Genomic DNA, 55,611 nt, shown 5'->3' with positions numbered 1-55,611 from the left:
CACAGTAACTGTTTGTGAAATTGATTTATTTCACCCAGATTTCTCAAGATGTATTCTCCTTATTTGAGGATATCATAGAGTTTGCTTTAGCTCTCAGGCTCCATCTTGTCCAAATGTCCTTCTTTCTTCTTTTTTTTTATTAATATCAGAATAGTTTAAAAACCAGTTTTAAAACCTTGAATGTTTTTGAAATAAGAAAAAGCGGGTCGTATAACAACTTGAATCAAATACATGTTAGAAATGTCAGCAGTTGTCACAGCAGGTCCTGCATGCGTTGGAAGCTTCTCCTGCATCTAAATATAAACTGCATCTGCTGTAAAGCGCTGGTGCTGCTGTCTAGACGAAGGGTGTTCAAAGTTAGGGTCCGGGGGCCATTTGTGGCCCGTGGAATGATTTTTGGCGGCCCCCACAACCACAATTCAAGAAAAAATTAGGGCAAAGCAACAAAGCTTACAAAAATATTTCCTTCTATTTTCTTGGTGAATACCACAGCTACTCATTAATCTGTGCTTTATATTACACTTTATTGCAACCAAATCTGATTTTAAATGCTGTATAAAACCCTGGTTAGATACAGGAAATGCTTTCAAATGAAAACTGACCTAGATCCAGTTTTTGTTGCTGAGAAAAGACAAAATATTTTTTACATTTTTCTTCCATCAAGTCCAAAATAATAAGCAAACTGCATGCCTTTCATTTAAAAAGAAAAAAATTGTGAAAACCACTTGAAGTTTGGCATCTACAATCCCATTTCTACAAAGAAATTTTTTTCTTGCTTAATTTGATTAAACAAGTAAAATGTTCAGTTTATGTTAAAGTAGGAAAAAAGTCACTGTTTTTGAAATGATATATTTTTGAGCTGACAGTTTTGACAATAATTTTTGATGCTCACATTGAAGGAGTTTGTTCACCAGAACATGATTTTTCTTAATTTTTGCTCTCATTAAATCTATTTAAGCCTCCTCTGGTCTCCTCTCCCTCTCCAGACCTGACCTCTTCCTCTGTTGAACTTTCTGTGCCTCTTATCCTCCCTGCCGTGTTCATCCCTCAGCAGGTTACACTCTGAACAACCAGGAGCATCTCTTTGCTTTGTATGTCTAAATCTGGAAAGAACAAGAGCGCCACTGAAAAGAAAGAGAAAGAGTAGGTGTTGTGATGTAGGCAGCCTCTGTGAACTTTTTACAAGATTAGCATATGGACAGAAAAATTGCCAGTCAGAGTATATTTTTTTTTCCCCCTGTCTGTGCTGGAATAAATCCATGTTTTGTATGGAGGATAAATACCGTCGGGTTAGAGTTGAAGCGCCTGTTGCTGAGGATTTAAATTGTGTTTTATGGAAGTGAACAGCTGAAAATCAGCGGTATTTTATCAGTGGGTGGTAAATGGACCTTTTTTTCTGCAAAGCTTTCCCACTCAGACAGTAAACGCTACATTCACAAACATATTTGCTCCAGCATGCAGGCAGGTTACAGCTTTGAGGGGAGAGGTGTGGGCAAATTCTGAATAAATGCTTTTTATTTAATGTACTAGTTTAAAATGCATCCTGCGAACCACGTCCTGGCTTCGTGTGAGTCACTACTGGAGGGACTCTGATTGTGATGGCTGTTAAACGCTAATATTGAAGCAACATGAATAATAAAATCAACCCAACAACCTACGTCTATATGTTCTCTTTATCCTTGCAGAGTTGCATCACAGAGCAGCACACACACCCAACGAGAGAAAAGGCTTGGGGGGGGTTGACACAAGAAAATGTTGCGTCATGTAACATTAAGTTCCTCGAGGTTTTCTAGAGTATGTTTTTTAAAATAACATTCCCAAATGTAATTTAGTTTTTTTTTTCAGCAATTACAAACTATTTCAATAATAGTGATATCAAAGTAAAACTACTACAGAAAATGAGAATTGAGCATGAAATAATTTGGATTTATTTATTTTTTTTTTTTGCAGAATACACTGTATAAATATTTTAGAAATATCATAAGTAAGGCTACAAATTTTTGGAAACAATAGAACCAGCTGTGGACATTAAATCTACAAAGAGTGACGCAGCTGAGGTAAATTAAAACACATTTAAAGACGTTTTAGTTTAATAAAAAAAAAATATATATATACAGTACAGACCAAAAGTTTGGACACACCTTTTAATTCAATGAGTTTCCTTTATTTTCATGACTATTGACATTGTAGATTCACACTGAAGGCATCAAAACTATGAATAACACATGTGGAAATATGCAATAAACAAAAAAGTGTAAAACAACTGAAAATACCCCTTATATTCTAGTTTCTTCAAAGTAGCAACCTTTTGCTGTGATTACTGCTTTGCACACACTCTGCATTTTCTTGATGAGCTTCAAGAGGTCTACACCCTGAAATGGTTTTCACTTCATAGGTGTGCCCTGTCAGGTCAATAATTGGGATTTCTTGCCTTATAAGTAGTCATAAAAATAAAGAAAACCCATTGAGTTAGAAGGTGTGTCCAAACTTTTGGTCTGTACTGTATATATCCAAGTGTTTTGTCTTTGGCACAACTAGGCAAAGGCAAGCTGTTTTTTTATTTACTAAACCTAATGAACCTATTTTTACATGTCTAAGTTTTTCTTTAACATCCACTTTAAAAAAAAAAAAAATCTAATTATAATAAAACAATAACTGAAGTGTTTTGTTTTTTTTTTTTGTTAGTTTGTTCTTTGGGGATTTTTTTGTTGTTGCTGCAAAATTAGAAAAATCTAGAAAAATTCCAACAAATTTAGGCACATTTTACAGATTTTTTTTAAGATCACCAAAATGTATACGTGGTCTTTTTTCTTGGCTCTATCAGAGTTCCATACAATGTCTGTCTCACAGTCCTTGTGCTTAAACTCAAATACAACATTTTTCTCCAAAAGTAAACCATCTATCCCACAAAATAAATAACACAAGCTGAACCAGAAAAAGAAAACTAAAGTTTGAAGCTCTCAACTTGACCTTAACCCTTTCATGCATAGTGGTCACTACAGTGGACAGCTTTCTAAAAGCCATTTTCTTGTGCTTCCTGTGGATTTTTATGTTATAAATGCACACAGACCACTGAAGTGGACACTAATGCATCAGAAAATATACCATCAACTACTGGCCATCAGCTGCAAATGCAAGAAATTATTTTTGTTAAATACAATATGGCCGACAGACAAAAAAGCATGAGAACCGACCCGGTCCCTCCTTCTACTGTAGACGACTCTTGCAAGTAAAATAAATATTGTGACATCAGATGACCCCTAAGGAACAATACTACTGATGTATTTTTCAAATAACAACTTTGTATTTGGACAAAATTACAATTGATCACATAAAAATAAAAAATTTTAAAAAATATTATTTTTACAAAAAAAAAAATTCTACCTTTTTTATGCCTTAAGAAAAAATTTTTTAAAAATGGGAAAAAAATTCTGACACAAAGGATCATAATTCATGCATGAAAGGGCTAAACTAAAAAAGCTAATTTGATGCATTTAAGGAGATTATTTCTTTCAACTTAAAATTGTTAGTAGTTTAAAAAGAGAAAACATGAAATGAAAACACAAAGACATTACTCGCTTTACACAAAATGAAAAAAAATACTCCTTGACTAAAAACTGAGTCAAAATGGTGACAATGTTCTGCTAAAAGAGACGAAAGTTGTTTAAAATCACTAAGTGAAGGTAATAAATTTATGTTAATTTATTCCACACACAGAGTAAATGTTTGGAAAGCAGTTTTTCCTACTTCCTACACTAGATAATCGGTGGCCTTTTTTTGTTTGTTTTTTTTAATGCATTTTTATCAAACATTTACATCTTCAGCGCAATAGATATCTGCTTTGTTTTTAAGTGTAAAGAGTTGATTCCTCTGCCAACACACAGAGATTAATCACTTTGAATCAGTCATCAGCGCATCACAATGCATCATATTATCAATAATTAATAAAGGCTGCAGACATAACAACAAATAATATTGATTATAAACCCTTTCGTTTCAGTTTAAATGTAAATTTTCAGAAAATGTACAGCTTTACAAACAGTGCCAGAAGATGTGTGTTATATTAGGCAGAATGTTTTGCAGAACATTAAAGTGGAGTGGAAGTTAACACAGGAGCCATAATAATGGCTATCGCAGTCAGAGGACAGATCGAGCCTTCTGAAATTGTGCCCACACTTTCAGAATGACCGTTATCACCATGCAGAGTCACACAGACATATTTTTAGAAAGAACTCAGTTCCCTGGCAACAGATTGAAGTTAGCTTGAAGTCTTTTAAGAAGAAATTCACCTGGGAGTGTCAGAGAACAAGCGGCGCCGACAGGGTTTCTGACACGAACACAAAAACGATCAAATCTGAGCTTTAAATGAGGAGGGAATTGAAAAATCTGTGGAGAATAAACGGCTAAAGAGTGAACTGTTCTCAAAAGCAGAAAAAAGAGAAGAAAACATCTGGAAAAATAAAATTTTCGGACTCTTTTTGTTGCTTTAACTGCAGAAAATACAGCAAAAATTAAAAAAGTAGAGAATTAAGGTGTATTTTAAAACACTTAAGTGCTTTAGGCCAGCACTCTTTGGTATAAATTGAGTGTTATCTTATGTTTTTGACCGACAGGAGTCAGTGAAATACCCAACAATTACATAAATATGTTTGTTTTATAATCTTATCCAAGCAAAACCAGTGAAATTCTCACAGACCTCAAAGGGATGATGTGTTTGGGAAACGATGATTATGTTTTTCCTTTCTGCCTTTCTGTACAAAACACACATGGCCTTACAGAGGCATTAAAACCACTTGTATTTTTTGCTAGGCTACAACATTTAATTCAATTTATTTGATTAGGACAGTGCACATTAATCAACATTACTGCAATTTATGGCTGTCTTAATATGCAGGACTTAGCACAAATACAATAAAACACAAAATAAAACACCTCATTATGCAAATCATAGGAAAGAACACATTTCTATCAAAACAAGCAAAAAAATAAATACATTTATTACAATTTTAATGTGACAAACCAACATGATGCAGTGTGTAATTGAGGAGTAAAAGGAAAATGGCTTAATTTGGTTTAATACAACTTAAAAACTGAAAAATGTGGTGTGCATTTGTGTTTAATTCCCCTGAGACAACAGCTGTAGTTGTAGAAAGGTGGGGGGTACGTCTCTACCAGCTTTGCACGTTTATAAACTGATTTAGGTGTAGACTTTGACTAGGCCATCTATGACACGAATATCGTTCAATCGGAACCATTTCGTTGTAGCTCTGGCTAGATGTTTTGGGTTGCTGGGAGATACATTTCCTTTCCTGTCTAATGTCTTTTGCAGCTCCTTCCATCCACAGCATGATGCTGCCTGTGGTGTGCTGAAGGGAATTGTAGTTTTACGTCTCTCTAGTGTTAGAATTTAGGCTAAAAGTACGACATTGGTCTCATCTGAAATCTTTCTTCCACGTGTTTCCTGTGTCCACTGCAACTGGAGATGTACATAAAAATAATTTGAAGGTTTTTGTAGTAATGTAACAAAAGTGAAAAGCTTAAGCGGGTGTAAATACTTCTTCAAGGTACTGTAAATATGTGATCTGTATATAGTAAAATAAAGTTTTACATTTCTTTACATTTTGGTTCACTATTTAGATCAAGAAAAGAAACTTAAAACAGTTTTTGTTTCTTTACAGTTTATTTATTTAAGTGATAATTAATCACCACTGCCTTTCTTAATCAATTTATTATAGATATTTTAGATTTAGCAGGTTTTAAGTGGTATAAGAAAACTGATGTGTCGCCTAGAGGCCACTAGGTGGCAGTGAAACTAAAGAAAACAAATCGTTGTTATTTTAACCACCGCCATACAACCCAAAAATCAAACTGCTCTTATTTAACTTTATGATACAGGATTATAATTGCTGTAATATTTATATTGAATATTAGTTTATTATGATGGTATGGTTGTAATGTTGCAATTTTCGTCAGTTTTAATTTGGTTTTGTAATTACGTGAGTTGTACAATGTTTTAATTACGATGTGAATCTTTTATTTGTTCTGTTATTCTGTTCTCTTTTCCAGGTCTCCCTAAAATAAAATTGACGATTTTATCTCAAGAGACATAAAATAACAATTAAATGAATAAATAAAATATAGAAAGTCAGAAAAAACATAATAAATTGATCAAACAAAACGTGAAAAACAGACTTTTTTTTCTGGACAAGTGGGAAGCAAAATATCTGTTCACTAGGTTAATGACAGACCTGCGTCTTGTGCATGGAGCCAACATGGCTGTTACATTTTTCCTATAAAGCAACGCTGGCCCACAACTTTGACTAAGTCTTTAATTTTGGCCCACTGTGTGTTTGAGTTTAACACCCTGCTTGAAACCACCTGTCCGGTTTCTCGCCGTTGGCAAACCAGGATTGCACAGCAGAACTTGCAACATCATCTCCCCATCTATCTGGTTTGCCCAACAGCTTTCAGACACAAGCGTACAAGTAAAAGTTGAATTTATGTTTGAAAAAACGACCCAGAACAAGCATAAAAAAATCTTCACATGCTAAAATTACATCCTGTCTGAGATATATTGACATGACCTAAAAATCCCTCCTGACTCAGGGTGATTGTGACAGTCCTGTTTGAAATGATCAAGCAGAGAAGGAACAAAGATGATAAAATCGCCTGATGTGGGCCTAGCCTCTACATTGCTCAAATAGTTTCCATGCTGAGTCGATTGCCACATCTACTGAATTCTCACAGGACACATCTCAGTTCTGCCTGGGCTCCGTCCCACAGTGGGAAACTAAAAGGTCAATTTTAACACCGTGACATAAGATAAATATATAATGTTCAACTTATGTGCACAGTGAAACACAACCCTTCTGTTTTATGAAGGTTTTAATGCAAAACCTTCTTGCTTACAATGTATTTTAATACATAGACACAACTAAAAAACAGGAAACACAATTCATTTGGGATTTTTATTACTTCTATAAGTTCAGTGGTTCTCTGCTCTGAACACTGTAAAAACACAAAATCTTAGTTCACTTGAAATAAGTCACAACTAACTTAGAAGTAAGTTTTCAGCAAGATATCTGAGCTTGTTTAATGTCAACAATACTACTTCCAAAGGCAGATTATTTAACTAGCACCTTTTCATTAGTATTAAGAAGCTATTGACTTAAAACAAGTTTATATTTTGTGCTGAAAAGTTACTTGTAAGTTTGTCTTATTTCAAGTATACTCTAATATTTGCGTTAGAAACTAGACTAGTCATATTTTATGTTTTTGCACTGAAGTGACAGTTTTAAAAGTTTCACTCATTCCCACTGCAGCTTTCTGAAAATTTGAAGATTCACCGCAGGTTGGAAAGTTTATTCAGTTTAATAGTCAGAGTTTAAAAAAAAAATAATCCTAACAGTTACTATCTTTAACTGATAAAAATCTACTTAAACTTTCGTGTTGTGCAAATGAGCTGAGGAAAATGTATTTTTCTCTAGAACTGTGTCTCATCCAGGGATGGATTGTTCAAGATCCTTTTCAAGTTATTTATTTTTTTGGTCTTGGGTTCAGGGGTGTCAAATTCATTTTAATTTTGGGACATTTCAAAAAGCTGAATGTTCTTAAAGGGCAGGTTTTGCCAGAATGTATTGATAAAACCCGTTAAACTGTTAAAATATTAATAAATAGTTGTTTTGACTTTCAATAAGTGTTTCTTAAAATTAAATAATATTGAAAAGATTTTCACACTAACCAGTCCCTCCCAGGATTTTGTGATTGTTTTGCAATGAAAATCAGGTTTTCTTTAAAAGTTTGAAATATTTTTCAAGAACGTTTATGATATGCGCACTAATGTGACTTTTTATTAATCACCTTATCAATCACTTGACATTAAGTAAGACTGAGGCAGCAGTCACTTACTTAAACCATGTTTTTGATCAATTTTGAGAAAAATTTGCAGTAAAATCAGGAAACAAAAGTGAGGATCTGTTGATTTTATGTGAATTTTGCAGATTTGTGAAAAACTGGAGGGACTTATGGATGTAATTAAGCATCTAGAGGGCCACTTAAAATGTTGTGGCGGGCCAGATTTGGCCCCCAGGCCTCAAGTTTGATACAAGTGGTTTAGAGGGTACAATCTTGGAAGAACCGACCTCGACTCGATGCCGTTTTTTTTTTTATCATCTATAATGTAAGCTGATAAATTCAGTTCAAATATAATTGTATTAATGTGTGGCTGATTGCTGGTTTAATGCCAAGGTGTTTTGGCTGAGAAATTATCAGCTTTTCTATTAATTTTTGCATTTTGTGGTGTGTGAAAGAAACCTAATGTCCTGAAATATTTGTCATCCTCTAAACATTCAGTTTGGTTTAAATCTTTGAACATCCATGGCCTCAACATCAATCTTTTCTACAAGCTTGACGTCTTTTCATGAGTTTACCTGAACATAACTGTACCTTTCGCATAAAGTTGTAGAAAAATTGTTGAGATGCTTTGAGAATATTTCAGTTTTTGATTTTTCTGAAAATCGTGGGAATTTGGCAGCATAATTGACACTAGTAAATATAAGCCATTTCATATTGTAAATGTTGTTAATTCAATAAAACTGTATATTTTTCAAAATAGAAGCGATACGAAAGCTTACAGGCGAAATGAGGGCGGTGTCGTTGTTATCCCGTGATGTGAGCGGTTTGTTGAGACGCTCTCTTTAAAAAGCTGTGAGACTGAGAAGGGGAATTCTCACTAATGTCAGCTTTTGCTGAGTTTTCTGGGTCAAGTCTGTTATATTTAAGACTCTCTGAAGTTTAGTTCTGCTGACTCTCAGCTTTGTAGTTTTATTGAGGTCTTAAGGCAGATTATTGTTCCCGCACTGACTCACTCTGCTCTGGTAGAATGTTTCATCCTCTTTTCGTTTTGTTGGAAAACTTCAACACCTCTTTTGTGCTGAAGTTTGTAGAAGAATAATCGGTCAGCAGAGTAAAAGATAAAGAACTGAGAACACAGTCTTGAGGTACACCTGTGCTCATTTCTTGTTCAAGAAGCAAGCAGAAAATGCTTCGTAAGCAAGCAGCGAGTCTGAGCGCGAGGAGAAGTTTTGAGTACAAGCATTACAAGTTTTGAGAAGAAAGACATGAATTCCTGCTTTCAGACTGAAAATGTGTGCTTTTGGATTATGGCAGAAAAATTCCCCCATAGAAATGCTAATAATGCTAATTTGAGTAAGTATATACTATCTAGCTGCTATACTCTCATTCTTGTAAAGCTTTGACCTGCTTTTAAGCTGAAATTTAAAGAGCAAAGACGCTATTGTATTCTGGTCTGGAATATCTTTTGGATTGAAATAATGAAACAAAAGCAAAATAAAAACCCCACAGACAAGCAGAAGATACTCTTTCAAACTTGTGTTTTTATTTGATAATACTGAATATTCTGTCCTTTGCCTGGACTTACACAAAGCATCAAAAACATGCAAAGTCCTCTAATAAAACAATGTATACTTATTTCTCTACACTTCCGCTAAAAGGACTTGTTAACCGCACTCTCACGTTACTCCAGCGCAAGAGGTCCCTCTGTTTGAAGACAGCTAAAAACAACTGTGGACAATCACACAAAAATCATGACGGCTTTTATAATAACACTGAAAAGTACAAAGTAAATGGAAATAGAAAGAGTTTACTTTTAAATTATGCCTCTAATACTTCATCATACATATATTTTTTTAGTTATTGTAGGTTGAGGTGTATAAAACAGCACTGTAAACTTTGATTAGGTTGCTTTCTAGGACAGCGATAAAGCTTTTATTTAATAATAACTTGAAAGAGAAGTCAGAGCTAACATTAGGCATGTAGAGAATACCATTAAACCGCTGTTTGCATTTACAATCAACAGATAATACAGACACTGAAATATCATCTTGCGAGCTCGTCTCAATCCCTCTTTCACACATTCAATCTCCCCCAAGTTTCCCGACACCCAGAACTTTCACACGTCTACAGTTTTATTGTAATATTTTATTTTGTGTTATGACAAACATAGCGAAGATTTGCGTGTGTTCTTTCATCACCAGACAAAATCTTTCATCTGGTGCAGACAAAATCTGCGCCAGAGGCGGATTTGGCAGTCTGGGCAAATGACAAATGTCACATCCACGTGCTCAGGCTCTTGTCTTTACTGAAATTCATCCTCAAAAAGTGCAAATCTAGTTCTAACGCAGTAAATAATAATTATCAAGTAACACCAAAAGTATATGCATAGGTACTGTACAGCTACATAAAGATGAAAAAGAAAGAAGGGGACACAGTATTTAAGATTCGACTGCAGAGTAGTGAAGAGGAGTTGGCTTTAATTTAGATGAGTAATCTTCATCTACGCGCTCTATTTAAGGAAAGCAGGTTGTGGGCGTCTAACGTCACCAGTACTTATGGGGAGAAAATGAGAGAAGTGTAAATAAGAGATATTTAAGTCTTAAAAAAAGAAAGGCAACTTGAAATTTGCTTTGGAATAAAATAGAGAATGAGGTAATAAAAGTTGAAGCAAGATGGAGAGTAAATGATGGGCTGAGGGAGCAGAGAATGATTGACTGCCGCTCTGATGTCGAGTGTTTTTGGACAGGGAGAGCTCTGTCTCAGCAAGAGTTTATTACCTCCTAACGCCAGCCTCAGGAGGAAGTTGCACCGACACTCCACCAGTCTATAGTTGTGTTCAAATTGTCCACTCTGTCATTACTGAGTCCACTATTAGTAATTCGCCCATTTTGTAAAGTAGAATACAGGGAGGTCTGTATAAACCGCCTACGGTTTATGCTAACCATTAGCATTAGCAAATGTTAACTGTAAATGGATGTTTTAGAATCAGAAACTGATTTCTAGTACCACTGTTGTGTTTTCACTTAAGGTCTTAAAAGACGAATCAAAGCTAATGCTAAGAAGTTACCTTACAGCTGAGTGGTGACCACTAATGTCAGCCTGCTAACTGCTAACAACAGTGTCAGTTAACTATGGGCTGACTTGAATAGAACAGGAAATTACTTCAATTATTTTGCTTTCAAGAAAAGTAATCAACTTTTAATAACAAACAGATTGAGTGAAGGCTAATATTAAACATCTGGCCATTAAGTTGACTGAGCCTGACTGCTAGTATCAGTATGCTAGTATGCTAACTGTGCATGAAGTGTGTAAAACAGCGTCGCACTGCTAACGTCAATGCTAATTGTCTGATTTTCCGATTCTATCACCTCAAATTTGGGCCTCTATCTTGCAGGTGATTATTTATGAAATAAATAACTGTAAATACGAATTAGTTTAAAATGAACTTTACATAACGAGTGAGTGAACATTTCCAACACAGCCAAAGTCTCATGATGTCATGTTTTTTTTTGTTTTTTTTTAATAAAAAAATGCTGCATCCGACAACAATTTTGAGCCACTTCTGAGTTGTTTAATCATGGGAAACTTTAGCATGAAAAGTGGTCACATCGACAAGAGGCTAAAAGTTATTTTCAGAACAGCAGCTAATTTCTATCACGATAGCTTTACATTTTTAAATAGCCTAATTTTTTATTTATTTCAATTGCCTTGTTTCCGTTTCTCTCTGTCAGGTTACGGACTTAAGGGTCCTCTGCGTCCAGAAACTCCTTCTTGGGTGGGGCGACGCCACGGTACCAAGAGCAGGAGCCATCTGCCCTCTTGACGCAGGCATAGTGGTTGGCCTGGCGTCCATGCACCTGCTTCTCAATCATCAGGTCCGTCCACAGACACTCCTCAGGGGCTGAGATCTCACAGGGCAGAGAGGGACAGCGCACAATCTGCAGAAAAAACACAAGACAAAGTCCCTGTGAACTCTGTGCTAACATGAAACTGAATAATATTAGCAGGAAATTAAAGATATTGGTCATTCTTTTTGTTATAAATGTTAAAAATGCTACGAAGAGATTACTGCCAATTAGTGTATAAAAGTTATTTGTCTTAAGATGACAAAAATAACAGAATGAAGTGTGATTTTAAACAGAAATGTGCATTTCAGTGCATGGAGTAAAACTTTGGATCAGTTTAGATGAGGAAAAAATGCTCCACTTTAAATCAATTCAAAACACTTTAGGTCATACACTTCTGGAAAATTATATGTTGTTTATAACTTATATTGTTCATTCAATGTCTACCGCTATGGAAATTTGTTTTGTAATTACTTAGAAAGAGCCACGTTTATACAATATTTGTAGTGAATAAATCGATAATCATTTTACATTATTGTAAGCTTGTCACCATTTTCTGTGAGCTCTAGCATCTCATCTACTAAAAAATAGAGAAGGTTTTGAGCAGTTTGAATCTCCAAACACTACATGCTATGACAACTGTAATGAGGGATGGCATTTTTAGAGAATGATATAAGCAGTAAAGTCTGGAAATAATGTTTTTCTTAACTTTATTCTTATTCTCCACCCAAATAGTCAAATCAAATACTCTTCAAGGCTTTTGCAGACTTGTTAGAAACTTTACTAAACCACTTAATAAGATGCTGTTATCCCTGTTGCTTGTGCATCACTTCCTAACCCAGTTTTTCCTTCCACTCAAATTAAATTAAGATGTTTGGATACGACACTCTGCAAACAGCCAGCTTACTTAATAATGAACTTTATAGCTGCTTACCCTCCCTGTTGAAGCTGTTGATGACTGTCTACTGAACAACTATCAAAGTCAGCAGTCTTCCTTATTATTATGATAATGTAGAATTTTTGTATTAAAAATATCCTTTTTGCTTGGTCTTATGTAATATTCTAAGAAATGCAATTGAGGGTTTTTATTTGTAATTATCAGAACTAAGAGAAAAAAACACTTGAATCACGTGACTGAATTGAAAAGTTGCAGCTTTTGATGGATGTCGAGAACTCCTTAAACAAAAATATGTTGTTTTCACCTAATTTATTAAGATAAAATTAAAAACCAACCACCAAAAGTGATCAATTCTAACTTTAAAATCCAGTTTGTTGTTGTGATGTCTTGTTTTCACCCAGCCTGCTCGTGTCTGGATTTTCTCTGCAGGAAGCAAATATCTGCTGCCTGTTTTGCTGTTTTGTTTAGTCATGCTGGGAGTTAACCAGACACAGATGGCCCTATGCTGCCTTACCTTGCAGTCACAGCCCATCTGGTAGCGCTGGCTGAGGCTCTTTTTCTGGGTGGCGCTCAAGGAGTCCCAGAGCATGATGTAATCGCACAGGGTCACGTGCATGCGTCCGCCCGCCTCAGCCTTGCCTGGAAAAGAGCGAGTTGTGGCGTGGCGCGTCAAAACAGCACATGTGAGAGAACATTTCAGACGAAACAAGATTAGGCGAAAAACAACAAGCCCTGGATGTTCTCACAGGCTGAACAACAGATAACATATTTGTTGGTACACCAGATAAAAAGCTGTTGCTTTCCAGACTGGAGCCCGCAGGCATCCACACTTAACGACTGCGCCAGCGTCTGTGCAACCCACACAAGTGGCACTAGACAAAACAAGATATGTGGAGCAAAGTTGGCAGATTTCCTGAGATGTGCGTCCCTTCGTCTTCATCACTGTCTGTCTGTCTGTAAAACACCTCTCAGCATGTTGGAGTCTTCATGTGACTCACAATTCATTGCAAATCTTCCAACTTTTGACCCTTCCACCTAAAAAGAAGATGAATAATTTTCCAAAGATGCCCCAATCAGCAGAAAACTGACTGTTTTTTGCCACTGTTTGAGGCTGCGAAAGGAAACGCTGGCTTCAGCAGTTCCTCCTCTTACAACTCCATGTAATTAGAGGGGGCGAATGATTGCGGGTGCATCTCTGCCTGAGATGGGGAAACCAGAGCATGAATGACCTCATGATCTGCTGAGTCTCCTCTGCTTCGTCTGCCGCCTCATTCAGATGCTCCTGTTCGTTCAATTCACAACATCAACCTCTCTCAACATGAAAACATTACAGTGTGGTGAAAAAGTGTTCGCTCTCCTGAAGCTTTCTCACATTTTGTCCTGCTGCAGCAGCAAACGTCTGTGTATTTTTTAGGAATTGGATGAACACATAGCTGTGCATAAGTGGGAAAGGAAGCAAAAGAGACATGTTTTTTGTTGTTGTTTTGAAATAAAACTCTGAAAAGTCCAGTCATCCAACCAGACTCAACACTTTGTAGCACAATCTTTCTCTGCAATTCTCGCTGCAACATTACAAAAACATAAAATCCTACCAAGTATTTTTGGTCTTGTAGTTTCTACAAGCTCAAAATAAGACAAAACTAACTTATAAGTCAGCAAGATATAGGAGCTTGTTTTAAGTTAGTAATTTCTTTATATTGATGAAAAAGTTCAAGCTATAAGTGAAATAACATGCCAGTGGAATAAGACCCGTTTACCATATTATAACTTAAAATGTTTGAGCTGTAGATTGTCTACTTTTTAAAAAGGTTTATTATTATAAATGTTGCTTTCGCAGCTCTATCCATTTGATACAGAATATCTCTCCATTTTGTCTGTCTTTCCATGTTTAGACAGTCTAAATATCCTCCCCACTAATCCTAATATTTTGTCTCTTTAACAGTTCTCTTAGCTACATTTAGTCTTTCTGAATACTTTCAGAAAGAGCTCTTATAGCAACTTTAGATCACATATGTCAAACTCGAGGCCCAGGGGCCAAATCCTGCCTGCTCCAGTTCTATATGTGGCCCTCTAGACTATAAAGGGCCACTTACATATAATCTTCAAGGTAAACAGTGGTGTTAAATTTGTCATGAATCAAATTAAAGCAGATTTTAGATGCACACTGGCAAATTAAATCAATGTGAAAATATTTTAATTTTAAGAAATACTTTTTGAATGCAGAGTTAATAATTTATTAATATTTTTTAGTTTTAGGTTTGCAGCTGTGATGGATTAAACATCACTCCATGTTCACACAGCTTTATTGTTCCTTGGTCCTCATGATGATCTTTGTTTCTGACTCTACAGAATATTCAAGCATCCCTAATCCTTTGCATTTAGTTTCAGCCTGAACTTATTTTAAAATAGGGACACTCTCATCTCACTCTAAGGTGCTCAATATCGCCAAGTCTAAAAAGTCAAATTATTTCTATAAAACAGCAGCTATGAATAAAAAATGTAAAAAAGGGTCAAATATTAAGCCCTGCGGAGCTCCGTTTTTTCTTGAGTGATGCATTTCTCGTTAAAGCTACGCTGTGTGTTAACATAGAAATGATAATTACACCCGTTTGCAGCTTTTGAGCTGTTGAGAAATGCACTGTGGAGTAAACAGCTACTCAACCGTTCCCGGAGACTCGAAGTGTCTTACAGCAGACGAGGGCCCACTGGTCTCCACAGAGTTTAGACAGAAACGTATCATTATCCATAATGACATAAAGAGTTTCCTCCCCCAACATGCCCACTAGTCTTTATCTACCCTGTGTTTGTCTGCCTGGTTTAGCACACCTGCATGTCCAAATGTCATCTTTTTAAAAATTCCCGTTGCTTTCCAGCCTCTCCTCACTGTCTCCACAAAGTTTCCTAACTTTTATTACACTGAAGCTGCTGCAATCAAAACAAAGAAATGTTCAAATTAATTTCTATATATAGCTCAGTTTCTGGGTGTTTCTGTGAATTTGCTTTCTTCTTCATTAACACAATAGTTGTGCAACATTATTTAGTATAAATACCTGCGATTAGGTACTCCTTCTTCCCAGCTGCATCCAGGGTGACGCCACACACAGCAGAAACAGGTGCAGTGAAAACCGCCTCAATGTCCTGGTTGGGTCCTTTAAACATCTGAAATATCAACAAGAATATTTAAGAGTAAAACACTAAAACCTTTTCTAACATGCTGGGCATCTGTAGGTTAATTTAAACCTTGATTTGTTTGACGTCATATTGGATCCTCTTGATGGGGTTCCCATAGACGTCATTCCCAGAATCGACTTCTCTTTCGCCCACCACCTTTGCACGGATCACTGGAAAACAGAGTCAGATGAAGATTTAACTCAGAAGTATAGATGTGTCTGCACACGTATGGAACAGGATTTCAAGATTTTCTATGTCTGGATAAACGTGGGAAGAGATAAGTGTAGGAAAAACATTTGTATTTTCACCTATTCAATTGTCTAAAAGTGGTGACATTTCCTCCATCCCTCCACATTCATGTCCCTTCTTATCTCATATCGTTTCTTATTTGTGTCATAAAATTCAGCCTTGAGGAAGTCCAGGTGTTTGTTCAGATTTCAACTTGCCAACCCCGGTCCACCAAATAAGAGCTGAGCACAAAGTAAGAAGTGACTTTTTATTCAGAAAAGGTCAAATAAAAACCAGAAATGTTAGAATTTGGGCGTAAAAACATAAGGTGTAGGTATTTCTTCTTGATTTGTCTACGTTGAGATAAATAGTCAACAGTGTTTGTTTATTAAAAATAAAAATGCCCAAACTACTTGAAAATAGATAAACTAAAATCAAAATTAAAGATAGTAACTGGCAGATTTTATGCTTGACCAGCTGCGAGGGCTAATCATGTCATCAAAAGCTGAATTAAAGAAATCGAAATAAAATAAGTTACATATCTTCACCAGTGATTTTACAAAATAAGAAAAGAAGCTAAAAGATTACATCGGCCAGAAGATACCTGACTGGTGCAGCTCTAGCAAAAAAAAAAAGGAAAGGTAATTTTGTAAAGCAGATATTGAAAGAGTATTGATATTGTGCTTCTGGAAGAATGATTGCAGCGCAGCTAAGTGTTACATGAAGCTAGAAAATTACCAGCTTAAAACCTTCATCCATTGATTGGTTTGAAATATTTGTGCAAATAATTATATAGAAACTAAATGATTTCTAGCAATAATATTCAGGGAAAAGTTGAAGCAGCATCAGCAGATGTATTTTTATGGCATTAATTTTGGAGAATATTAGCGCTAATCCTGCCCACAGTTCAGTCTTTTATTGGTATAATTTCTTGTGAAGCTTCCATCAAATAAAGAACTTAACTCATCTGTTGGCTTTTCACCTGTAAAGCCAAAATAACCCAAACTACAAACTCTGCAGCTATTGCTGTTGTGGCTTAACAGAACCAGATAGCATCAAATGAAGGACACCTTTGCTAGCAGCCTGCATGCATCAGTTAAGGTTACGATCTGGGCTGCAAAATGTCTTACATTAAAGATGGACCTTGGTAACTGAGACGCCTAATGAGCCAACATGTCTCCTATTCATTTATAGTCCAATAAGAAACTTTTTCAACATGAATGATTTTACACTGGAGTGTAAAATCGGAGTCGAACAGAACTCTAATATTCAGTTTCCAAATATAAAATATGCATGAGAAGCTGCATATTTTTAAACCTGAAGAAATTTAAGCCCTTGAAAGCGTTTCTTTGAAAAACAAATACAAAGTTACATATTTGCTTTGTATTAGATTGAAAAAAAAAATCTCAAATAAAAATAAAAATTCTTAGAAGCAAGCATTCACACTCTAACGTTTTCTACTTATAAACCACCATGTTTATAAGTGCAGCTAATTATAGACGCAGTGCAGCCAATGCATCCTTCCTCTAAATTACCCCCTAAATCCTCTGATTCTCAATTCAGGCTAATAACAGAGCCTAAGCACACTCAAACCACAACAACACCAGCTTACAGTAAAACAGGAGCAGGAACAAACGACAGGAACAGATTTAGGGATTAAAAAATTGGACTCGCAGCTCGGAGAATGACTCGGCCATGAGTGTGTGTGTGTATTTTGTGTGTTTTAATGGCTTGACTGACTTCAAGCTTCAGCTATGCTAGGAGCATTTATTTCAGAATGGAAAATATGAGCAATAAGAGTGTGGGTGTACGTGTGTTTGGTGGGGGTGGCTACAATGAGCATGAACAGAGGACGTGCACAGAGATAAAGACACACACTGCTGTTCTCACCCCCCTTTGGCTCAGTTTACTCTATATTCTTGGAGAGCCTTTTGCATTCTGCTGTTAAAGGTGACCTGTTATGCTTCCTTGAACACGTTAAGGGCTATACAAAACATGTTTGCTACATTTCTACAAAAATATTCTAAGATAATGAGATTTCAGTCTGGTCAGTTCAGCCTAATTTGATCTCCTTTCACACTGAGCTGTTTTAAGGCCTCGTGTCACTTTAAATCCAAATATGCTGCTGATGGCCGCGCCCCCCCAGCTCAATACATCTATACAGCTATACATCTTTGGAAAGCAGAACTGGAGCCTACTTCACATCCAACAAGAATGCAGCAAGTGGTTTCTTGATGGTACATCAACATGTCTTTTCCAGCAGCCATTGTACAGCGCATACAGCGGTAAAACCAGCTGACCAAATGTGCTGGAGCTCTGGCTGGGTTGCTAGTGCCTGTTGATTGTGACTCAATCAGGAGATTTTTGAAACTGCTCATTGTTCAGCACCAAAAAGAATGAACTTATTACCAAAACACTCAAGGGTGGGTGTCTTTTTAAGTACTTGGTCTGTTTGGAGAAGCACTAGAGACCTAAATGGAAGTATTAAAAATGTGCAAAATGTGAATTTTACATAATAGATCCCCCTTAAACACCTCTCTGGGTCTCCTTTCTTTGTTTTTTCATACCAGTTTGTATTCATTGCAACGTCATTGCAATTCTAGCACACGCAAGCGCACACACACATCCACTTTACACATATGTTCACCACCAAAAAACAAACACAGGCTCACATTTTATCAATGTAACTCATCTACTCTGATGATCTTGATTCCATAAAGTCAATCAAGCAATTAAGATTTCGTCTTCAGATATTCTTTTCTTTCCTGGCAGCTTCTCCATGTGGTTTGCCCGACATGCTGCAACAGGACAGCAACATAAAGTGTTGACACAGGAAGCAAAACAATGTATAAATATTCTGCTTTAGAGGAATCAAAATACCCAGAAAAACTTGTACAATTTAGTTACATTTGAAGCTTGTGCAAATGTGCAGCAGCATCAGCTACAGTGGACAAATAAACACAGCCTACACTAATTAATCGCATCATAAACTAAAATAATCGCGATAATTTACATTCTGATGGTTAATATTTGTTGAGAGTGAATTTGTTTACAGAAATAATCCATTTTATTTATGTTTGTGTTTGTAAGAAGATTTTGTTTCTCATTTTATTCACTAATTTTGGTTGTTTAAAATATCTTCCAGTTCCAGTGTTGTGGATTTTTATTTACTAAATCAAAGTTTACCAGTCTTTGAGAGCATCATTATACCATTTCAATATCATCAGCTATCGCAATAATTATTGGGACGATACATATATCGAGAACTAATCAGATTATGTTTGTGTAAGATCTGGAGAAGCGAAGGATTACCAGTAAGGCGGTTGAGTTTGGGCGCCGGTTGATCCTGAAATCATCTGATCAGTGAGCGTCCTCCAGCAGCCCGGACCCCCCACCCCCTCCATAAACCACTAAGTGACCCACATTTCAGTTGTTCCCTGATCCAGCCAGCTGAGATGACGCCTAATGACTTATACACATGTATCATTTGGAATATGCAATGATTTCCTCTCAAACACACCCCCACACACACACACACCCACACACACCACAGAGCCCCCCACTGATTGTTCAGCAAGTCTGTCAACTTGTTTTTTCGCCGTCCAGTGATCACCAAATCAGCAGAGCGTCTTCTTTGGTCTGATTTAATCAGCTTCAGATGTAAGTGGGTCTTCTACTTCACTTGAACATTAAATAAAAATCCGACTTGCTCTCAGATTGTCGTGCAACATCTGTGTTAAAGCTCTGGATTTATCTTTCTGAACACAAACAGAACTTTATGGAAGGTGCCCGCCCAGTTACATCTGGTTTAAATGACCACAGAGTTTAAGGAAAGAAGATCCTGCTGACAGAAGGAGTAGGCTCTTATCGTATCATTTATAATTTATAAACAAGAATTCTGATTTATTATTGTTACAGTAAATTTAAATTATTTAAAAAACTGACTAAAATGTTAATTTTACCACAATAGCATCTAAAAATATTTGTAAATTTAAAAATATGATGATAAATGAAGTATCTATGTGCAGATTAGTGAAATAAATCACACTTTTTTTAAGTGTATGGTGTCCTGAAGAAGCTTATTTCAAATAGAAATGTTGTTTTTCAAAAGCAGCATTTATGTTTGTGGTGCCATTGGTTGCCTAAAGTTAATAATTAACGGTTTTTTCTACCATTATTTTCATTTCAAAATATCGTCATAAAATCTTAAGTCCATATCGCCCATCCCTAACTGATAGTCAAACACGGTGGAGGTGGTGTGATGCTTTGCTTCTTCAGAAATTGGGTAACTTTCTGTAATGCATTAAAACATCAATTCTGCTGTCAAGCATAAAATAAAGAAGGAAAATGTCCAGCCATCTTCTTACGACATTTATGTCAAGAACAAAATAAGAGTTCAAAAATAAACAATTTTCAAAATGAAAGTTTCGGAGTGGCCTAGTCAAAGTCTGAATTAAATCTTATCAAGGCCCTGTGGCATGGCCTGAAACAGGAAAATCCTCTATCGCGGCTAAATTCTTACAAGAGGGCTGAAATTTCTCCACAATGACCAAAAACATGATCTGAAATTCTTTAAAACAGTTTTCACCATCAAGGGTTTTTAGGTTTAGGGGAATTTTTATTTTTAATCAAATCATTTAAAACTTTTATGTTAGATTAACTCTTTCATGTTGTATTTTTACAGGACTTGATGTCTCTGAAATTATAAATTTGCTTAATCATTTGAAGCCTTTAGAAATACTTCTTGAGACAAATAGTTCATCGATGAGATTTGTAGCGAATTTTGGTTATTTATCCCCATATTTGATCAAAACACTCAAGTCAAGTCAAAGTTTATTTATAAGGCACATTTACAACAGCCTGAGCTGACCAAACTGCTTCACAACAAACACAACATCACAAGTAGATACATAATAAAATAGAAAAATTAAATTAAGTCTAATAAAAATAATAAGTTAATTATAAAAATGGGAAACTAACAAATAAATAAAATAAAAACCAAAACAATACCAAATTTCAGCTGCAAACTATCAAGAGACATAAACTGGAACTAATTTGATGATTTTCTGAATTTGAATTGGTTGAAGAAGTCAGCATTTCATTTTTTGTTTCCTCTTAGTGAATAAAACAACATATATGGAGGGTGGATAAAAATGTTAAGCTGAAAATACTGTTTGTTTGCTACTTCTGCTTCTGTGCAGACAGTTTGGTGACTCTGGCCTTCCAGACAATAAACCAGTCTGACTGGGCAGGGCAGTGGGGGGGAAGTCCCCCTCTGTGGCCAAGTGATTTATTTAAAAAGAGGATGTTTGCACTGCTAGTTGTGGAGTGGACGCATGACACAGCAGGACTCTTGATGACTTGCGGTCTGACCTGGAGCATCACTTTGGATGAAAACTGAAGAGGTTACACACACACACTGAGTCAAACAGCTAAAGCCAGGCCTCGGTTTACTAAAACAAACCTCCACTGTTGTATTTATGCAAATTTCTCCATGATTTTTCCTATTTGAAGTCATCTAAACTCCATTCAACCGCATCCCTGCCCTCCTCCATGCCACTGCTGTGCTTTCTGTGGGTGCTTCTGATGGCACGTTGCCGCTTTACCCTCTAAGCTGATGAAAAATTATGCGCCACCAATGAAACTGGGAATTTCTGTGGTTTGGTGGTCTGCATGACCATTAAAAATGTTTTTCTGACTCATACGCAGTTAGAAAAAAAAAACAACACAAGCACACCTATGCACCTCTGCTGCTAGACATCCTGTCTCTGGAGCTGACACCCGGCCGGCGAGAGATTGAGTCACACCTGAAAATAGAGCCTCCGTTTTGTGAAGCACACATACTTCTTGTGTGATTTGAGTTAAAAAGCAGAAAAGCTGAAGCCACAGCAATCCAGTTTTCCAACTTTCTTCAGGATACCATGCATATTTCAACTTCCACTGCCATTTTTTTATTGCCCGTTTTTCCCCCTCCCAGCACTGACAGCCAGATGTCCTACATAGCCAGTGAGTGGGAGCATGGCATGGACACACAGGCCTTCAGTTGGGTTTGGTTTCTGAAAGCCTGCACACGGGTGTGTTGTCCCCATGCAGCACCGGAGCAAAAACATAAGTTGGGAAAACCCCAGAAACATTCCTGCAATTCCTCCCCAGCACCACCCAGAAAAATGCACAGAAGTGGCATTTTAGATATTTTTTTTTCCTAATTGAGAAAAGGTTGTGGTGTTGCATATTCTGCGGTTGAATTTTACCCAGCATTCATACTCTCTCCGTCCCCTTGTCCCCTTCTGACAAGGGGTGCCACGTTGCACCGCAAAACCCAGGCTTCATCCTGGAGCTTTAGAGCTGAGCGCAATGATGGGGCTGGATTTTCTCCTGTTATATCAGACTAAGATAGTGCACGTAAGGGTAGAAGGGAAAATAAAACCACAGGGGGAAATAATAACACCAACGGAGCAGTGACTGAGTGCAGATGCACTTAAGGCATAAATCTATTTTACTGGGAGCCACATGCTCCAAAGGATCCACTTTGAAAGATGGAAACTAAGTCTAAATGCTTAGAAGGAAAATTTAGAGGAATAAGAAAAGACTAAGGAATTATCCACAGTACTGCTAGTGAAGATCAGACTGCCATGAGAACATATACATCTGAAAGTGTGACTTTAGTATTTTCTGTAAAGGGGGACCTAATATGCATTTTACACATTTTGTTAGTTCCATTTGGGTCTCAACTGCTTCTTAAAACAGCTAAAGTCCTTAAAAAAACACCCAGCTGCTTTTTGGACTTTAGTTAATGTCTTTGGTGTCTGGAAAATGAGCAGTTTCAAAAACCTTCTGAATGAAATGTCACAAATCAGCAGGCACAAGCCCAGCCCATTACCTAGTAACCCCAGGGAAGCCCAGTCCGTTACCTAGCAACCCCAGCTGAGCCACTGTGTTTGATGTACAATGGCTGCTGGAAAAGACAAGTGCTTTGTTGTTGACTTACCAACCAGAAACTACTTGCTACATTTTTTGGGTGTGAAGGAGGCTCTACTTCTGCTTTTCAAACATATATGGTTGTATAACAGCGCATCTGTTGCAGCCATTGCAAGTGTAAACATGGAATTGGTGGCGTTTCCAGCAGGAGTTTATTTGGATTTAAAGTAACAAGAGGCCCTAAAACAGCTCAATCTGAAAGGAGCTCGATATAAGCAGAACTGACCAGACTGGAATCTCATTATCCAAGAATAAGTTTGTGCAAAAAATTTAGCAAACATATTTTGTATAGCCTATAGATATATTCTAACCTGTTCAAGGAAGCATAATAGGTCACCTTTAGTCAATCTGCAAAGAAACATAATCTTTTCAAGGTTTTCGTGGACATAAGAAAGAAAATATCTGCACTTTGTCATATAAATGCCTATATGTGCTTTTACCACCAAATTTATCTGAGTTACTTCAGTTTTTTGTTTTTTCCTGGGTTGTGGCTTGTAAACTTTGTAACAACCTGCCCTCTGACATTAGACAGTAGGCGCTTCCACTTTTAATATTTATGTTTTCACTGCAGTTTAATACAGTTTGAGTTGCTGTTTTTCCTGATACTTTTACTCCACTTGTGTTCTTGTTGCTGCTTAATATCACTGAGTTTTTATTTTATTGTTTTATTCTTTTCTTTATGCTGTGATAGTTGGTGCAAACTGTGGAGCAATTTGGTCAACTGCTGTTAATTTAAATGGGCTGCACAAATAAATCTGACATAATACATTATATAATACATTTTAGATCTCAAAGGTGTAACCACCTCTGACAAAATGATACACCAAAGGTGTCCTTGAACAACCTCATGATTTGATTTTAGTATTCGATCTTTCACATCATGTTGGCAACATCTGCAAAAAAAAATCCTTAAAATGTTTGCATCTCTTCCCTATTTTCCCATAAATATGGAGAAAACAGGAGATTGTTGTTATTGAAGAAAACAACCAGAACTTGTTGGACATTCCTGCAGCTGCTTCATTGTTAGTTCAGCCTCTATGGCCACTTTCCATTTTATCCTATTCATTTTTGATAGGGTTCGATTTTATATTTTCTGAAATTCCTCATGACTCTGGACCTTTTTCTTCTGACTGATACTTTTTGTAAATGCTCATCACCTTCATCTTTACCTTGATTTTAATCCCTTGACGCCTCTCTGCAAACTATGGTTTTTGCTAAGAAATTAGCAAATGAGCTGAAGAAGAAAACAAAGAAAAAAAAGAAAGTTTTTTGGCAAAAAATATTCTTGAAGCTAGACTATAAATTCAGTTGGAAAGAAGGTAACTTTGTTTTTCATAAGCGATTTTCCCTGCAATGTGTTCTCTATGTTTTGTGTTTGGAGCACATTGATGTCATTGCTGATCCTCTACAGTAAATATTCAGTTCGGTGACGTTGTGTTCAAAGAAAGACTGTTAATAACAAATCTGTAATTTGGGGAAAAGTTCATTTTCACAAGAACCCGGACTGAAAACTTCGAAGTGTAATCAACGATCAATCTGTTGAAATTAGGAGACTTGTCTGGGCAAATCGGACGCATTTCCATGACGCAAATGGTCCATTTCACCATATCTCAAAGTTAGTCAACTGGATTAAGATCTGGTGTCTGTGGAGGCCGATGGAGTACACTGGGCAGGGCAGCAAAACTGAACCCAAGGGCCCACATCCTCTTAAATCCGGCCGTGGCCTGGGATAGTTTTACATCTAGCAACCCCACTGACTTAGATTTCTGTATATGTTAAAATTAATATAATCTTTTCTTGGAAATTTGTGTTTATTCCTTATTTAGAGATTACCTCATGCACATTTAAGCATATTTATAACCATTCTTTCTCCCAAAATATTGCTAAACTTTTGCTTTTCAGTTGGCAATTATTGGCTAAATTAAATCTGCGTAGGAATGCAAGTGTGCAGCTTGAATGTGGTGCAAACTGCCTGAGCCATGGCCTTGACTCTCACGGAGCAACAACCCCCCTCATCGTCAGGCTTTCCAGCGGTTTCCACCGGCCAAGGGCGCCCTTTCAAGCCGCCTCGGAGGCTCTGGAGCGCCGCAGCAGCTCCGGACAGCTGCCGGGCACCCTGGTGCAACACGTCAACAACAACAACACAACAACAACAGAGCTGCACTCACCTACATCGGCGTTGCAGAACGCCTGTTGCGGATGCACCGGAGCGCAGCTGCACGCTTCCGCGAGCTCCTCCGCGCGCCACAGCAGCAGCAGCAGCGCGAGCGCAGCAAGGATGCCGTTAACGGAAAACGGCATCTTGGTAAACACTGCAGCGGGGCTTCTTCTTCTTCTTCTTCTTTTTCTTCTTCTTCTTTTTCTTCAGCCTCTTCGTCTCCCTCTGCGCAGCTGCGTTGCGGAGTATTTCCAGAGGCAACACTTCCTCCCTCCGCTGGTTTCACCCGACACGCACGTCAACAACAACAACAACCGGGCAGGACCTGCCGGTTCGGCTCCGTAATGACAGAGAGGCTACACGGTGAGACCAGAGACCCGTCCTCACACTGCTGTCAGCAAATGTCTGTCTGCCCGGAGTGTTTTGACTTCAGGGATCGAGGAGGTTCTATAAATCTGCGGCTCCTCCCCGCTCGCTACACGGACCACCGGCAGAGGGCGCTGCCTCCCACATGATGAGAAGAAAAGGTCCCTTTTTCCAACATAACTTGAATCTGACCTACAATATTAACCACTGAATGTGAACAGTTGGGTAGTGACTAGTTACACTTACTCGTATTTTTTTATTACGTTGTACTTACACACTACATTGTGTGTGAATTGGGAGACAGTTATTTTTTGTTTTTAAGCATATGCACTGACTGACTGATGGCACTTTTTAAATTTCGTTGTTCTTGTGACAATGACAATAAAGAGATTTATCTACTTTTCACTTTTAGCTTGAGTAATTTTATTAAGTATCACTACTCTTACTTGAGTAAAATGTCTGGGTTGTCTACCCATTCACTGAATGAAGAACATTGCGAAAAGTTTGGTGAACGTTTTATTCAAAAATTGACCAAACACAGACACACACCTGCGGTTTTTGTTACAGTTTCATAAGTTTTTATTGAAAGAAACTGATTTCTTTTGCTTGATTTTTGTTATTTTTTGTTACTTGTATGAATTATTGTTATTTTATCCTCAAAATACCAAAATTTTGCTCTGACTGATTATGTCATCTTTAAATATCAAATGATTGATAATTTGATTCATTACCAGTACTTCAGTATATGTTTTACCAAATACTTTTTAACTTTTACTTGTTTCAAAAAGTTTAAAAAAAATCACATTTTGAAACTTTAGAATAATTCTGAGAATAATCCTAAAAATGCCTGAGTTTTTTAGTGAAAATTGACTTTATATATACACACACAATGTGACACCATAGCTCAGTTAATGAAGAATACATTCCTGCCAGCTAAATGAAAATCACCCAAGGCTAGCTTACGCGTAGCAGAAACTTAGTAGCAAAATAAATTTTAAAAAGTGCTTAGCAACCAATTATCCAGTCAACATCACCAACAAATGCGTCCAACAAATGACCTAACAACGCAAAAAGCACAAAAAACACAAAACTATCAAGTTTTATTTGTTTTTCAAACATATAAAAGATGTAACAAATAGATAAGTACAGGTAAAGACGGGGTATTTTAATGTTTTGTACGCTGAACATGCAGCTTTGGGGCCCCCTGGTGGCTTGGAGGTCCTAAGCAGTTGCCATGTTTAACCATAGCAAGAAACTGTCCCTGTTTAAGGCACTTTTACAGGACTTGAATCTTTATTTTTCCAAGTCTAACAGAAACATTTAAACCAAAAGCAACTAAAGTTTAATACCACTCCAAAAACTTTCTTGTAATTCTTGAGTGGTCTTAACAATTTAGTTTCCCTGGATTGTAGAATTGTAGAAAACCTTTGTTGCTTTTCTTCAAATTTTCCTCCAAAACGTTTGTACTTAATTGTAACAGCACACTATTTTAAGGCAGGCAAAATGTCCCTTTGAGGGCAAAATAAGTCATTTGTAGGTTAGATAATATGCACAGTATAAATCAAATGAATAGAAATCTAAGAAATAAGAAAGAAAATCTAACAAACCCTGATAGATCCTGTAATACACATCGTCATTCATCCGACTGCAAGCCAAGTTTTAGGTTAATACCTCCTTGGGAATTACCTTGATGGAGCCAAACTGTTAATTTTGAGAATGAAATAGAGTCTGGATTCTCAGCTACTTTTTCAAGTTTTACTTTTGGGCACTCCTGCCAAAGTTTTAGGAGATTCTGTTAGTTTTTTGAGTTCCCAAGGCACTTTTCCGAGATCCAAAGTTCCCTTGCAAGGTCTTAAGACGGAGAGCTCCCTGAATTACTTGGGCAAGGTCCCACAAAGGTTTTACAAGAATCTGAGTTATATTTGCATGCTCCCGCAGATATTTTTGCAATTTCACCAAGTTACTTTTGTGAAATTCTGAGGTACTTTTGTGAGCTCCAGAACCAACATTACAAGATTTGTTGTTATTTTTATGAGATCCAAGCTTATTTTTGCAAGCTTGCTCAACAGGTACTTAAGCAAGATCCTCAGTGAATTTTAAAAGATCTTACAAAACCTTTGCAGGAACTTGCAAAAAGTATTTCATGATTGTGACAAAAGCACCTTTATCTTTCCAGCAGTGTCTCAGTAAATAAGGTTAATTTTATACAAAAAGTCTTCATTATATAAAAGGAAAAATTTTCAAATAATGTAGCAGTTTCCACACACTAACATTCCCTTTATGGAGTCAACAGGAGTTAAAGTAAAAAGAAAATAAATTAAAGCAGTAAAAGTTACAAGAGCAGATAAAGCCATAATCAGATTTCCTGTGCATCTTTTTTCCTGAACGAGCATTACATAAATCTGTTTCAGAGATTGATTTCTACATTTTATTATAAGAAACTTACTCACTTAAACAAATAAATACCTCATAATATTACCTTTTTGTAATACTTTGATAAAACTGAACTTCAAAGCAGCTTGACCTGCTCCTAAAAACTGATCAGACTTAAAATAGACACCCAGCAGCTTTTTTAGCAGTAAGTTCATGTTTTTTGATGTCTGAAAAAAGAGCCATTTCAAACACCTCCAGATTGCTAAGCATATGTTAAGTCACAGTCAATGGGTGCTGCACCGTTACCTAGCAACCCCAGCAAACTAACCTGTAACCTAGCAACCCATGCAAAGCTCCGGTATGTTTGTTTAAGCTGGTTTTAAAATGCTCTGTACAGTGGCAGCTGGAAAGACAAGTGTTTTGTTGTCGGATTACCATTTTGAAATCAAGTGTTGCATTCTTGTTGGTTGTGCAGAAGGCTCTACTTCTGCTTTTCAAAGATGCACAGTTAGTCTCAGAAAGGTCTCAATTTTGTAGAAAAAAAAACTTGGAAATTTCAGTGTCAAAAGTTGAACATTTTTGAAACTCAAACATTTTCAAAAAAAAAACTTCTAGAACTTTTCTGAGATTATTCAGACTTTTTTTCTAATATATTTTTGACTTTTCAAACTCAGAAATGTCAAAAAAAATTTCTTAAAAACTTCTAAGATTAATCTTTTGGTGGAAATGTATGCATTTATTTTCTTTCTACAATGACCCTAATACCATAGTTTGCAGCCATTTTGTTGTGTGAGTGTGAATGTTGAATTTTGGGGCATGACTAGCAGCAACTTATTTGGATTTAAAGAGACAAGACGCCCTAAAACAGTTCAAAATAGGCAGAACTGACGAGACTGAAATCTCACCATCTAAGAATGACTTTCTGCAAAAAAAATAAATTAATAAACATATTTTATTTAGCCCACAGATATATCATAACCTGTTCAAGGAAGTGTAGCATAATAGGTCATCATTTATTAATGTATCTTAGTGCAAGGGGGAAAAACAAGACACAAGAGTAGTACTATTTAAGCTTCTGAAAACACCACTCTGAAGCGCTCAGTTTTAAAACTGTGTGGGTTTTATTACAGTTCATGCCGAGTTAAACCGTCAGGTTGGCAACCATTTCAAATGAAACAGCAAATCTCCAGCATTACTCCTTTCTGGCACAAGAGAGCAGCAGCTTCCACTAGAATGAGAGACCGTTAAAGACTCATCATGTTCATAAAGGCATTTTATGGTTCCACAGTGAAGCCAATGCTTCTTAACGTAAAAAAAATAATAACTTCAGTTCGGCAGCGTTGCTCCTGTTGCTCTGTAAAAGGCACAGGGGGATCAGGACACCGGCGGCTCATTTTACAACAAAGAAAAGATCTACAAAGGCAAAGTAACACTGCGTTCCTGAGTTGAAATCGTTTGGTTTCAGAACAGCTGTCCTCTCTACAGAGAAGGGATTGGTGACAAAGAAAAGCTGAATACGACGGATAAGAAGCAGACTCTGAAATGAAATAAACCTATAAATTCTTTTAGATCAATGATTAAAAAATGGCGGCATGCTTTGTGAACGCGCTGACCGAAGCAGCCCATGCGGTGTGTGTCAGTAGAAACAGCAACCGGCTCTCTGACCCTCAGAGGCCTTTGTTGAAGTAAACTAGCTGGACTTTGTCTCCGTATTGAGACACGATGGCGTCTCTGAGCTCAGGCTCCAGCTTCGACACGGCCATGGAGCTGCAGGACGAGAAAAAATACATTTAAAAAATAAAGAAAAAACATGATTAGTTAATGAAAACATACTGTTTAAACTGATTTACAACCATAAAATGTTTTAAAACAATATCAGTATTATAATCACCATTATTATTCATATTGTTGCATCAAAATGATCATTTTATAAATTACTTTCATTATCATTCTTATTATAATCAAAAGTATTGCTACTTATATTAATACATATAATAATATATATCATTTTATAGTAACAACTGATGACAACTTTTACTACATAATCATTGTTGCTATCTCAATTATTATTATTGTTCTAAGTAACAGACAATTGTTATGATTACAATTATTATATTATTTTTCTCACCATCAATATCTAAAATATATTTGCTATTGTTCCTATTATATTATTTATCTATGATATAATTAATAATAATGTTGTTAAAATAATAACTATTATTAATAGTATATTTTTTACATTATTGAAAATTATTAATAGAATAGTATTAACAATATTATTGTTATTAACAACAATACTTAACATAAATTAATAATATTATTAACAATATTATTATTAATAATAGTTATAATCATAATAGTAGCAATTATTATTTATTTATCTATTAACTTTTTGGTAACACTTTATTTGACGGGTTGTGAATAAGACTGTCATGACACCGTTATAAACATGACTTAACACCTGTCATAAACATGACATAGCACCTGTCATAAACATGACATAACACCTGTCATAAACATGACATAGCACCTGTCATAAACAGGACATAACACCTGTCATAAACATGACATAGCACCTGTCATAAACAGGACATAACACCTGTCATAAACATGACATAACACCTGTCATAAACATGACATAACACCTGTCATAAACATGACATATCACCTGTCATAAACATGATATATCACTTGTCATAAACATGAGTAAATCTTCATGAATATTTATGACTGTTGTCATAAAGTGTCATTCGGTAAATCATGACACTTTTAATACAAAGTTGACATTATTCAAAATGTTTTTGTTACGAAAACTTGACATTAACCAAGAAATATTAAACTAAATTAAACTTTAGCTTTAATAACATAAAGTTACATAATTTTTAAAGTTTAATCAGTAATACTTTTATAACAAATTTGTGTCAGATCATGATTTCTTGGTTAATATCAAGTTTTCATAACCAAGACATTTTGAATAATGTCAACTTTGTATTAAGTGTCGTGATTTACCGAATGACACTTTATGACAACAGTCAAGACTTACTCATGTTTATGACAGGTGTTATGTCCTGTTTATGACAGGTGTTATGTCCTGTTTATGACGGGTGTTATGTCCTGTTTATGACAGGTGTTATGTCCTGTTTATGACAGGTGTTATGTCCTGTTTATGACGGGTGTTATGTCCTGTTTATGACGGGTGTTATGTCCTGTTTATGACGGGTGTTATGTCATGTTTATGACAGGTGTTATGTCCTGTTTATGACAGGTGTTATGTCCTGTTTATGACAGGTGATATGTCCTGTTTATGACAGGTGTTATGTCCTGTTTATGACAGGTGTTAGGTGATGTTTATGACAGGTGTTAGGTGATGTTTATGACAGGTGTTATGACATGTTTATGACAGGTGATATGACATGTTTATGACAGGTGATATGACATGTTTATGACAGGTGTTATGTCCTGTTTATGACAGGTGTTAGGTGATGTTTATGACAGGTGTTAGGTGATGTTTATGACAGGTGTTAGGTGATGTTTATGACAGGTGTTATGACATGTTTATGACAGGTGATATGACATGTTTATGACAGGTGTTATGTCCTGTTTATGACAGGTGTTATGTCCTGTTTATGACAGGTGTTATGTCCTGTTTATGACAGGTGTTAGGTCCTGTTTATGACAGGTGTTAGGTCATGTTTATGACAGGTGTTAGGTCATGTTTTTGACAGGTGTTAGGTCATGTTTTTGACAGGTGTTAGGTCATGTTTATGACAGGTGTTAGGTCATGTTTATGACAGGTGTTAGGTGATGTTTATGACAGGTGTTAGTTCATGTTTATGACAGGTGTTAGTTCATGTTTATGACAGGTGTTAGGTGATGTTTATGACAGGTGTTAGGTGATGTTTATGACAGGTGTTAGGTGATGTTTATGACAGGTGTTATGTCCTGTTTATGACAGGTGTTAGGTCATGTTTATGACAGGTGTTAGGTCATGTTTATGACAGGTGTTAGGTGATGTTTATGACAGGTGTTATGTCATGTTTATTACGGTGTTATGACAGTCTTCTTCACAACCCGTCAAATAAAGTGTTACCAACTTTTTTTTACACCTCATAAATATTAATGAGTGTCCTTTCTTCCTTACTGGATTCAAAACCAGATTCAAATTTTCTTAAATATCCAAGATATAAAGTGAAGCTGCTTGAAAAACAATTCCTAAATTAATTATTCTTAATAAATAAACTATTTGTTTGGTTCTGGGCTATATTTACACTTTGATTAATGTTTGAAGAGCGATAGTGAATTTCTGATCGTAGCTCCTAAATTGTTTGCTCGATTCGATTTCTCACACACATTTAAAAGAAGCTAACTGTTGTAAAAAATGTAAGGGTCACTGGATGTCTTCTGAGAAGAACTTAAACTTTAATCAGCTGTCAAAGTTTTATTACAGCCGAATTATAAACTCTGCATCACTTCTTTTGTTAGCATGTGTCCCGTAAGATAATCCAAAACATTTTAGCTCGCTGTTTTAAACTATTTGACGCTCACTTCTCTGCTCACAGCTGAGCTTCCCGTTATCATTTCCTCGTAGACATTTTATTTCAGCATCTGAAGTCAGATAGCCGGGATTTATAGATTTGTTTGCAGGTCATAAAAACCATCTGCTAGCCAGACAGCAGGAGCAGTTTTACGACTGTTTAGTCACCCAAGTAAATCAACATGAATGCAGCGAGAAAAACATCTGGACTGCGCAATAACATTTAGCAGACTTTTTAATTTGGGAGTTTCTTTGCTGGTCTGAAGACTTTAAGATGCAATACAGTTTGAGTGATGGAGAGATCAATTTCAGAGCTTCCCAAAATACTGCAGAGAGCATTAAAATAAGTCAAAGTTACAGGTTTGCATACATTAATCAAAGAAGTGTTGGGGGAGGGAAAGAGGGATTTAATTGAAATTATCCCGACTGTCACAAGGATGGAAAGGAAATAGAGAGTGAAAGAGCAAACGAGAGAAGGAAAGAAAGAGCAAAATAGTGAGACAGTGAGAAAAAAGTGTGAAAGGAAGCAAAAAAGTAAGGGAAATGAAAGGACAGTGAAAAAGAATATGTAGGTGCAAGAATGGAAGAAAGGAATAAACTATATATTAGTATACAGATGTTTATATTACTTTTCGATATTTCTATATTCAGCAGGAGTATATTTTGTTTCTGCGCTGCTGTAACAAGTAAATTTCCCCACTCTGGCATTAATAAAGAAATATTTTATTCTATTCTATTCAAAGAAAGAATAAATTAGTCCAGATCTAGAAAACACTGCATTCAGATTTTTTTCCAGATTGCATTAGAAGCCTAAATATAGTCATTAAGTGACAATATCAAAGGAAAATCATGAGGCCTTGGCTCAAGACTTTCTACAGCGCTGAACTTGCTTGGCATCTTTAACAGCTCACAGATTGCAATTTTCTCTCCCCATTTCCAACTTGTTTGACTCAATCAGACATAGAGTCAAAAGGGACAGCGAAAAACCTGCGTGAGATAAGGCGTTTGAATGTGGCAGCAGGTGAAAGGACGGGATATTTTCATTACCATCGCTGAGGGAACAGGGAACAGGCCGCCGGCACCATGAAGATCAGACTTTTAAAGGAAAGGAAATATACAAGTCACCACTTAAAAACTGTGGAAGCTATTAAAACTAATGTGACCCTGTGACCTTCTGTACTCACAAGACTCCCACCAGCATGACCTGAATTGGTCCGTGAAGAAACGTGATTCTCTGTTAACGGGCGGAAAGCGATGTGAGGACGGGCGGACACATTTACCTGACATTAGCACACTGATGGAGACAAACGATCTGACCTGCATGAACTTGTACTTTTCCAGCCTCTGCATGATGATGGGGAGGATGACTAGGAGAGGAAGTAAAGGGAGTCAAAACAGGAAAGGGGAATAAATCTCAACATGATGGTGATAAAGAAGGAGCAACTGTGTTTCATACTCATTCCTGGTGCTGCCATGGTGATCCGGGAGATGACCACCTGAGTGATGCCTTTTACTGCTGCTTTCTGCAGGTGAGAGATGAGATTTCACGGTGAAAAATAGAAATTAAAGGTAACATGTTATGCTCCCCTGAACTGGTTGGGGTAGGTCTATGGGCTACTCAAAATATATTAATCATTTTATATATATTAATCAATATATATATATATTTTTTCACTAAATCATTCTTCGATAAGAATCTTGTCACTTTAACTCCACATAAGCTGCTGGTGGCCACGGCAACTCATCGCTGCAAACAGATGCACAGTTATATAGCTATACATGTTTAAAAAGCAGAAGTGGAGCCTCCTGCACAACCAACAAGAATGCAGCAACTGGTTTTCGTATGTCAAGTTAACAATAAAACACTTGTCTTTTTCAGCAGCCATTGTACAGCCCAGGCTGTCGCAATAACAAATTTTGCTGAATGATAAATTTTCCCAGTAATTCTTGCGATGGATGATAATTTAGCTGTTTTCACACCATTTTCAGGTGATATATTGATGATAGCATAATAATGCAAGTTTGAGCTTTCAAAGATCAATTCATTTAAATGTTTTAAGGAACTCTTAACACTGCCACTGGAAGATATTTTAAATGTCCAAAATAAAACATGGCAACCAAAAACAATAAATAAGAACCACGTACAACTGAAACCATAAATGAAACTGATTATAATGTCTTTGTAAATAAATTTTCCCTTGAAAAAATAACAATCAGGATGGAAATGATCAACCTCATTTCATTTATCATGTGATTACCAGCTGAGGAAATGTGCTGTAGTTCTGCTTGGGTTGCTAGGTGACGGCCTGGGCTCGGCTGGGGTTGCTAGGTAACAGAGCAATGCTGCTGACTTTTGAAATGGCTAATTTTCTAGACACCAAAAAAGCAGCAACTGTCCGGGTGTTTGTTTTTTTTAAGCACTTTGGCTGCTTTTAGAATCAGTTGGGACACAAAATGTGAAACTTACATTTCATCCAGGTATTAATTTTAAATAAATGTGTGGGGCAAAAGTCATTAGAAGATTTTTTTTCTTTGTTTTTCAGTCAATCAATGGTAGCTAAAGAACAAGGATTGTCCATTTCTGATTAGAAAAAAAAAGGAAAGCAGCAGAATTAATTAGTTTCCCCTGACAATCCTGAAGAGTAAATCTGAACATTTTCCTTTTTCACAAGCCAGCAGGTTTACTTTTGATGCAAAGCCCTGCTAGATAAAACAAGGCTGCTCAAGTGTATAAAAAAGTTCTTCAAATGTGGTATTCTTTTAATCACAATTTTAAAAACTAAACTTTTTCTATCTTTAACCCAACATTTATCATCTTTAGTTGAGATGAAAACCAAAAGTATTTTAGTATAAAAAGAGTAAAAACTTGTGGAAGACGTTTTAAAAGTGATCTATGTCAAAATCACAGTTAATTCCAACACGACTCTAATCTGTAAGCAATGGAAAGGCATAACAAAACTATTGAGGTCATTTTTTCTCAAATTCCAAAACAATATTACTATTATGAACTAATAAGTGAAGTCATAAGATTAAACTTAGTTCAAGCCTCTTAAATTATACAGTTATAAATGTAGATTATGATGTGCTGACCTTTGAGTGACCCAGTTTGTTGCCGTTTTCATCCGTGACAGCGATGCCATTCAGAATTTCCCTGAAAAATACCAAAAATGGACGAATTTTAGAGACATTCTCAGAATGTGATCCAGTTTTTGACTTCTGTGGTCTGGACTGAAGATGGTAGAGAAAAGCAATGAAGATCAACATGCAGATGAAACAATAAATTAGGTAAATGGTTTATCAGGACGTGCATTGTAGCTTTTAAGTCAGACAGCTAATAAGTAGATGTGTAAAAAGCGTTGATGAGTGTTTCCAGTAAACCAATATATCCAAGATATTCAACCAGACCACAAGAGCCTTAAATTAGTCCAGAAGCGTAATGTGGCCTGATGATGTGTCAAAAACAACTCAGAAATATGAGATAAATCTAGTCCTTTGTCAAAAACACAAACTCTTACCAAGTAGTTTTGGTCAAGTTTGTGGTGTGAATATTTTAGTGCACTTGAAATTAGACAAAACTAACTTGCAAGTAACTTTTCAGCAAGATATTGATAAAAATATCAATATCTAGTTCCACTCATAAATGCTTTATGTCATAGGTGAAATAATCTCCCAGTGAAACTACTACTTTTTCGTTCAATATTAAAACAAGCCCATATATCTTGCTGAAAGCTGTAATTTCGTTTTGTCTTATTTCTAGCAAACTAAGATATTTGCACCAGAAACCCGATCAAAAACACTTTTTTGGTAATATTTTGTGTTTTTGCAACAAAGGTTTTATTTCAAGTAAGGTTTTATTTAGGAAACTTCTTATGCAAATACATTAAAAAGCTTTTGGTTGTATGGCGGCACAATGTAGCAAGGATTTATGGGTAAAGCAAGTTCCACGACGGAGGACTCACTGCTGCCGCATCATGGGAATGTTGACACAGTTGGCTGCTGCCACGGCAGCAAACGGGACCCAGCGAGCCACGAGAGGAGGAGCTTTCTGCAGAACAAATCATCATAAACACCAATGATCTCCCAGGTAATCTACATCACATGATAAAATAACACAGATCTGTTGTAGTTGTAGCACGCCAGCCTGAAAACTGAACCAATAGGACTGCTAGCTTGAGGTGTGATGAGCAGAGGGACCAGTTCGTGCTGAATAAACTCCTCTGTGTGTGTTTGTACCTTTGTGTAAAGGTTGAGTCCAACTGCTGTTGCTAAAGCTGTGCTGGTTGCTGTAACGTAAGCCACTCCGATCTGCCTGAGGAACAGGACAAAAGCTCTTAAAACGGCCTCAACAACACATTTTCAGTCAATTCAAGAATCAAAGTTCGTGAAGCATTTCTGATCGGATGTTTATTGAAGATAAAATCTCATTTTATCCCACAGATACATGCTCACTGCTGATACCAAAGCCTCCTATCTTATGAATAAAGCATTACCTGAAACCTCTTCGAAGACAAAGGTAGCTTTGCCTGTGTCTCATTTGTCTAATTACTTTCAAATTAAATAATCAGTTTAATTTAAGTCTTTAAAATTGCAATGAAACAGTGTTGTGCTTGTCGCCCAGCAGGTAGATTTTTAGCACCAACAATGTAGCTTTACACTTTACATCATTTTATTTTGTTTCAAGTGTCTATAGTATTTTCTACATGAGCAATCTTACTGCAGAGCCAAACAGTTTTCCCTATAAACAGCCAACAGTGCACAGCTGGCCCTGTGTTCACCCACATACGACTGATACAGCCGAGCCGATCTAAACCGAACTGAGCTGGTTGATAACATTTGTAAGTTGAGCTTTAATGTTGAAGTGAAAGCCCAACAAGATCCTTTCTTCTTGTAATTTTCATGTAGGAAAAATAATATTTGGTGAACAGAAATATAATTTCAACAACAAAGTAGTATTTATTAGGTGAATTGTAGAGCAAAACAAAAAAAATTATGTGGCCAGAAAAGAGCTAATTTCTTCCAAAAATCATATTTATGAGAATAAAGTTTGATGTTTTCTAATGTCAAAAAGTTGTAAATATGCAGGAAAAAATGTTTTCAATGATTGAAGGCAAAAATCTATAATATTAAAATATGATATGATGACATTATAAAGTCAAAAGTTTGGTAGATGTCAGGAAAACAGGTTACAGTTGATGGATGGATGAAAAATGAAAAATTGATGATGGATGGATGGATGGATGGATGAACAATGAACAAAAGAATGGATGGATGGATGGATGGATGGATGGATGGATGGATGGATGGATGGATGGATGGATGGATGGATGGATGGATGGATGGATGGATGCGCAGCTTTATTCTGGTTCTCACTTTGGGGAAATGGGCGAGGCGGCGTTGCGGTTGGTGTAGTTGACCAGAGCGTTGAAGGACTGGTTGACCCACTGCCAGAACACCACAGCAGGAACGGTCCTGAAACCAGAGCAGCAGGTTCAGCTTCCGCTTCACAGCAGGAAGGAAAGATACATGGAGGTGGTTCCGGTCCGGTCCCAGCTACCTGTAGAACTGCAGCATGAAGCCTGTGATGGCCATGCCTCCGGGGACCTGGAAGGACATGCGGCCGATGAGGTTCATGCGGTCCCCCGTGTCCGGGTGGAAGGCTGAATCGTACAACTTCTTTGCATAGTACAGCTGCTCCACTGAAGTACCTGGGGGAGTGGATCCTGCCCTGCGCAGAACCAAGGAACGATACCACTCAGGTGTAGTGCAGCAGATGATTAAATACTTCAGCAAATCGTTCACATACGGAGACAAGAACCTAACGTGGCACAGATCTTCCCAGAGGCTTGTCTTTTTGAAAAAACAAAAAAAAACATAAGATATTGAAAAATTCAAGATGGCCGCCATGGTCTTCAAGGAAAATTCATTTTTGTACTAAATTTGCTAATGGATGGTCAAACCATACTTAGTTGCACCCACAGAATTGTTTTTATATTTTCCAAGATGGCCACCAACATTTAATGTTTTTTTAAATAAAATTGATGATTAGATGAATGTGTTTGGTGTCAAAGTTTGAACATTTTTCACAAAGAAGTCATATATATTTTCTTGTTCTTGTGTTTTCTGGTTTTCAAAATGGTCACTGTGGTTGTAATGGACAAATAAATGATGGCACTAAAATCTTTAGCAGTTATTACAAGTGAAGTGCACCGCTGACCTAGACATTAGGCTCACTGACCTCTAATTCACTAAACAATTAGCGAATCGTTTACCTAAATAATTTGCTAATTGCTTAGCAGAGCTAACGGGGTTAAGCTATTGATTAGCAGAGCTAATGCTAAACTGAAAAACACAAAAATTTGCAGAAGGTAACACTAACCATTGAGACAACTGACTCTCAACCTGTTGCACATCTTCATCTCCTTCCAGTTGACGACAATGTCTTCAGTTTCTAATTTTGCAACATATTATTACTTTAAAATTGCATAAATAGGATGACCAAAGCAGAAAACATCTGATGTGACAAAGTTCATCCCAGTCATGGAAATGGGTAACGTTTTATGGCAATGATTGGCTAAAAAGGCTCAAAAATGGCAGCCATCTTGAAAAATGGTTGTCATCTTGAAATCCAAGTAGTTAGTGGAAAACATGAAGAACAAACAACCTGAGGGGCGAGCATGCAAACTTTTCTGCTTGTGTCAAATAATGATTTCTATAGTAAAGTGCTGCACTGGTGGGAAAAAAAGAGGAAATGCTCCTCCTAAATGTTACAGGTGGAGTTACCGTCATTTTTTCTCACCTGCAGCTTTCTACTAGAGCTTTGGCTTCATCCAGCCGTGAGTCTGGGAGGACCGCGGTTCTGCAGTCGGTGATGTTAAAGAAGTGCTTCAGCCGCCCCATAAAGGTGGACTGATCCCACCGGGGAGCATCGATGTCGAAGGAGCTCAGAGCCATTTTGTTTGTTAAAGTCAGGCTTCTTGCACCTTGTTCGCCCTGAAGGAGGTCAGCAGGAGCTCCAGACGAAACCTGAGGACCAACAGAATATTCTCTAATGAAAGATATTACATATTTTTTACAGTCTGCATAACCATCAAACTTCTGCACTTCTCAGATCTGCTGGAAACATCCAGCGTACTCTCATAGCCCCGAACAAAAACAAACTCCCATTTCCCCTTGAAACAATTTGAAGGCCCAACAGACTTTCACTGGAAATCATTGACCACCTCCTGCTAAATCCTTCCATCGGCAGTCTTTTTGTGTTTCTGCAGCTGCTGCGCTTCATCTTAATCGCCAAGATGAATCAAAACCTGCTGAATAAGCAGTAGAAAATTAAAAACTATCCTCTGTATGTGAAATGAAACCTTAAAGTTTCAGGTTAAAACAGGAAAGAAAGAAAAGCACATATATATATATATATAGTGTCTGACTGAAACTGGATTGTTTCTAAAGCTGTTTGTTCAGAGAGTAGGTTAAAGGGCTGCAGATGCTGGTGGGAAACACAGAGTACAACCAAAGATTCAACTGTTCTGTTCACAGTGTCACAAAACTGATTTAAAGTGCAGATGAAAGGATCAGGAGGGTGCAGCAAAAATTATAAGCAGGGATAATTATCTCTTTAGCATAAACATCGATTATTCACTATATGTGGAACTTGCAATAAGGTCTGTTTTAACAGCATTAGTGATAATTACCCAAATATCCCTCAAAGATGGCCTTTTTTATTAATTATTTAAATTCTGAAGCAAAATAAGCAACAGGATGCAGCAGGGAGCACTTATAAAAGCAAATAAGCCATTTTAAACTTTATAAAAGCAAATAAGCCATTTTAAACTTTATAAAAGCAAATAAGCCATTTTAAACTTTATAAAAGCAAATAAGTCATTTTAAACTTTATAAAAGCAAATAAGACAAAACAAATAGTATTTTTACTGAGAAAAAAAATCATCCAGAAACAAATAAACCAGATAAAAACAGAAATATGTAGCTGCAACCAACCAACAACCAATATACAAGGTGCCAAATTAAAAAAATAGAAAAATACTTCAACAGTAACGTCAACGTCTAATTTTTCTGGAAAAGAAAAACCTTTGTGTTGATTAGTGATGCCAAATGGTTTAAGATTTTCCCTCTTTTATTTGATTTGGCAGAGATATTTGTTTTTGTAAAGACCCAGCTATGCGTGTACAAGACTTAAACTGCGGAGATTATGCCTTATTTTGGGGCTTTTTATTTCATACCAACATTAAACATAAATAAATGTTTATGTAGCCTTCCAAATGAAATAATCATAGATACAAAAGAAACAATAGTAACAAAACATCGGCATGTGAGCAAGAGAGAAAATGCTGAGTGATTATGATCCCATTAGCATAAACTGGTGACAGAAACGTAAGGAACTAAAATCTCCGATCTCTGAAGTCTCATTCTTTAAATTCAAAATCAGACATTGTTGAGTGAGAAATAAAATGTCTGCAAATGGAAACAGTACACTGCTCATGCTATAATGACAAAAATATTCTGGAGTGATTCTGAAATGTCTGTGAAACCCTGCCCTGATGTCTGCCTGGTTTCTCCCTGCAACAAATGTCTTTTTCTCACCAAGTTATAATCTCTCCTTACCTGCAGACCCTGCATCATGGTCCCTGCTGCTGGCCTCTGGTCTAATGTCTCCTCCCTGACTTTGTTCTATCTATTGCAACAATAAAAAAAATCCTTAAATATGTGAAAAACTTCTGCACAGAAATGAAAGAGGTCTTTTTCTAGCATTAAATAACTAGCAAATGATGGAATATTTTTCAGATGAAAGTAGCTACAGTTCATAATAATCAGGTAAAAGTGAAAAGTATAGCAGAGTAAAGCTAATCTCTTGGTTTGCTTGGAAATGTTGCAAAGTTTTTGGCATTTTGCTGGTTTGTTGCTATGATTCCAACATACCAAAACCAACACTGCACATCACCACAGACACACCATCCCCACACTTAAACATGGCAGTGGCAGCATTATGTTGAGGGGATGTTTTTCCAGCACATTTAAGGAAGCTAGACGGAAATACAACCTCCAAGATAAGTCCTTAGGCTGGAAAGTAGGATGGTGTATTAGGGCCACTATATATAGAAATAATGGCGAGTAAATTTCCACAATATAGCTCACAAATTTTGAGATTAATCTCAGAAATTGTTTTAGAGAAATCAAGGAAAATTTAGCATTTTAAAAGTGTTTTTTCTAGCAAATTTTCAAAATCTGAAATTTCTTGTTTTTTTATAGTTGTTTTTTTTATATATACTTTTTTTTTTTTAAATTAATCTCAAAATTTCTGAGTTTTTGGTTTTTTTCTTGCAAATTTTCCACTTTTCATACTTAGAAACTTCCCTGTCTTTTCAAAAATAATTTCTGAGGTTTCTTTGGCTAAAATTTCTTTTTTTTTTTCTATCTAAAATAGCCACAATACAAGGAAAAAACATTCGAGACTTTAGTAGAGATTTCCAAAGGCTCGTTGTAGTCTATCCAGGTAGATCTAGCTTGCACAGATATACCGCAAATTTACTTGCATGCATTTTCCACCTCTACAGCTTAGGATTTACTCAGGTTTGACAAACCAGATCTGCAGGTCAGAGCACATCCAGCATATCTGGACAAATTTCCAATACTGATTTCAAAGACGTGCATCCAGCTTGGGTTAAATAAAAAACAATCACGTGTTTGGACCGGAATCATTTGGCCTGTGGAGTGTAAAAAGGGGATAGTTCAAAGAAACACACCAGACTGAGCAGTTACCAGCTCAGTCTGACACCCCGGAACATCCAACATACCTGCGTTGAGATCTCCGCGCGCCACACGGAGCAACCTGGCAGGTAATCACAATTGCTCACGCGATAAGGTGGTAACGAAACGCGCACGTGGCACGGCGTCATCCAATCAAAAGCTGGGATTGATCCCCCCTCCACTAACCCACCTCTTGTAAACCGGCGAGAACCAAACCAAACCCAACACACGAGGAACAAACCGCAGCCTCAGCTTTACGGCCAGTTAAGAAATTACCTCCGTGACGTGTTTTTCCTGCTGCCAGCGTGGGAGAGGAAAATTATGAACATCCACGAGCGAGTGTAGCTCACAATAGCCAAAATGTTGGGGTGTTTATTTGTTTTTTATCTGTAGGACATTTAGCACGCAGCTAAACAAACGTGCTCTTCGTACGTGAAACTGGTGCTGCGTTCAGGTGAAATGGTTTAAAAAAAATTCTATGACAACAGCGGTGGTACGCTTTCGTCACCGTGCTACGTGGCAAAACTCGACACGCCTCCCAAATAGGAAATACTGGAACATAAAACCAGAAACATACAGAGTAGTACAGTATAGGCTTATCGCAACAAATCGCATGATAAATGAAGACGAGATCATTAATTTCCATTTGCATAATTGATCGTTTTTCTCTTTTTTCCTCCCTCTTTCTACTAAAAATTGGTGCTTTGGTCTCAACTATCCCTTTTTTAAATTTTGTTTTCAGAGACTTCATAATTAATTTTATTTGTTTTTTCTGTTTGCTTTGTTTATTTATTTAGCATATTCTTCCAGTTCCAGTGTTACATGTTCATTAGAATGTAAAATGTATTTATCTTCTTACATTACTATTCCATTACTATTATATTACTTGAAAATGATCTTAAAACAACAATATTATCCTTTATCGCAGTAACTTCTGGGACAATTTATCCTACACCAAATATATGTTCTTGTAACAGCTCTGCATAATGCAATATAAACCGATTTGTCCCTCAGCAAACAGACAGGAATATTCACACAAAGGTAAAAGTAAAAATATATAATGACAAATGTTATACTATAAGACTAAAGATTCTGTTTTATAGTATAAATAAATAGGCAATAAATGTTACATTTCTCCCTTTTGTGTATAAAGTAAGCATACATACACATGTGGAACTTAGTAGGATTATATGACCAGCTATTTCAAGAGTGAAATACTATCTCATACTTATAACTAAGCTATTATAACTAACTCATATCGATTATCTCATAATTATGAAATGCTATTTAATTTTTATGAGGTAATATTACATAAACATGAGATGTTATGATATAGTATCTCATGCTCTCATTATGAGATATCATTATTATGAGAGTCTATCTCATAAATCAAGTGATACAAGTGTTTTTCATCGGTGCTGAAAATGGTCTTCCACAATCTTGCAAAGAAGAATGAGCAAATACAGTAAATACTGCCTTTGGACACATATACTAAAAGACTTAGCTAGAGTTGCAGTGTAACTCAGACAAAGTCGCTTTTCAGATTTCCAATCACGTAAAATCCCAACAAAATACTCCGAAGTGTGACTACAACGTGACAAAATCTGATACAAATCAATTCAGCGTAACTCTACGATATCTAGACATTTTCCCCGAGGACCGTGAATGCAGCACGATCCCAGGAGTACGCACTGTGCGTCTGACGTCACGTTTAGCGGCGTCTCCAGGAGAGAATCCAGCAAGATGGTGAGTTTAATTTATCCCAAAAAAACAGGCAATAACTGTTAAATGTCGCCCTTACTTTTGTGTATATTTATAGTACGTAGGTTTTACTTTTGTCAGGAGCTGATTTATCGGTTCTTGCGGTTTGGATCGTGAGGAGAAAACCCAGTCGGAGCCGTCTTGTTGCTCCTTCAGTTACCAGGGGAGATTAGCTCAGCTCGTTAGCTCGGCGCAGCTCCTGTTTGTGTTCCGTTATCTGTGCATCGCTGCGTGGGAACATCCCGCTCCACAGGTTCAGGAAACTCTCACGGTTAACTGGTGTCGTCATGATCTGATGCGACTGGGGTAGAGTTTATTCAGCTATGAAATAAAAATAAAGTTTTGTTGCAGCTGGCCTGTTGGTGAGGAATCCAGGTGGGTGAAGGGAAGAAGAGTAACAACTCCTCCTGTCCCAAGGCCATAAACGGATTAGTTTAAAAAATAAATAAATAAAACTGGGCCCAGGGCAGAACATTTAAACCAATTCAAAAATACTTTTTTTTTTATCCCAGAGGAAAGTTAATTGTTGTAACTCATATTATCCACGAATCTTAAAAAAGTCTGGATGGTGATGCTGTGGGCTGGAAGGCTCTGGTAGCAGTCAGGCTTGCAACGAATCTGAAGAGGCCTCTGACTTGAGGCTCATTACTGGCATGCTAACAGCTCAATATCTGGATATTCCACGGTAGCATGCCTTGGATGATGCCATTAGTTGTTGGCAAGAACTGTTAATCCACTTCATTTGCTTTTGCCGCTCGTCTTTAAACTTATTTTTAGCTGTAAGGTTAGAAACCCATGATAATCGATGGCAGAGATGCATTCATTCAGCCTCCATTTGTGACTAGGGCTTATAGTTCAGGTATTATTTGAGCTTTAGAAATGTCAATCAGCTGCTCCCAGTTGTAAAAACAATGTATTTGTACCACGGTTACATGTCCAAAAGTAAAACTCCTTTCAGACGCATAGCATCCAAAAATCGAGAGAGTATTTGTTCACAAAACTATCAAATAATAATAATAATAATAAGCTTCAACTCATGAAGGGTTTTTTTCTGGTATATTCGTCTGTCTTATAATTTCAAGGTGAATTAACAAAAATCGTAATAATTATAATTTTAGCTTGTTAGGGGACCATTTTCAGATATCTGTAAGGTGTGGATAATATTATGGAAACATAATATGACAATATGACTTGCAGTAAATAAACAAAATAATTTTGAAGTGTTTCATAGCAAACTTGAACTCCAGATAATGAATAGTCTGTCTATCTACTGGGGAAAAATAAAATAAAATGTAATATTTCCATCTCATCCACAGGGTTTCTATTGGCTAAGTCTCTTTACTCTCAAAAACTTTTCAAGGGGGCATGCTGTGGTGGTGCAGGGGGTTAGCACGCCCCACGTTTGGAGGCCTTAGTCCTCGACGCGGACGTCGCGGGTTCGACTCCCGGTCCCGACGACCTTTGCCGCATGTCTTCCCCCCTCTCCTCACCCTCCTTCCTGTCTGCCTACTGTAGAAAAAAATACGAGTCACTAGCGCTGCAAAAACTCTTCAGAGAAAAAAAAAAAAAACTTTGCAAGTGTCACCAAATATATTACAAGCATATAGTACTTTAATTTAAAGTGATATCTGCCAATTTTTCATCAAAAACATCCATTTTCTTTTTGTTAATTTGCTTGTCTACTCGTGGTAATGCTTTATTTCTGTCATTTTGTTATTTTAAACAAATAATTATGAATTTATGAGTAAATTTGTTGTATGTTCTGTCATTTTCCCTGCTATTATAATCTCTCTATTCCCTTGGAAAAATGAACCTTGCCACTGTTTGCTGCAGGGATTGCTGTCCATCCTTCGTAAGCTAAAAAGCACTCCAGACCAGGAGGTTCGGATACTGCTGCTGGGTCTGGACAACGGGGGGAAGACCACGCTTCTCAAGCAGCTGGCTTCAGAGGACATCAGCCACATCACCCCTACACAGGTAGCGAAGCGCTGAAGACTCCTCCACTCCCTGCTTTCCGTGCGGATTGGCAGCAGCTCTGTGCTTTGTGCTCCCTGCAGGGATTCAACATTAAGAGCGTACAGTCTCAGGGGTTTAAGCTGAACGTTTGGGACATCGGAGGCCAGCGGAAGATCAGGCCGTACTGGAGGAACTACTTTGAAAACACTGATGTGCTGGTAAGGAGAGCCCCCCCCCCACCCCCTCTGGGAGTTTATATTGTAGTCGCTGAATCAAATAAAGATGTTTGAGTTGATGACCGAAATGTTTTCCTCGTTTCAGATTTACGTTATTGACAGTGCTGACAGAAAGAGGTTTGAGGAAACGGGGCAGGTATGTGCAATAAGCAGATGCATTTCTACACTTTTAACATATTGTTGTAAAATTAAATGAAATTCAAATTTTAACAACCAAAAAGTATATTTTCTCTTTTTTTTTTAAACCTTTCTGGTGACACCAAAAATTAGCCACTAATTGGCTCCTGCAATAGCTAATCAAATCATTTGTAATTTTATTGTATTATGCAGGAGATAATAACCTGCTCTTATTTATTTTTGCAATTTGTGTTTAAGTATGCTGCTGTAAAACTTATTTAGGTTTAGTTTGATACCTGGCATTGTCATGAATTGTTTGTGCACTTTCTATTCCTGAGCACTCTGAAATGTTGTTTCTGTCACCCAAGAAAAACAAAACACTTTTTGATAAGATGCTGTTTTCATTTTGGCTGCGCTTGTTTATTTATTGAGAAACACCAAAATAATTGTACAATTATTCCCAATTAAGTGATTTAATCCAATACATTAAGAACATTTCAATAAGAAAACATTGTACTTTGATTCATTTTGATCCCTTTCCTTGAAAGACACATTCATTTGAGCGGATTATGATTTTTTAAATTTATATTACAAAGGAAGTTAGATTAACAGAAGCCTCTAGTGAGCCACACTATAGCCTCTGTTTTTTGTTGTTTTTACTAGGAGACAGATGGATTCCCTCTGTTTTCCTCGCTTCGTCCGTGTGTCTGATGGACAGATGTGTGTGTTTGTTGCAGGAGCTGGCGGAGCTGTTGGACGAGGAGAAGCTGAGCGGCGTTCCTGTGCTGATCTTTGCAAACAAGCAGGACCTGCTGACGGCGGCTCCAGCCTCGGAGATCGCAGAGGGACTCAATCTGCACACCATCCGCGATCGGATGTGGCAGATCCAGTCCTGCTCCGCTCTCACCGGAGAGGGGATTCAGGTGAGCAGGAAGCCCAACCTCTGGCTCGTCACGAACAATAAACAATGTCTGATGAATTAGAACATCACCGGAAAGTTAATTTATGTCAGCAATTCACAGCAATATCAACAAAAAAATGGGCATGTAAATCCCAAATTAAAATTTTTTGAAAGTGAGAATATTAAACAGTAACACTATCTTTTTTTTAAATACAGAGATGTTGGTCTAGTTAGTGAAAGTGATTGTACAGGAGATGCACTCAGCACTTGGTCAGGGCTCCTTTTGCATGAATTACTGGATCAGTGAGATATGGAGGCAATCAGCCTGAGGTGTTGAAATTAAAAAATACTTTATTGATCCTAAGGGGAAGTTAAATGTTGTTGTAACTCATATGAATTCAAATTCTTCAATGAGTTATTGTAAACAGGGATGGATGTTGGCATGAAGGATCTGTTGTAGCAGTCTGTATTACAGCGAATTTGAAGAAGCCTCTGACTGAAGACGCTCTGGTTTCCCAAGACAGTTTCATGCAGAGGATGGTCAGGTCGTAGTTGTTGTACATTGTGTTGGGTTTAAGCATTTAATTTCAACACAATTTGTTTGGATTATTTCATTGTAAGGAAAATTTATTATTTCTAATTTCTCAAAAGGTAACTTATGGATCTGTGTAACTGAAATAAATGTTCAATATTTTATATTTTATGCATTTAATAGCGTTAATAAAATTGGGAGATTTTTTTTGTTAAAGTAGTGTTTTGTTCTCGAATCAATCTGGTGTACAAGGTGTGTGAGAGACATTTTAAAACATAAGATGTTGTTATACTATCACAAGACAATAATAAATTATATTATGTAACCGTCTTTTTTTAGGTCATTTGTGTTGTTTTTATCTCCAAAGTGTGGTATTTGGAAAGTTTGAAAAGTCCTTGAATTTTAAGTGTATGAACCCGGCACCGCACTTTTTTCTTCCACTAAACTTTCCAGTATTATGTTTGCCTACATATTAACACCCAGACTATTTTGCCCCCAAACAGATGTGTATTTCAACAAAAATGTATCACTACGTGTGTGTAACTTTATGACTTTCAATATTCTATTATTTTAGATTCACTTGTATTTCGGAGGCTTCTCTGCGCTCGTCAAACTGTTTCTTCTTCTACTCCTCAGGAGGGCATGAATTGGGTTTGCAAAAGCGTCAACTCCAAGAAGAAATAGCATCTCTTTCACTCCTTCACGACTCAGGATGTGCAGCAGCAGCGTGCGAAACACACACTGACACACACGACACGTCCTGAGCCTCAGTACGGTGGGATTTACCTGTGAATGTACACGCACTACTAATCCGACGTGGACGTTTTCTAACCCCTCCCCCCCCAAAGCATCGCCACATCGCTGATGCGTACGGATCTCCGCGCGTCGTCTGGCTTCCATAAAGAAGAGAGGCGTTAGCCTTCAAAAGGGATCGACCAGCACCACCCATGTGATTCTTACTGTCGTCTATTTGAAGCGTTTCCATTTATCTGCTGCTTCTTGCAGGATCTTCCATCACATCTCCATCTCATTCTTATGTATTCTTGTTTTTTTTTTGTTTGGTTTTGTTTTGTTTTAATCACTCCACGGCAGCTCCCAGCCCATTTCCTGCTACTGCTCTGTTTGAAGTGAGGTATATTTTTGTAACTGTTTTATTTATGGTGATGTAGAACGAGAGAATTGCCTGGACTCTCCCCTTTAAAAATGATACTGTGTTAATATGTACAAAAAGACGAATAAATTAATGTGCAAGGAACACTACATTTTTGGATCAGTTGTATATAAATCGGCCCTTTTTTGTCATGTTGTAGAGTATTCTGCATCCTGCTGTACCGTGTAGTCTATAATGTTTGCATTTCTAACATGGCAGAGATAAATGTACTGTCTGGTTCGGTGCGTTTCTATGTACTCCCTGGGTTAGTGAGGGAATTCACTGTTTTAGCATTTTCTTTTTGTTATTCCTGAATGTAATCTGTCCGGTTTGAAAGAAAATGTACGTGGATGTAAAAGAAAAATTAAAGAGGTTTGAAAAGTTGGCAGAACAAAATGGCTACCTAAGAATTCAACACATTCTCATACAGAAGGCATCTCAATAAATCACAAAATGATCAAGTTAATTTCATTTGTTTGAGGTCAGGGAAACCTCAAATTGATTTTTTTTCCTTCCATAATAATGAACACTTTCAAATAATGCATTTTGTGTTTACATGTGTTGTCCCTGTCTAATATTTAAATTAGTTTGATGTTCTGAAACACACAATTGAATATCCACTGATTATTGGACTGGGCTCCTTTTGCATGAATTACTGCATCAATGCACCGTTGCATGGAAGTAATCAGCCTGCCTGATGGATGGATGGATAATTTATACATAAAAACACACATAGCTCAATAAGGGGACGAAGATTAACTAATTTACTTCCGATTATTGCAAAAACACAAAATCTTGCTAAGTAATTTTGTCTAGGTTCCAGTGCAAATATCTTAATGCACGTGAAATAAGACAAAACTAACTTAGAAATAACTTTTCAGCACAATATGAGCTTATTTTAATTAAATAATTAAAAATTATTTATTTTCTTTTCACATTGCTCTGCCCCTTCAGGACTTCAGGATTGTTTTAAGAATTTTTTTTACAATCAAAATCACAGATTTTGTGTTGGTAATTCATAAATATTTGAGAAGAATTATTAAATAATCGCGCTTGTATAACATTAAATGTGACTCACAGTAGTCGTCATATCATTCATGGAATATAACTTCCTCCTGCAGGAAGCCGTGTAGTAGAAGTGAGAAATACCACCACCTGCAGGTGGGAGTCAATAGCTATGGCGGGCCAGATTTGGCCCACGGGCCTTGACTTTGACTCGTCTTCTGGACATTCAAATTTATTTAGATACAGAAGAAGCACATTTAATCTTTGCGCCTGAAAATACACAGCTGTCCATCAGTGATTTCCTGCTTTGTGTCGGCTGGTCGTGCCTGGAAATAATCAGTAACTCTTGAGTTTCAACGCTCCGTTTCTGAGTCTGAGCTGCGGAATAAAAGCTGCGATCTGAGATCAGATTTGATTTGTTCGGACAGGCAGACAGGTGGTGCAGTATTAAGCTGCCTGTGTGAGAGCCTCACGGCCCAGAGGCTGCACAGGACAAGCTGTACAACTCCATTCTTCACCCGCAGATATCTGGAAACAAACACGGGCCTCGTCCACCTGGAAAGACCGCTGCTTCTCCCGAGACCACCCGCACGCTGCAGGGGCTGCAGGGGTGAAACATCTGCTGGACGACATCACAGTCCTGAACCTCCACCCTATGGAGGAATGTAAGGTCCCATAAAGAGCTAGCATTTGTAGCAGGTTTCAGAAAACTTTTATTTTTATGATTCAGAGATCCTGCACATTTTTATTTCTGTATAAGTTCGAGCTTTCCAGACTAAACTTTCTAGAGTTTTCTGTTATTTTTCTTTTTCTTTTCTTCTTTATTTTTGGTCCTTTGTTGTTATAATGACTATACTTTATTTAACTTTAAAATATACTAGACGGACGTTTAACATGAATTTATGCCAAATATTTTTTACATTGATCGGGATTTAATTATGGAGCCTAAAAAATATACTTGAACGAAAGAAAACAAGAATTCATCAGAGGAATTATGGAGAAAGGAGAAGACAAGGAAGGATAGCAAGAATGGAAAGAAAGGAGGAAAGGAAGGAAGGAAAGGAAATAAGGAAAGACACACAAAGAGAGAAATAACAAAAGCGTTAATAGAATTAAAGGAAGTATAACACAAGGAAGAACAAAGAAGGAAGAATATAAGAAGAGAATAAAATCTGGAAATACAACAATTTTTCCATAATTCTTTTTGTTTCTATCAAGACCTGGAAAATACATTAATATTCAATAAATTAGAACATGCATCCTGATGAGTCCTGCTTGTCTGATTAAAATCAGACAACTGATATTAATAACCTTTAAGCAAGTATTAAACATACTTTCTGTTTTTAAATGGTCTGATGTAATATTGTCAACTTTAATGCTGTAAGTGGAAAATCATCATAATTTAACATAAATTAATTCTTTCAAACATCCATCTCTGTTATTAGTCTATATAATATGTTTCACTTAGTGATAAAGTGACATGGCCTCTACTATTATTTTAATATATTGAATTGTTCTGTACTAAAATCATGTTTGTTACTTTTCCAGACTGAGTGAGTCTGAGTACAAATGTACATGTGTAAATAAGCATATTTAAATAAACATCTGTAATATGTTTTGGAGATTTTCCAGGTACTTCTGTTCCCATCCGGTTTGGGAATACCATGGGACACCCCAGAATGAGCTAGTAAATGTCGCAGAAGACAGGGATGTCTTTACCTGTTATTACTATTAATGCCACAAGTTTTATTGAGTCAAATGGGACCAGATGTTGGGTCACACACCATGACAATGACCTTAGGAGCAGCAAAAAATAAAAACTAAATAACAGAAGTGAGGTGAAATACTATATTTGATCAGCAAAACGTTAACAACAAATTCTACTGTTCTTAAATCCACTTAAATCTATTTATGAATAAACGAGAACATGATTTGTCTTGTCTGAAACATCTGATTTTAAAGCCGTCAGGAGAATGTTTGACTTATGTGGGCTTTTTGCAGAACACAGATATTTTCAGATAATAGAAAGCGGCCCAGTTGAGGACATTTGGAGGTGTTAGATGTCTAACAGAGTGCTCTTGCTGCAGGAACAGTGCACAAAGTGTTTTACTTGGCTTTGCGTTGAATAATACTGAGGCCCTTCGAGGTTTTTGAGCAGCCTCCTCTTCTCGCCTCACAAAGATTGTCATTGTTCAGCCTTCCTCTTCTCTCACACAGACAGAAAGTACGAGTTGTTGTTGTTGCTCCTCGTCGTCTGTGGCTTTCATCCGTCTCACATCATCACTATTATCACCTTTGGACAAAACATAAAGCACTAACAGATTCACATTTAGAAAGGTTTTATAGATTTGATATAACCGGAAGAAATAGCTTTTCAGGTTGGGAGTAGATAGTGTAGCTTACAGTTAGCTTAACATGCTAAGTGGTGAAAGAGTTAGCATGATCTCTCACGAGGGCTACTTAAAAAAACCCCAACTTATTTCACCTAGAAAAACAACAAAGTTATGCTACAGGTCTCCTTTCTAATATTATTCAGTCATTTTTAAGTTACTTTCACGCAATATGTAGTTATTTGAGCTGAATGGATGCTAAGACCAGCTTTTGTGATTAGCTAGTAACGCTAGCCAGTATTCATCAGTGTATCCGTGAATTTGGAATAAAATATAGATGGAAAGATTTACCAATGATATTTTATTCAATAGAGTAACATCCCCAAAACCCAGTATTCACTAACTATGCATCAGAGTGAAGGAGGCTAAATATTAAACACACAACATAGATTTTTTATTTGTATAAGATATGAAAATTGTATCCTTTTTCCTTTTGAGTTGATTTATAAAATAAAATCCCCTTCCACTTTTTTTTTGGCAAGCTTTCTCCTGACAGCTAATATAAAATGCAGCTACAAACAGATCATTCACTGCTGACATGGAGGAAAACTTGTAAATAAAATGTTTTAAATTCCATAGGTTATTTAGAACAAGTCTGTATTTGTCTTGTGAGCTCAGCTCAGGAAACGTTACCTTAGTTTCCGTCTAAAGGCGGCACGTTGGGTTCGTTTGTAGATCAGTCTGTCATATGAAACAGTTTCAAAAGTTTGTTTTTATTTATTGAAAGCGCCATAAAGAACAAACTGGAACGTAATAACTAGATGTCAAAGATTTCTATATATAAAGATATGTTTTGGTGCATAAAGTCAAGCATTTGTTCTTTGCACAGCTGTATTTTTACTGAGATCAAATTACCCACAAGAATGGACTCTGTTGACTTACTGGTTGACATGTGAAGACTGGATGTTTTAAGAGATATCAGATTTGTTTGAATGTATCATTTTTGTTTAACTTCACAATTACGTGTTACTCTTTGTTGGTCTACCATTTAAAATCAAAATAGAATACCCTGAAACTTGTGCAGTGCAATTACCTTCAAACTTTTCTCGATTTAATCACAATTTTTGCCCAATTTGGTTTGACTTTGTAATGTTTTGCACATTACAAAAGAACAAATTAGTCAAGCTGTTACATTTTAATCCTTACCATCCATCAACTCGTCGAAGAAGACTATTTATGGTTTGAAACCAGATAAACTAAAACAAGTCTTACACTAAACTTAGCAAGCTCTTTTTCTCACCATGGAGACAATCAGATGTGAATATTTGTGTCCCTGCAAATGTTAGACTGTTTCTATACTACCAATAACTTCAAATATGGAGAGGAAAATAGCTTACAGTGTGACTAAAAAAGATCTGTTGCCTTTTAAGTTTCTGACCAAACCTTTAACTGAAAGAACAAACACTTCTGTGTGTTTTTTTTTTTTTTTTCAAAGTTGAGTAATTACTTTTCTTTCCCTTTGCTGTGTGAGTAATTTAAAAGACAGCGTGTGTTTGTCACAGATCCATATCTGAGACGTAGGCTTACTGTCTCTCTTGCGGATCAAGCAGCTGTTCAGCAGCTGTGTGCACAAGTGTGAGAAACTGCGTGTGTGTGTGTGTGTGTGTGTTTCAGGAGGTAAAAGAGGGAGTGTTTGTTAGTGTGTGTCAGAAAGAGAGAGAGAAAGACAGAAACGCGGCGCTGTAATTTATGCTGCACCTCCGACCCCTCGGCTCTTTGGCTGCCTGTGTCTCTGCTGAGGTTTGCTGACGTGAGAAAAAAAAAAATCGCAGCACAAGGGAGTTGTGCTTCATCTCAAGAGGGGAAAGAGGTGGGAGGAACACGAAGGTGGAGCGAGATGCAGAATGACTGAAATGTTTGGTTTTACGTGTATGTCAACCGCGATATGTTGTTAGACGGGAAGGAGACATGGCGCTCAGAAACTGACATGTAAATGAATGCCTGCCGAACAAAACCATGAGATGAAAATCCTATTTTTAAGGTTTGAAGCACTGGAGGATCGCTTAGCTTTCAGTTGAAACAATACGTTTGGTTTTTGCCATATAAGACTTTTTGAAGTTGTTTTTCAATTAACTTGGCAACCAAATTATTTCACCTCCTGCCTTGCTGGTACTGCAAAAAGTATTTTTTGTCTGTTTTCTGGAGCAATTATCTTTAAAAAAAAAAAGACAAACTAACTTAAAGGTACATTTTAAAACATATAAGAACATGTTTTAAGTCCACAATTTATTTAATATTGATGAAAAAGTACTATTTATAAATGAAACAATCAGAAGCCATTATATTTGTCTTATTTCAAGTGTACTAAGACATTTGCACTAAAAACTGGACCAAAACTATTTGGTAAGATTTTGTGCTTTTGCAGCTAACTAAACAACATTAGCATAGCGTTAATTAAACACATGGTGGCCCTGTTAATGGTGCTGATTGGACAGCAGATGGTGCTGGAAAGTGCACAGATTTTGTGCACTTCTACTTTCCACAGGCTCTGAGTAACAAAGTGGTTTTTTAACTGGTATAAAAATGGTGGGAAGACGGACAATGCGCGGACGCTAAATGGGGATATTTGACCACAAGGATCTTCTTCCTGCAGTGATGCAGATCCTTTCTTTTTTTTAATAAAGGATCTTAATAAGATTAGATCCTTTATTAAACAATCAAAGCAGAAAAACATATAAAATAGGCGATTTATGTCACTTTTAGGTACAATGTGACTGTAGTAAAATCAACTTGTGTCAAATATAAAACATCTAAAGCCATATCTAAAATCACCAATTGGTGATTGAGTAGAATAATCACCAATAAAATCATATTGTGACTTTATTTTTGTAATATTATGACTTTATTCTAATTATTTTGACTTTATTCTCATACGACTATATTCTTGTAATTTTATTATTTAACTTTTTTCTTGGCGTGAAACTAATACTCTGTCGTATTTGTCGTATAAACAAGAGAGGTCAGGAAATATTAACCTAAAACTTGAACTGCGATGTAAATAAATGCATGCCTTACCAAAACTGAGGATTCTTAATCCTTGAGGATCATTTAGAAAGCTTCAGCTGCATCTGAGAAGTTAATTTTTCTTCAAGACTTGCTTTTTAACCATCAACTTGGCAAATAATAATAATAATAAAAACAATCACAAGAGGTTTTAAAATACTTGTTTTGAAATGGAGTCATAATATCTGAGACCCTCCTCCACACAAGTGGATCATCCCTGCTGTGTGAATGGGATTGAGGCTCAAAGTGCTGGGTAGGGGAAAGCAGTAATGCAATGGCTTAATCAGGCTGAAGGGAACACACACACACACACACACACACACACACACACACACACACACACACACACACTCTGAGTGAGTAGTCATCTCAAGACTTTCCATCCTGTTCTGTCTC

General features: G+C 36.8%; 3 protein-coding genes across 5 annotated transcripts; 1 reads left to right on the top strand and 2 right to left on the bottom strand.

The window, feature by feature from the left end:
• Positions 1-9,375: 9,375 nt before the first annotated feature.
• Positions 9,376-25,583, bottom strand: timp2a (TIMP metallopeptidase inhibitor 2a). The gene is made up of 5 exons (XM_028029421.1): positions 25,143-25,583; positions 15,838-15,938; positions 15,648-15,756; positions 13,112-13,236; positions 9,376-11,792 (listed from the first exon to the last, which is right to left on the bottom strand). Exons 1-5 carry the CDS (start codon positions 25,273-25,275, stop codon positions 11,595-11,597), a joined length of 666 nt encoding a protein of 221 aa, XP_027885222.1. The 5' UTR covers positions 25,276-25,583; the 3' UTR covers positions 9,376-11,594.
• A 3,386-nt stretch (positions 25,584-28,969) lies between these two features.
• On the bottom strand, positions 28,970-42,634 carry sfxn2 (sideroflexin 2). Of its 3 annotated transcripts, none has more exons than XM_028030216.1 (12): positions 42,441-42,634; positions 39,202-39,428; positions 37,960-38,130; positions 37,776-37,874; positions 36,639-36,714; positions 36,365-36,450; positions 35,496-35,556; positions 33,862-33,928; positions 33,723-33,772; positions 33,590-33,639; positions 33,453-33,500; positions 28,970-29,638 (listed from the first exon to the last, which is right to left on the bottom strand). In XM_028030216.1, exons 2-12 carry the CDS (start codon positions 39,354-39,356, stop codon positions 29,539-29,541), a joined length of 963 nt encoding a protein of 320 aa, XP_027886017.1. In that variant the 5' UTR covers positions 39,357-39,428; positions 42,441-42,634; the 3' UTR covers positions 28,970-29,538. The 3 variants fall into 3 exon arrangements, with proteins under 3 accessions (XP_027886017.1, XP_027886015.1, XP_027886016.1); XM_028030214.1 differs by lacking the exon at positions 42,441-42,634 and adding an exon at positions 42,212-42,374; XM_028030215.1 differs by lacking the exon at positions 42,441-42,634 and adding an exon at positions 41,022-41,071.
• A 1,131-nt stretch (positions 42,635-43,765) lies between these two features.
• Positions 43,766-49,213, top strand: arl3b (ADP ribosylation factor like GTPase 3b). The gene is made up of 6 exons (XM_028030217.1): positions 43,766-43,910; positions 45,759-45,902; positions 45,983-46,099; positions 46,203-46,253; positions 46,972-47,157; positions 48,304-49,213. Exons 1-6 carry the CDS (start codon positions 43,830-43,832, stop codon positions 48,349-48,351), a joined length of 627 nt encoding a protein of 208 aa, XP_027886018.1. The 5' UTR covers positions 43,766-43,829; the 3' UTR covers positions 48,352-49,213.
• Positions 49,214-55,611: the final 6,398 nt, after the last annotated feature.

This window comes from Xiphophorus couchianus, chromosome 10 (assembly GCF_001444195.1).
Source record: "Xiphophorus couchianus chromosome 10, X_couchianus-1.0, whole genome shotgun sequence".
In the NCBI taxonomy this organism is placed as follows: domain Eukaryota; kingdom Metazoa; phylum Chordata; class Actinopteri; order Cyprinodontiformes; family Poeciliidae; genus Xiphophorus; species Xiphophorus couchianus.
Note: the sequence above shows the minus strand (reverse complement) of the source record. Positions and strands in the feature narration are given on the sequence as shown.

Coding starts and splice junctions, on each gene's coding strand:
- timp2a (XM_028029421.1), bottom strand. CDS start 25,275: ATGCCGTTTTCCGTTAACGGCATCCTTGCTGCGCTCGCGCTGCTGCTG. Junction 15,939..25,142: donor GTTCTGCAACGCCGATGTAG/GTGAGTGCAGCT, acceptor TCTGTTTTCCAG/TGATCCGTGCAAAGGTGGTG. Junction 13,237..15,647: donor GAAGGAGTACCTAATCGCAG/GTATTTATACTA, acceptor GCTCTTTTCCAG/GCAAGGCTGAGGCGGGCGGA.
- sfxn2 (XM_028030214.1), bottom strand. CDS start 42,313: ATGACGCCGTGCCACGTGCGCGTTTCGTTACCACCTTATCGCGTGAGC. Junction 36,451..36,638: donor GACTCAACCTTTACACAAAG/GTACAAACACAC, acceptor TTTGTTCTGCAG/AAAGCTCCTCCTCTCGTGGC. Junction 33,640..33,722: donor AAAAGTACAAGTTCATGCAG/GTCAGATCGTTT, acceptor GCCCGTTAACAG/AGAATCACGTTTCTTCACGG.
- arl3b (XM_028030217.1), top strand. CDS start 43,830: ATGCAGCACGATCCCAGGAGTACGCACTGTGCGTCTGACGTCACGTTT. Junction 43,911..45,758: donor GGAGAGAATCCAGCAAGATG/GTGAGTTTAATT, acceptor TGTTTGCTGCAG/GGATTGCTGTCCATCCTTCG. Junction 46,254..46,971: donor GGTTTGAGGAAACGGGGCAG/GTATGTGCAATA, acceptor TGTTTGTTGCAG/GAGCTGGCGGAGCTGTTGGA.